The 60,948-nt window shown below is 38.9% G+C and overlaps 9 protein-coding genes across 19 annotated transcripts in view; 4 read left to right on the top strand and 5 right to left on the bottom strand.

Annotated features, from left to right (window-relative positions):
- The first annotated feature begins 4,273 nt into the window (after nucleotides 1-4,273).
- Nucleotides 4,274-6,553, top strand: LOC112180391 (UV-B-induced protein At3g17800, chloroplastic). Of its 3 annotated transcripts, none has more exons than XM_024318931.2 (4): nucleotides 4,274-4,516; nucleotides 4,645-4,805; nucleotides 5,026-5,306; nucleotides 5,411-6,553. In XM_024318931.2, exons 2-4 carry the CDS (start codon nucleotides 4,653-4,655, stop codon nucleotides 6,243-6,245), a joined length of 1,269 nt encoding a protein of 422 aa, XP_024174699.1. In that variant the 5' UTR covers nucleotides 4,274-4,516; nucleotides 4,645-4,652; the 3' UTR covers nucleotides 6,246-6,553. The 3 variants fall into 3 exon arrangements, with proteins under 3 accessions (XP_024174699.1, XP_024174698.1, XP_024174700.1); XM_024318930.2 differs by having other exon boundaries at nucleotides 4,275-4,516; nucleotides 4,611-4,805; XM_024318932.2 differs by having other exon boundaries at nucleotides 4,277-4,516; nucleotides 4,611-4,805; nucleotides 5,029-5,306.
- On the bottom strand, nucleotides 6,495-8,646 carry LOC112180394 (purple acid phosphatase 3). Its single transcript, XM_024318934.2, has 6 exons — nucleotides 8,342-8,646; nucleotides 7,678-7,834; nucleotides 7,330-7,565; nucleotides 7,061-7,189; nucleotides 6,918-6,985; nucleotides 6,495-6,828 (listed from the first exon to the last, which is right to left on the bottom strand). Exons 1-6 carry the CDS (start codon nucleotides 8,531-8,533, stop codon nucleotides 6,609-6,611), a joined length of 1,002 nt encoding a protein of 333 aa, XP_024174702.1. The 5' UTR covers nucleotides 8,534-8,646; the 3' UTR covers nucleotides 6,495-6,608.
- A 593-nt stretch (nucleotides 8,647-9,239) lies between these two features.
- LOC112180393 (purple acid phosphatase 17) lies at nucleotides 9,240-11,589 on the bottom strand. Of its 2 annotated transcripts, none has more exons than XM_040510585.1 (7): nucleotides 10,933-11,589; nucleotides 10,620-10,776; nucleotides 10,381-10,524; nucleotides 10,161-10,288; nucleotides 9,932-10,060; nucleotides 9,752-9,819; nucleotides 9,240-9,642 (listed from the first exon to the last, which is right to left on the bottom strand). In XM_040510585.1, exons 1-7 carry the CDS (start codon nucleotides 11,134-11,136, stop codon nucleotides 9,414-9,416), a joined length of 1,059 nt encoding a protein of 352 aa, XP_040366519.1. In that variant the 5' UTR covers nucleotides 11,137-11,589; the 3' UTR covers nucleotides 9,240-9,413. The 2 variants fall into 2 exon arrangements, with proteins under 2 accessions (XP_040366519.1, XP_024174701.2); XM_024318933.2 differs by having other exon boundaries at nucleotides 10,381-10,488; nucleotides 10,933-11,581.
- A 16,425-nt stretch (nucleotides 11,590-28,014) lies between these two features.
- On the top strand, nucleotides 28,015-29,988 carry LOC112176320 (DNA-directed RNA polymerase II subunit 4). 2 transcript variants are annotated; one of them, XM_040509968.1, is made up of 6 exons: nucleotides 28,015-28,170; nucleotides 28,588-28,693; nucleotides 28,809-28,886; nucleotides 29,130-29,154; nucleotides 29,253-29,321; nucleotides 29,630-29,988. In XM_040509968.1, exons 1-6 carry the CDS (start codon nucleotides 28,122-28,124, stop codon nucleotides 29,705-29,707), a joined length of 405 nt encoding a protein of 134 aa, XP_040365902.1. In that variant the 5' UTR covers nucleotides 28,015-28,121; the 3' UTR covers nucleotides 29,708-29,988. The 2 variants fall into 2 exon arrangements, with proteins under 2 accessions (XP_040365902.1, XP_024169942.1); XM_024314174.2 differs by having other exon boundaries at nucleotides 29,121-29,154.
- Nucleotides 29,989-38,742: 8,754 nt separating this feature from the next.
- On the top strand, nucleotides 38,743-44,236 carry LOC112176217 (transcription repressor KAN1). Of its 4 annotated transcripts, XR_005802697.1 has the most exons (7): nucleotides 38,743-40,542; nucleotides 40,661-40,737; nucleotides 41,437-41,482; nucleotides 41,886-42,045; nucleotides 43,294-43,361; nucleotides 43,429-43,519; nucleotides 43,636-43,652. XR_005802697.1 is itself a non-coding variant. In XM_040509978.1 (6 exons), the coding sequence occupies exons 1-5, from the start codon at nucleotides 39,621-39,623 to the stop codon at nucleotides 43,310-43,312; spliced, it is 1,224 nt and encodes a 407-aa protein (XP_040365912.1). In that variant the 5' UTR covers nucleotides 38,743-39,620; the 3' UTR covers nucleotides 43,313-43,324; nucleotides 43,429-43,516. The 4 variants fall into 4 exon arrangements, 2 of the variants coding, with proteins under 2 accessions (XP_040365912.1, XP_024169806.1); XM_040509978.1 differs by lacking the exon at nucleotides 43,636-43,652 and having other exon boundaries at nucleotides 43,294-43,324; nucleotides 43,429-43,516; XR_002926860.2 differs by having other exon boundaries at nucleotides 38,744-40,542; nucleotides 43,294-43,519; nucleotides 43,636-43,693.
- Nucleotides 44,237-45,741: 1,505 nt separating this feature from the next.
- Nucleotides 45,742-50,508, top strand: LOC112176218 (monoacylglycerol lipase). The gene is made up of 7 exons (XM_024314039.2): nucleotides 45,742-46,544; nucleotides 47,592-47,630; nucleotides 47,725-47,795; nucleotides 49,244-49,308; nucleotides 49,427-49,516; nucleotides 49,637-49,729; nucleotides 49,831-50,508. Exons 1-7 carry the CDS (start codon nucleotides 45,898-45,900, stop codon nucleotides 50,230-50,232), a joined length of 1,407 nt encoding a protein of 468 aa, XP_024169807.1. The 5' UTR covers nucleotides 45,742-45,897; the 3' UTR covers nucleotides 50,233-50,508.
- Nucleotides 50,509-50,728: 220 nt separating this feature from the next.
- On the bottom strand, nucleotides 50,729-53,636 carry LOC112176219 (N-alpha-acetyltransferase 40). Of its 3 annotated transcripts, none has more exons than XM_024314043.2 (9): nucleotides 53,302-53,636; nucleotides 53,111-53,213; nucleotides 52,789-52,868; nucleotides 52,353-52,682; nucleotides 52,039-52,115; nucleotides 51,821-51,863; nucleotides 51,661-51,729; nucleotides 51,178-51,248; nucleotides 50,729-50,943 (listed from the first exon to the last, which is right to left on the bottom strand). In XM_024314043.2, the coding sequence occupies exons 1-8, from the start codon at nucleotides 53,356-53,358 to the stop codon at nucleotides 51,216-51,218; spliced, it is 792 nt and encodes a 263-aa protein (XP_024169811.1). In that variant the 5' UTR covers nucleotides 53,359-53,636; the 3' UTR covers nucleotides 50,729-50,943; nucleotides 51,178-51,215. The 3 variants fall into 3 exon arrangements, with proteins under 3 accessions (XP_024169811.1, XP_024169810.1, XP_040365985.1); XM_024314042.2 differs by having other exon boundaries at nucleotides 50,740-50,936; XM_040510051.1 differs by lacking the exon at nucleotides 53,302-53,636 and having other exon boundaries at nucleotides 50,740-50,936; nucleotides 52,789-52,948; nucleotides 53,111-53,219.
- A 202-nt stretch (nucleotides 53,637-53,838) lies between these two features.
- Nucleotides 53,839-56,038, bottom strand: LOC112176221 (calmodulin). Its single transcript, XM_024314046.2, has 4 exons — nucleotides 55,881-56,038; nucleotides 54,960-55,117; nucleotides 54,278-54,358; nucleotides 53,839-54,170 (listed from the first exon to the last, which is right to left on the bottom strand). Exons 1-4 carry the CDS (start codon nucleotides 55,954-55,956, stop codon nucleotides 54,036-54,038), a joined length of 450 nt encoding a protein of 149 aa, XP_024169814.1. The 5' UTR covers nucleotides 55,957-56,038; the 3' UTR covers nucleotides 53,839-54,035.
- Nucleotides 56,039-57,738: 1,700 nt separating this feature from the next.
- The window catches only part of LOC112176216 (putative 3,4-dihydroxy-2-butanone kinase), a 6,349-nt gene continuing 3,139 nt past the window's right edge, over nucleotides 57,739-60,948 (bottom strand). For both annotated transcript variants that reach the window (XM_040511855.1, XM_024314035.2), the window contains exons 11-20: nucleotides 60,568-60,698; nucleotides 60,405-60,497; nucleotides 60,188-60,252; nucleotides 59,757-59,900; nucleotides 59,567-59,607; nucleotides 58,826-58,909; nucleotides 58,643-58,716; nucleotides 58,446-58,558; nucleotides 58,262-58,357; nucleotides 57,739-58,141 (exon numbers count right to left, since the gene is read on the bottom strand). In XM_040511855.1, coding sequence (XP_040367789.1) covers nucleotides 58,016-58,141; nucleotides 58,262-58,357; nucleotides 58,446-58,558; nucleotides 58,643-58,716; nucleotides 58,826-58,909; nucleotides 59,567-59,607; nucleotides 59,757-59,900; nucleotides 60,188-60,252; nucleotides 60,405-60,497; nucleotides 60,568-60,698 — 967 coding nt within the window. In that variant the 3' untranslated portion in view covers nucleotides 57,739-58,015. The remainder of the gene's footprint in view (nucleotides 58,142-58,261; nucleotides 58,358-58,445; nucleotides 58,559-58,642; nucleotides 58,717-58,825; nucleotides 58,910-59,566; nucleotides 59,608-59,756; nucleotides 59,901-60,187; nucleotides 60,253-60,404; nucleotides 60,498-60,567; nucleotides 60,699-60,948) is intronic.

The following is a 60,948-nucleotide window of genomic DNA, read 5'->3' as shown; positions in this document are numbered from 1 at the left end:
AGGAACAGGCTTAGTAAAAGATGTCCGTGTGAAGTCTTTTTGTAGACGGATCATCATATCATGACCAGGATGACCTATCCTGCCGTGACAAAGCCAATATGTGTCTAAGTCCAAGAGATCTTCTCTCATAACTTTATTGGATGTAATAGCTCGAATAGTGACATAAAGTCCACTAGAGCGACACATAAACTTCTCTAAGATGCGTCTTTGTTCGCAATCATTAGAGGTAATGCAAAGGAACTCATTTCCGTTCTCTACATGCATTTTCGCATGGAATTCGTTGGCTATTCATACGGTACTATTTGCCCCAAGAGCGTAGAGAGTTTCTGTGACAACTGTAATCAAGGTGCCATTTGGCAAGTGGAACTTGGGCTATTCCATGTCCTTGAATTAATACTGATGGCCCAGCCATCGTAGTCACAAAGTCATATGCTCAGAATCAAAATTGAGTCATAATGAAAAGAACTCGAAATTTTATTCATAAGCCAACGGAATACATCATTGTTTCTATGATCAAAGAAAATCTAATCCAATAAAAAGTAATATGGCAATCGCCTACAACTCTTGGAAAATAAAAAGACTTAATCAAAATCGCCAGTTTCTGGGTCTTGATCCTTGTAGTCTTCCACCCTTAGATCTAGATCGCCATCTTGATCTTCTTGTGCCATGTAATTCGCTTCCCTTGCTTCACGATACGTCTTGTATGCATTTGCAACATTCTGGGGTGCGGTACATGATTTGGCCCAATGTTCAGTTGATCCACATCGAAAACAAACATCATTATGGTTAGGCTCCCTTGATCGAGGCGCCATTGGGGCACGATTTGGACGACCTATCCTCTTGGTGGCAACGCCACCATGGTCGGAGGCTCCGCCTCTCTCTCTTCACACGTTGACCTCCACGGTTCCGTGCACGCCTCTCTTGGCGAGTTCCTTCCTCTTTAGGGCGAACATATGGACCAGAATGTCCAGAATTGTCCATATCCTTAGGGTTTCGCTCCTTACGTCCTCCATTAGGGGCGCGACTATAGTTAGACTCCGGAATAGGCTTAGTTCCCACGGGTCTAGCATTATAGTTCTTCACAAGGATATTGTCGTGCTTTTCAGCTACGTTCATGGCGCCAATGAGCTCATGAAACCTTGTGATACGTCCTGCATTTACATCAATCCGATAATTATTTGAAATCATCAGTGCAGAGACGGGGAAGGTAGAGAGAGTCTTCTCGATCAACATCGTATCAGTTATGGCTTGGCCACAAAACTCCATCAGAGACTTGATACGAAGAGCTTCCGAGTTATAATCAAGCACAGACTTGAAATCACAAAAGCGGAGGCTATGCCATCGCACTTCTAAATCAGGAAGCAGGGAGTCACGAACGTTGCCAAATTGCTGCTCAAGTTCTACCCATAGCTTTCTTGGGTCTTCCTCATTGAGGTATTCATTTTGGAGCGCGTCATTCATGTGCCTTGTCATGAGAATTATGGCTTTAGCTTGTTTTGCTTCGAAAGCAGTAGCTTGCTCAATGGAGAGCACGTTCTGACCAGGCTCTTGGATGGCTCCCAGAAGTCCATCAGCCTTAAGATGTTGGCGCACATCTCGGACCCACCTATGGTATCCTGCGCCAGTTGTTTCTAGTGGAACGAAGTTCAACTTGTTCAGATTACTCATCCTGAAAAACAACACAAGATTGGGGTTAGTTTCGGAGCGAAAGGGCTACCACGAAAAACTATTAAATTTCTGAGCGTAGTCGCTTCCAAGAAATTAGAGATTTTCTGAGCGTAGTCGCTTCTAAGAAAATCCGATTCCAAGAAGGGGTTTTGGATTAGATCGAAACAACGATGTATGTGGTCGATCGTTTTCTTCTCAACAAACTCTAAGTTTGGAGGACTCTACAAGCTCCAAGCTTGGAGTGAGCACGAACCCCCACAGTTCGGCTTTTGGTCTCCCCTATAAAGAAGAAAGGGGGGTAGAAGAAGGGATGTTGGAAGTCCCCGAGAAAAGAAGAAGAAATTGAAATAAAACTTCAAAAACGGGAACTTTTAGAAAAATTACCTTAAAAAGATGGTCGGAAAAAAATCGTTGTCGGGAAGTACTGTAGCTGCCGGAAGTTACTGTAGCAGCGGAGTACTGTAGTAGCCGGAGTTACTGTAGCTGACAGGAAAGTTGGCCGGAAAAGTGGTCGGAAGTTGGCTGGAAAAGTCGCCGGAAGTTGGCCGGAAAAGTGTTGACCGGCCGTTGACCGGAGGGTTGACCGGCGTTGATAGATCGTTGACCGAATTGCTGACGTGGCAGGTCCAGTGCTGACGTGGCAGAGAGGCTTGGCGGCTTGGTGGCTTGCTGCACGTGGGCCCAACTTTTTGGGCTTGGGGCTTGGGCTTCAGCAAGTGGGCTTGGGCTGGGGCCTCCTCCTCCCTCCTTTTTTTTTTTTTTTTTCTTCTTCTGCCGGTTCAGGTTTGGAGGATGCCGGTGGCCGGTTCGGTGGAATTTTGGCCGGTTCCGGTGATGAAATTTCCTGTTCCGGGTTACTGGAGTGTAGACGCTGCAGGTGGTTGAGTATGGCTGCAGGAGGTGGTGAGGAAGGCTTTGAACCGGGCAGGGGAACCTTTAATTTTTCCGGTGGCCGGTTCGGTGGTTTGCCGGCCGGTTCTGGGGGTGGGGCCGCCGGTTCTGGACTCCTGGAGTTGGGATCTTCAAGGTGGGCGGCGGTGGTTTCTGGGATTTGAAGGCTATGAATTTAAGATTTCAGGGTTAGGGCTTCGTGCTGATAACGTGTTGTAGAGAAACTGAATTTGAGAGGAATTTGCTGTGTATTCTCATTGATAATAGGGGCCTCTTTATATAGAGGATTACAATGCATAGAATCTCAATCATACAAGAAAAATAATTCTACATTGATTAGGATTCTAGATCCTTCTAATTAAATCCTATTACCACTAGGTCAAGTAACCTAGAGTTTGGGCTAAACACAAATTAGGTTTTCCTTGAACAAAAACATGTAAAACTTTATCTAAATTCCTTCCTTGTTTATTTGCTTTTTCTTGACTATCTCCATTAAGAATACTCACTCATCGAAGCAGTGAATTAGAATTGAAAATTAAGAAGGAAAAAAAGAGCCTAACTGAGTTGGGTTGAGTTGTGTGAAATAATTACTCTGTCTTAAATGTTTATTTTCTCATTTTTTTTAACAATAAATAAATTCGAATATGACTAAAATATCTCTGATGGTACATTGAGATTATAATAAATTACATTATATTATGAAACATATGATGTTCTGTGTTACAGGGAATCGAACTGACCTTATTATAACTCAAATCTCAAGCCCCCCCCCCTAGGGCTGTCAATGGGTCGTGTCGGGTTGGGTTCGTGTCGGGTCAAGGTATATGTCGTGTCACAAGAGACAAACCCAAACCCAACCCATTTATTAATCGTGTCGAAAATTTAAACTCAAACCCAACCTATTTATTAAACGGGTTACCCGTTTCCAACCCGCTTAACCCATTTAATAAATAGGTCGTGTCGTGTTGAACAAAATGACCCATTTAAGGGTTAACACTGATACCCATTTAACTAAAAACATGCATAAATTGATTAAATTCACTAAAATTTTCATATGACGAAGAATATAAATAATTATATATAATTCATAAATAATTAAATCCAATAATGATGAAACAAAATATTTGGATCCTAGGATCAAATACTCCCAACGTCCAAAATTTCAAGAAGTATAACATAATCGGGTTATACGGGTTCACTTCGTGTTGGCAGGTTGACCCGTGGCTGACCCGTTTATTAAATGGGTCATGATGGGTTGACCCGCTGCCGACCCGCTTTTTAATCGTGCGGGTTCAACCCGCTTTATTTCGTGCGGGTTTCGAGTCGTGTTATCGGGTCGTGTCGAAATTGACAGCCCTACCCCCCCCTCTCAGGCTAACTATAAGAGATTTAATTTTCTAAATTTTGAACTACAAAAAATGAAAAGCGAAATTTAACTAGCACAAAAATATTTATCCAATAAAACCACAACACCCTTATAAAACAAAAGTCAGGGGGCCCAGAGCTCCATCCCTATCATCTTCCTAGATGACTAGCCCTATCTAGAACACTCCGACCTCGAAAGATCTTTATAATTTCCATAATAATTCTGCGAACTAAACTAATTATCACATTTTAAACGTGAGCTAAAAACAAATTTGAAGTCAAAATTTAATTTTATTTCCGGCATAAACTAAAGGAAAGGCCTGTTTTTGAAGGCAGAGCACGGCACACGTCGTGCATTCAGCAAAGTTGAAATAACATAATTGTTTTGGGGAGCTTCGGTAATTAACTCCAAGGCCCATACTTGCAGGAGAATAACGAGCAGCACAAAATATATAAAAAATCAGTTTGTAATTCTCAACCACGCCCACAGAAATGAGAAACCTCTGAAATTTCCCAGTCGACGGATCCCCCCACATTCAAGTCACGACACACACACGCTTCTCTCTCTCTCTCTCTCTCTCACCGCCACCAGGTACAAATTACACTACTCCACCTGACCTCTTCAATCTGTCTTTCTTTCTCTAATTAGATCGAGCTTCTAATTTCTTTCTTTCGGGGATTTTCAGTTTTATTATATTGTTTGCGTTCGAAACTTGTCAGAGCTTAAAATGGAAGCAGCCGCCACAGCGAGTGTGTTCCAATCATCAATTGCGGCCTTTAGGCCTTCGAATTCTGTCGGAAGATCCCGTCTTTTGATGGCCAGCGGTCCCAAGTTTATGCCTTTGGGACATTTGGGTTCCAAATCTCACTCCTCAATCAAGGTAATTTTTTTTTTTTTTTTTGGTTTTCCTATTGTGTTTTTGGGTTTTGGGTCAATACATGAGTTAGTTGGATTGTGTACAATTAAGGAAAAGTTCCAATCTTGGTGGTTAGGATGTTAGTTCAATCTTGATTTGTTAAAAGAGAAGCTATTCTGTTGGACTTTGTTTGTTTTATGGATTGGTGAGCTTGGAGGTGTAAAAAATGTTATTTCATTTGTAGCAGCATCAGTTTTCAAATTCAGCTGGAAGAATAATACGGAGGAGGTCCTTGGTAGTTAGGGCGTCGTCTTCATCTCCGGACTCTGCTGGTTCTAGTGCTCCAATTGCTCCACTTCAGCTGGAGTCGCCGATTGGACAGTTCCTATCTCAGATGATGATAAGCCACCCTCACCTTGTGCCTACCGCAGTTGAGCAGCAGCTCGAACAGCTCCAAACTGACCGCGATGCTGAGCAGAAGAAGGAAGAGGCTTCCGCTTCAGACACTGATCTTGTGTTATACAGGTGAGAGTTACAATGTTGCCAATTGTGTTGTTAGTTGAATCAAATGCTGTATTCGACTGAGTAGAGAATTGTAGTTATGTACTGAATTGTGCTGCAATCATCAGGAGAATTGCGGAGGTTAAAGCTAATGAAAGGAAGAAGGCTCTTGAAGAGATATTATATGCGTTAGTGGTGCAGAAATTCATGGATGCCAATGTTTCTTTGGTGCCTTCCATTGCCCCTGCTGCTTCAGACCCTTCTGGCCGAGTTGATGCATGGCCGAGTCAGGATGACAAGCTCGAGCGACTACATTCTCCTGAAGCCTACGAGATGATCCAGAACCACCTGTCTCTCATCCTAGGAAATCGGTTGGACGACTCGACCTCTTTAGCACAGATAAGCAAGCTCAGAGTGGGGCAGGTTTATGCAGCATCTGTAATGTATGGATACTTCCTCAAGCGGGTTGATCAGAGGTTTCAGCTTGAGAAGACAATGAAGATCCTTCCAGGTTCACTGGGTGGAGAAGACAGTGATATTCAAAAAGCCGTGGGAGAGGACAAGAGGCCTGGTGCTGTGGATGATTCTTTGCAAGCAGCAGCTTCCCATCCTGAAGTATCTTCTTGGTCTGGGGGCATGGGTCCTGGACCTTTTGGTAACATGATCAAACCTTCCCGCTTGAGAACCTATGTGATGTCTGTCGATGGAGAGACCCTTCAAAGATACGCAACAATCAGATCGAGAGAGGCTGTTAGCATCATTGAAAAGCACACTGAGGCGTTGTTTGGAAAACCTGATATTGTTATAACACCTCAGGGAACTGTTGATTCTTCCAATGATGAACACATCAAAATTAGCTTTGGTGGTTTGAAGAGACTTGTTTTGGAAGCTGTAACTTTCGGTTCTTTCCTCTGGGATGTTGAGAGCTATGTGGATTCCAGGTACCATTTTGTTACGAACTGAGCAAAGTCGGGTTAAGATCCAGCCATGGTGAACTACATAGATGGTGGAGGCATGACTGAACTGACCTACTTAAACGGGATAGTTAAAGTCTTAGAACTAGTGAAAATACCATGTATTTGGTGCTCTGTATATAACATGTTTAATATTTTAGTCTTTGTCCCAGGTCTCAGATGAATGTGGTAGTTCAGGACTTAATTACATTGGACCTCCACTTTTAAGTGTGGCAAGTCTATTGTTCAGCAAGATTGATTTGTTCATAGATGAGCAGCTTTTTATTTCATCAATGTTAACAAGTTGCAAGCACAAAAGGGGTCACTTTATTGAACATAATATAGAAGGCTCCATGATCTTACTTTGTTTACTCTACATGGAACTGTGAAGCCCCTTGGAATTGGATATATTGAAACGATGCAAAACTCTACCGGAAACATCGTAGAATGCAAATTCTGCATCGGTTGGTCGAATTTCAGCAGAGAGGAAGCCTTGCCCATCGTAGTAAAACTCATACCCGCCTTGATTCAACCTAGAGAGGTCACCTTTCCATGCCTTGGAGCCGCCACCAGTAGTCAAGAATTGTATTTGGCTGCATCATAAACTAATGTTTTCAGGCAAACAATTGTATTGACCGATATAATGCAACCGAGAAATATGCGGTTAGGCTGTACGTTTTACCCATTGGTGCTACTCATGTGTTCCAAGCAGTGGTCATGTCCGTTTATGTAGGCTCTAACATTATTTGCCTGAATCATAATATGAGAGATTGATTAGAGCACGATCTTCGTTCTACTATGCTATTCTCTGAGCTATTTAATTACCTCGAGAATGGGAAGAATCTGGTCTACTATTTCCTGGGTATCCCCGTGATGCCCTACGCTTCTGATTGTATGATGTGCAACGACAATCTTCCAGTTTGCAGTAGAATTTCTCAATGCAAAATCCAGATCCTGCTCCCAAGTTGAACAAAAGCATTAATGCTCTATCAGAGGTTTCATCAGTTACAAGAAATCCGAAGTAGTGGACGTAATTAGGATACCCAACGTACCCAACTATCTAATTCAAAAACATAAAGTTTAACACGTAGTACCTTCAAGAGGGTAGAGAGGTAGCGCTGCCTAGGAACGACACCTCTCCAATCGTGCTTGTAGTGCTTTGGGTTGGACCAGTACTTGTCCACAAATGGATTGGTGTCGATGAAGAAGAAGTCTGCAATTTTCGTGTTGACGAGAAATGACCTCAGGCAAAGCCACCGGCTGTCCATCTTCCGAAGAACTGAACTCAGCTGTGCCAAAGCATTTCCCCTGTAGTCATGGTTCCCAAGTACTGAAACATTCGCCCAACATCAAGACTCAAGAGTAGTCAAAACATATTTCACACATATATAGTGATTCTGATTATATACGTATTCATAGATTATCGTACAAGGAAAACATACCAATGTACCATTGTTTTTGGAGGCTCTGAGCAGTGTAGATTTGAGTAAAGGACTCGGGATACTTGGGGTCGTTTACGCTGGTCAATCCCCTCTCGTAAAAGTTATCCCCAGTTGAAACCACAAAGTCTATGTTTAATTTCTCTCCGATTATTCCCATCTACAAATTAGTAGCAGATCATTATTGGCTAACGAAAATTAATTGGTTGGCACTCAATCCTAATGTGAATGTTCAGAAGCTCGAGTACTAATCACCTCAAAAGGCAGAGTGCAGTAGTAACCGAGTTAAAAGAAGGGTGACACAAATAGAGATGCAGACGATGACTTGTTAGTAAATATTGGCTTCTAGGCGGAAAATCCAGAGAAGAAAGAAGTGAGGCTCAATATCTAACTAACTAACTGATTAAACTACCAAACACCAGAGTGAGAGAGACCAACAAGAATTGACCAAAATCAGATTCAAGAATTTCATTTTCTTTTTTCCCCTTCCTATCATCATGATATCTTGTTGCTGAAGAACTCAAGCAAATGAAGTAAGAAACTTGTGCGTTGCACAGAAGAATAAATAATCTGTACTCTCTAGAACATCATCATCATAAAGATAACAAGATGATTTTCTCGCTGTTTTTATGTACATGCAGAAAGAAAGATAAAGAGATGAGATTACCTGATGAGCGATTAGAGATTGATTGTAAGCGCCTCTTCGTCCCCAATCTCCGACGGCCAGAAAGCTCAGGGAGTCATCGGTTTTGACGACGGGGTGCTCAAACCGCTGAAGCTCAGCTGACACTGACATGCAAACCACCCACAACCAGAGCAACCACCTCATTACGATGACGTACACGCCCATATACTGCATCCTTATTACCCAGAATAAGATTTTTAGACTCCCTCACTGATCAAGCTGGTTAGTTCTTTTATGTCTGTGAGCGTGTTACCTAAGAGAGAGGGGCAGAGAGGACTGGCTCGATCTATGAGGGTTTCTGTCGGTTAATCTTCAAAACGTTGCAGAGCTAGCAATGTATGTGTTATATATGGAGATGCCACATTTTGGTTTCAAGTAACAAGCTTGGAAAGCCGGTAGTGAATATACATACATATATGTGTGTGGTAGATACTATGTAGACCCACTGATCGGAAAGTCATGATTACAGTCGGCTTCAGCAGAAAGCAGGGTAGTCTGCATAATTGCATGCAGTAACGGACAGCAGCAACAAAGTTGGGTCCCATTTATCAGTTTCCTGGCAATTTCCTTCGTCTTGTACACTTTTGTCTTTCAAAATTTCTAACTCCTCGAATTTAAGTCACTGATTGAAGCCTAAGCTTGTTTATTTCTTAGTTCTAATCGTCAGGGAATGTTTAAAACGTACGTTGAATTTGGCATGCATGCGTTAAGCACAAGAATGAATGAGATCGAACAGCTGCAATCGAGACTCAGTGGATTACTTCTCGAAATCTATATTCCAGGCTCCGGATAATCAGCTAGCTTGCTACAAAAGTAAGTGATCGATTCAGCTTTACATAATCAAATAGATGGGTGAAGCAGCTTGGAAGTAGTCCATGAATGTATGGCGTTGGCAAACACATAGAAGAATGGATAGGGTTAAGTACAAGAATGAATGAGATCGAACAGCTGCATTAATTGCAACTGAGTGGATTACTTTCGAGATCTATATGTATTCTAGGCTCTGGCTAATTAGCTAGCTTGCTACAAATAAAGTAAGTTTATCGATTCAGTTTTACATAATCAAATGAAGCAGCTTGGAAGTAGTCCAAGAATGTATGACGTTGCCAAACACATCATAGAAAGCTATCTCAGCTCGAGTGGGATTCAACTGCACAGACATGAAGCCTTGACCATCATAGAAGAAGTTGACCCGCTGGCCTTGTTTGTTCAAACCCTCCTCATTCTTCATGTCTCCTCTCCATGCTTTTGATCCTGCTCCACTCGTCAGAAACTGTATTCCGCTGCATAATGTGAATGCACATTCATCGCAATTAGTCTCAGCTCAAACAATATTATCTTCCATTTTAACTAAGATTCAGCATATAACAATTCTTAATCAGGATTTACCACCTTTTGATGTCACTGATGTGTTCTAGGCAATGATCATGCCCATTCATGTAAAAGTCTACATCATTGGCCTGAGATATACGTATAAAGGGTTTAATTAGTTGGCTTCAATGAATAAAAATAGCTTTCTTGCATCTTCTGTTTTAGCAAGAGATGTGATCTAATTAACTTGTGTTAATATACCTGAAGAATTGGGAGAAGGTGCTTTATAAGCTCCTGTGTATCACCATGATGCCCAATGCTTCTAATTGCATGGTGTCCAACAACTATCTTCCACTTTGCAGATGACATTTTCAATGCCAACTCAACATCCTGTTGCAAAATTAACATTGGTATAGTCATACACATTCAACCGCCTATTTCAATTAACCTCTAAATTGAACCTAGATTTCTCAAATCTCAAAAATAGTACCTTCAATAAGGTTTGAATATAAGCCTTGCGAGAAGGAATTCCTCGCCAATCATAAGTATGGTCCTCTGTGCTTGTGAAGTACATATTGACAAAAGGAGTGGTGTCCACAAACAAAATATCTGCTAATTCTGCCAAAATTCATAGAAACTCACACATTTCAGTAATTTAGTTTCATGCATGTAGCCAAATCAATCGGAAATTCCAAAATTTAGGGGCTCACCTGCGTCAACAATGAAAGATCTTAAGCAAAGCCATCTGCTGTCAATCTTCCTTAGCAGGGGGCTGAGTTGAGCCTCTGCATCACCCCTGTAATCATGGTTGCCTAAAACTACATACATATATATGTATATATAGAAATTGGAAACTAGTTAAGTGAAGAAAGCTACCTTTAGTAACGTCAAATAATGGGGTTTAAAACAAAGATACAAACAAAGCCTTTTAGTTTCATTGGGAACTTACTGCTGTACCACTGCTTTAGCAGACTCTTTTGTGTATAGATTTTGGTAAATGACTCCTCAAATGCCGTATCGTGTTCGCTGCTCAATCCATTATCATAAAAGTTGTCTCCAGTGGAAACTACAAGATCTATGTCAAGTTTCTCTCCAACCCTTCCCATCTGCCCAATTTAGAAACAGTTACAAATTTGTTTAGCATACACAACCATATATCTATATATATGTGTGTGTGTGTGTGTGTAGCCAATGAAGTTTATCAGTACTATATAAGTGACAATATATGAATTAGAACAAGTGTGGGAGTCAATTTGTGGAACCTGAAAGGCAACTTCGGACTGGTTAAATTCTCCTCTTCTTCCCCAGTCACCAAGCACTAGAAAGCTAAGTGATCCATCTTCTTTTGTGGGGTGTTCGAATCTCTGCAGCTCTGCAGATGTAGTTACAATACAAAGAACAGAGCTGAGGAGGACCAAGAAAACGCACGAGGTCCTGGATTTCTTACAAGGAATATTTGGGGCCATGACTATTTTAGAGTATATATGAAACAATGAAAAAGGAGCTAGCTAGTCGATCTTCTTCCTTGTAGTAAAGGGACAGAGCTCCAGAGCCCTTTTATAATGTGGTAAGTAGAGTAAGAGACAAGCCGCCCACTTGGCTAAAGATGATCATGAAATCATTGAAATGGGTTGCAACTGGACTTGGTTACTTAATACTAGAACATGGTATGCCTGGATTTGGGGGATAAGATATTAGGTACCCACAGAAATGAGTCCAGCAACCAAGGTTGGTGAACTCGATCTTGCCAACCAACTCGGCAGTGTTGGGGGGGGGGGACACGAAGGAATTATAGTAATGTTAGAGATGTTTAATTTACTATATCCTCTGAGACGAATTATTGGTTCGATTCCAGAGAACATGAGCAGATGGATCACAATATAGAGACACGGTATTGAGGTCCATGTACGTAAAAGATAGCCAAGATTGAATGGTGAGATGCGAATATGCGAGGGTATAACTATTTCTATTGGAACCAAAATTAGGATATTCGGAGCTTTGAAAGGTTCCAAAAGGTAGCCCACATATACCAACATCCATGGGCGGAGCCAGTAACTTAGTGGGTCATAGTGGGTCCCCTGCCCCAGTCAACTCTTTAACCCCTATATTATATATATACTAATCTCCAATCACATGATGCAGAGTAAGAAAAATTTTAATTATAAAAAAAAAAGTTATCTGCAAAAGAAAATAGATTTAGTGGGTAGTTATTGCAGAGAGAAAATAGTGGGAGAGAAAATGGGAGGTTGTGGGATAATTTCTTTTCAATTTTCTTAATAAAATCTATTTTATAATTGTCCTATTTACCCTTGTGATTTAATTTGTTGTCAAAGTTTTTTAATCTTTCAGGGTTAAATCTGTCAAAGTTTTTAGTTTTGGCTAACAAAGCCTCTTCTCTTAATAATAGTATAGATATATATATATATATATATACACTATTAATCTATTATTAAGAGATAAATGTTTGTTAGGCAAAATTGAAAATTTTGACAGATTTAATCATAAAAAATTAAAAAAAATTTGAGAATAAATTAAATCACAAAGATAAATATGACAATTATAATATAGTGTTCAAGGAAAACCTAATTTGTGTTTAACTCAAACTCTAGGTTACTTGACCTAGTGGTAATAGGATTTAATTAGAATGATCTAGAATCCTAATCAATGTAGAATTACTTTCCTTGTATGATTGAGATTTTATGCATTGTAATCCTCTATATAAAGAGGCCCATATTATCAATGTGAATACACAGCGATTATCTCTCAATTTCTGATTCCCTAAAACACGTTATCAGCACGAGCCCTAACCCTAGCCCTAAAAACCAAAACTCTTCTCACCAAAACAGCCGCAAGCTCCTAGCCCTTGCTAGCCATGCCGTAAGCTACCCCTGCAGCCCTTGCGCATCCATGTGCCACCTACTGCCCATGCAGCATTGCGGCACTCCTGCTGCCCCTGTAGCATAGCAGCTCGCTCGTTTTTGTGCAGATCAGCCTGCTTGCACGCCCTGAAACGTCTTGTTCGGGACCTCTGATCAAAATACTTTCTTCATCAAAGTTGTTCATCTCTATCTCCTCCATCTGACCTCAATATTTTAGCCCTATTGGAGACGTTTTGAGACCTGTACAGTATTCAAGGTGGGAGCTGTTCAGCATGCTCGTTCCTGTGCATATCACCCTATTGGAGACATTTTTGACCTATACACCAATCAGAGTGGGAGCTGTTTAGAAGCGAATCTGCTCCGAATTTCAACAAGTTTGATTCGCCTAGAACTGAAGCTTGTTTGCAATCCTACAATGAGGATCGAATGCGATCCGCAATCCTAAGAGGTATGGTTTACTAAAAGTTCCTGTTTTTGAGTTTTTATTTCAATTTCTCTTCTTTTTCTCGGGGAATTGCAACCTCCCTTCTTCTACCCCCCTTTCTTCATTATAGGGGAGACCAAATTAAGCCGAACTGTGGGGGTTCGTGCTCACTCCAAGCTTAGAGCTTGTTGAGATCTCCAAACTTGGAGTTTGTAGAGAATTTATGATCGACCACTTACATCATTGTTTCGATCTAATCCAATATCTCTTGGAATCGAATTTCTTGGAAGCGACTACGCTCGGAAATTCCTAATTTCTTGAAAGCGATTACGCTTAGAAATTTCATATGTTTTCGTGATAGCCTACTTCGCTCCGAAACTAACCCTAATTTCTTGTTCTCTTTCAGGATGAGTAGCCTGAACAAATTGGACTTTGCTCCATTGAGAACAACTAGCTCTGAATATCACAGGTGGGTTCGTGATATCCGCCAGCATCTCAAGGCCGATGGAATCTTGGATATGATTCTCGAGCCTAACCAGGACGTGATAACTGTTGAGCACGCTCAAGCTTTGGAAGCAAATAGAGCATCCTTAGAGGCAAATAAGGCGAAAGCCATCATCCTAATGACTCGTCATATGGATGATTCGCTCCAGTACGAGTATATGAATGAAGAAGACCCCAGAAGGCTGTTGGTCTCACTCGAAGAAAGATTTGGCAACGTCCGTGACTCCTTGCTTCCTGACCTAGAAGTGAGATGGCATAGCCTCCGCTTCTGTGATTTCAAGACAGTTCTTGACTATAACTCGGAAGCACTTCGCATTAAATCCTTAATGAAATTCTGTGGTAAAAAGATCACAGATGCGATGTTGACTGAGAAGACTCTCTCTACCTTCCCCGTCTCTGCATTGATGGTTGCTAAGAACTATCGAATTGATGTAAATGCAAGACGGATCACAAGGTTTCATGAGCTCATTGGAGCTATGAATGTCGCTGAAAAGCATGATAATATCCTTGTGAAGAACTATAATTCGAGATCCGTGGAAACAGAACATATTCCGGAATCCAATTATAGTTGCACCTCTAAGAGAGGGCGCCAAGAGCGAAACCCTAATCTTAGGTATACTTCTGGACATTCTGATCCATATAATCGCTCTACTTGGGAAGGTAACCGCCAAAATAGGCGAACACGGAACCGAAGAGGTAAACGTGAAAAGAGAGAGGAGGCAACGCCTCTGGCCATGTTGGTGGCGCCACCAACATTAAGAGCCATCTAAATGACGCTTTCAAAGTGCCTCAATCAATGGAGTTCGAGCAAAGAGATGTATGTTCTCGATGTGGAGTGTCTGATCATTGGGCACACATTTGTAGAGCTCGTGAAGAACTTGTCACCGTCTACAAAGCATATTGTGAAGCAAGAAAAGCTCACTATATGGAACAAGAAGATCAAGAAGATGATCTAGAGTGAAGGGTTGAAGACTACAAATCTGGCTGGGATCAATAGATCGCCAATTCTGTTTAAGTCTTTATTTTCCAAGAGATGTAGGCGATTGCCATATTACTTTTTATTAGATTAGATTTTCTTTGATCAAAGAAACAATGATGTACTCCGTTGGCTTATGAATAAAATTTCGAGTTCTTTTCATTATGACTCAATTTTGATTATGAGCATATTACTTTGTGACTACGATGGCTGGGCCATCAATATTAATTCAAGGACATGGAATAGCACAAGTTCCACTTGCCAAATGGCACCTTGATTACTGCTGTCCTTAGGGAAATTAGGACTGAGACCGTCCTATGTAAAGGATATGACAATACTCATTCTGTTCTTACAAAGAATCCGTAGGGATTTTGTGGATTAATTCAACCAACTTGCAGACGCTTAAATATTTTATGATGTTGGTTGACACGCAAATACTCCTGTCACGTGTTGTGCCATTGTCCACCTATAAATGCTACTTATGCTACACTCCTAGCACATATCATATGACAACGGGCTCATTCCCCAGATCATCCTATTCAGTCAATTGGATTTGACTATGCTAGAGAGTTTACATCAAAAGACTTTCGATGGATATTGCAATGGGCTTGATGTTGGACATCACATTTCCATGTACACACCCAATTGGTCTCGAGGAAATGACTACGATGGTAGTCCGAACATTGGTAATGCGCACCAATCTTCTTACATCTGCTTGGGGTGATGCAATATCGCATGCAGCTATGCTAATTCGTCTACGACCTACCGCCACTCAATGTACCTATGCGTTACAGCTAGTGACTGGGTACACGTCTTTTGTACTTACGCACATTTGAGTGAGCCATTTATGTGCCAATTGCGCCGCCACAGCGCTCTATGATGGGTCTTTACAGACGAATAGGCAACTACGTTGGATTTGAGACTCCAACAATCGTCCGCCACTTAATTCCCTTGCAAGGCGATCTCATTACCGCTAGATTTGCGGGTTGTCACTTTGATGAGACAGTCTTCCCGTCGTTAGGGGGAGATAAGAACACAGATGTTCAACAGGAACGACAGGATTTGTCGTGGTCTGTCCCCACTATGTCTCATCTTGATCCCTATTAAAGTGACGAGATCACACAAATATGCTGCAAACATGCCTGCAAGGAAGGACGTCCCTACGAGAGGACGTAGCGCCACCCTACACGGAGGTAGGCATGGCGCCAATGCCAAAGAGAGTGGCATTATGGCGTTACAGGCCATGGCCCCAGCTAGGATGCGTGGGAGGCCCGTGGGTTCGAATGATACTTTGGCACATTCCAATCCTTTGATCATCAAGACTCAAAATCCGTCTCATGAGTATCTTCCGGGTTATGGTTACCGTTGGGGGACGCCTCAACATCAGAACCTATTCCTGAGAATATAGAGCTCTATGAAACTTACACTAGTGTACATGAGATGTGGGATAAAAACTCCATCATAATTGATGATGTAGTTGCGCATTTCGTTGCGCATGAGTTTGTTGAGTCAGATGATATCGAACCACGCTCCGTTGATGAATGAATACCAACGTAGAGAGTTTTTGGCCTAAATGGAAAGATGCGATCCAGGTTAAGATGGATTCTCTAACGAAGAGGAAGGTTTTCGAGCTAGAGATGCCAACACCTCCTAACATAAAGCCTGTTGACTAATGGGTCTTCGTTAGAAAGCGTGATGAGAAAAAGAGATGGCAATCTCGCCTTATGGCACAAGGCTTCTCACAAAACGCCCTGGAATCGACTACGATGAGACATATTCTCTCGTAATGGATGTCATTGCACTCCACTACCCTGTCAGTTTGGTAGTTTCCCGAATAACTGAACATGCAGCTTATAAATATGGTCACTACGTATCTCTATAGGGATCTAGATACGGAATATACATGAAGGTTCATGGTGAACTTCATTTACCCAAGTCAAGTGGCTCTAGACCATGGAGCGCGTTTACAATAAGGTTGAAACGCTCACTAAAGTGACTACTTGATTGGGAAGGGATATGCCCACGCGTTTCTATGACAAGTTTCGAATTCTATCGCGATTCATGTTAGACATGATCTTCATTAGAAGCCCTTAAAGAGTTAAGGGAAACCGCTGAACACTTGAAATCCGAGTTTGAGATGAAGGATTTTGGGAAAACACGATTATGTCTTGGTTTGGAACTTGAGCATCGTGTCGATAGATGCTTAGGCATTTTGACAAGGTCAAGACTTCAAGCACACCCATGATCGTCCGTAGTCTTGATCCTGAAAAGGATCCTCTTCGTCGAAAGGATGATGACGAAGATGTGCTAGAGGCAGAAGTGCCTTACTTAGTACAATAGGCGCATTATTGTACTTATCCTAATGCACAAGACCGGACATCTCATATGTTGTGAACTTGTTAGCTAGATATAGCTCTGCGCCAACGCGACGCCATTGGATTGGTGTAAAAGATATCTTTCGATACTTGAGATGTATGAGTGATATGGGCTTGTTCTATCCCTACGAAGAGATGATGGATTCGGACCCATCACACACCAGGTATGCCGCCAACCCTGGCTTGCGTCCACTATCCCCATCCCAAAACGACATGTGTTTTGGAAGGTTTTGCTGATGTTGGGTATCTCTCTGACCCACACAAAGGTCATTCCTAATCCGGTTAAGTGTTTACCATGGGAAAAGACCATGACATCTTGGAGGTCTACAGAATAGACCCTAGTCGCTATATCTTCGAATAATGCAGAGATCATTGCTCTTCATGAAGTGGTTCCTGAATGAATATGGATTGGATTCATAATTACGCATGTTCGAACAATTGTGGTTTGAAGTCTACCACAGATGAGCCTACGAGCATTTAGGATAATGCTGTTTGTTTTGAACAAATGAGGCAAGGCTACATCAAAAGCGATAACACCAAGCACAATCAGCAACAACAGACTCTCCTCGAGAGCAAAGTGAACTAGATTCAATCTGAGGACAGTAAGGCAGACTTGTTTACTAAGTCATTGCCCAAATCCACGTTTGAGAAACATGTGGCAAGAATTGGCTTGCTGAAATTATCTGAACTCCCATGATCGTAGTCATCAGGGGGAGACGCAGACATCAGGGGGAGATGTCTACATGTTCACCTCGAAACGTGAAGGGTGTGTTGTGATATTTTTCCCCTTCGACAGAGATTATTTTTGTCCCACTGGGTTTTTGTTACTCGGCAAGGTTTTTAACGAGACAACGAGAGAAGCACTGCGTTTGGGCAACACAAGGGGGAGTGTTCAAGGAAAACCTAATTTGTGTTTAGCCCAAACTCTAGGTTACTTGACCTAGTGGTAATAGGATTTAATTAGAAGGATCTAGAATCCTAATCAATGTAGAATTACTTTCCTTATATGATTGAGATTCTATGCATTGTAATCCTCTATATAAAGAGGCCCCTATTATCAATGAGAATACACAACGATTATCTCTCAATTTCTGATTCCCTAAAACATATAGATTTTTATTAAGAAAATTAAAAATAAATGATCTCACAACCCCCATTTTTCTCTCCCACTATTTTCTTTATGCAATAACTGTTTTTTTTTTTCATTTATATTTTTCTTTAGGTGGTTCTAGTTGGACCTCTCATACTTATTACACCTCTAATTTACTTTTTATAATACTTGAAAATCTAAGTAAACCTCCTTATTTTTACCAAAACGCCCTTATGAGATACAACAATCTATTATTCTACTTTTTATCTCTATCTTCAACCACGAGAATAAAAATTAATCAAAATCACATGACATTGCTCTCTTATGAGTAGGTCTCTCCTCCACCAAAATTAATCAGATAGTTGGTTCTCGATCTTGATATGTTGTTGGAACCCCTTTGAATTTGCTAAAAGAAGGATTTCAAGGATATTGGGTTGGAAGATCGAGTAATAACTATATCATAATATTCAATTAATTTAGTTTAAGAAAATTTCAAATCAGATTGTTTTGAATTTACCTTTGTAATAAATGATGGGCCATGTATAGAAATTATTATTTTTACTTAATTGTTTTGAGTAAATTATAAAACTATATAGGCAATATAAGGAAATATCGGGAAAAAAATTTAATTAAATGTTATATTTGGGTTATATTTGGTTGGAAGAGTATTTATTTATTTACTTACTGTTTTAGGGAATTAGAAATACAAATTAGAGATTTACTTGAACACTTACTTAATTTTTCATTTTTCTCTCTTTGTCCTTATTTGTCTTTTCATATAAGTTGACAAAGTCAATTAATAACTGGAAAAAAAATTGGAGGTCAAAATATCAAATTTGGAGGTCCAACTAGAATCACTCTTTTTCTTTTTTAAAAAATAAACTATTACACATGCAAAGCATGTATGAAGAAGGCTAGTACTATTATTAAAAGAAGAGGCTTTGTTAGCCAAAACTGAAAATTTTGACAAATTTAACATTAAAAGATTAAAAAACTTTGTCATTTTCTCCAAAAAAAAAAATATTAAAAAACTTTGACAATAAATTAAATCACAAGACTAAATAGGACAATTATAAAATAGATTTTTATTAACAAAATTAAAAAGAAATAATTCTACAACTCTCACTATTTTCTCTCTGTAATAACTACCACTAAAACTATTTATTTTGCAATAACTACCCATTTTTCAATTTTTTTTATTTTTATTTTAACAACAAAAAAATTTCGTACACATGTGCAGACTAGTATATATAATAGGAAAAATTCCACAAATGGTCACTCAATTATGACTCATTCGACAATTTGGTCACTCAAGTTTCAAATTGTGAGCCCCCGAAAATTTTATGTAATTTTTTAAGGTAATTTTATGCCAACAAGACTTTTCGCAAGGTAATTTAAGTGAAGGAATTGATTTTGGAAATTATTTTGGTATTGAGATCACGATTTGGGCCTTATAATTTAAGTTTGGGCCAGAGTCCTTCGTTTTTGGTCCAGAAGGTTACAGAAGTTTAGTCAGGCGACCGTTTGTTGAAGTTTCGAATACAATAAATTGAGTTGTAACAAAGTTTTGGATTTTTAATTTTTGTGAAATTGAGTTTTGGGCCTAGGACGAAGTCGAGAAGTGATTAAGGAAGTTTCCGATGAAAAACGAGTACAAGAAAAATTACGAGCCCAAAACAGAAAGCATTTGGCTAGAAGAGTTTTTGTAATTCGTCGGAAGGGTAAAATCGTCAATGCACACGGGCTATAAACATAAGGAAACCTAGCAGACTCCTCATTTCTCTCTCTCCCTCAGCCGTACTCTTCTCTCTCCCCCCGAACCCTCTCTTCCTCTCACTCTCTCTGCCATCGTCGGAGAACTCCATCTCCGGCCACCACCATACAACACCGCCTCCACCAATCAATGCAGCACCTGAATCTGACCCAAACCCAGGAAAAATAGAAGCCATGCATCAACCCCGACCTCTCGCACTCTCTCTCTCTTTTTCCCTCTGCAAACGCCGGAAAACCCAATCTCCGGCCACCGTACCTTGTCTTCGTCACCACTAATCAAACCCACATCCAAATCCGATCAAGGCCCAGCCAAAATCACCACCATGCATCGATTCCAGCCTCCATGCTCACCTCGAAACCGCGGCAGCACTGTTCTCCGGTTTTCTTCCAATTTCCGGTTACTGCTCCGCCATGCCGCCATCACCCTCGACTCAGAACCCACCGAATATCCAGACCTTGAATCCCCGTAGCATGCCGACGCCGGAGAACATCGCACACATCTTCGCCGGAGTCTCAAGTTCTGCTGAGATCGATTTCTCTTTTCTGGGTTAAATCGAGCTACACCGTCTCGAAGGATGGAATCAGAGCTTCACAGTCTACTAAAACCCCAAACTCCGGACCTCCGAATCCGATCAGAACCACCGCACGCGCCGCCGTTGGCGCGTGAGCCACCCAACGCCGCAGTGACCGATTTACCCATTTCCGTCTGGTAAGTTGGTTTTGTCACCCTTTTCTTGGTTGAGACTTCCATTCCGACTTAAACTTGGGACCCTAATTTCTGTCGTTGTATTGGATTATGTGAGGATTTTGGTGGATTTCTGCATTTTGAGAAGTTTTGGAGTTTGGAAGAGAGGAGTTGCTGGGTCAGCTACGTTGATGTCAAGGAATGGTAAGAAACTCGGGACTTCGCTTTGAATATGAAATCTGTTGAGAGTTGAGTATTGATCATGTTTTGTCTGCTAGGGAGTCGAATGGTCAGTGATGGTGAAATGCTACTACGACGAAATGATCTCTACTTTGGGGAAAGAAGAATGGTAAGGGTCTGGGTTTTTGGATCTATCTTATCGTGTGATGTTCATACTTGGTGGAATTCTGGTTTTTTTTGGATTATTTGTTATGATATCAATATGTGTTGGGAATTTAACATGGTAGTGGACAAGAATGAAATTGGTTGTTGATAGGCTATTTCTATACACCTAAATAGATGCACAAAAATGTCTATAATTTAACCCTACAAGAATGTCGAAAATAGTATAGATAAGTAGGGATCGTTCCCGCAAGAGATTGTGGTCTAATCACTAATCTAAAGACTCAAAACAGAATAAACCTAAACTGTCCAGTTATAAAGATCTGACTAGCAGACGACTCTAAACTATTCTAAATGTCACGAAAATTTACAGACAGACTCTAGACCTGATAAACTAACTACTGACAAAGTTTGATAATTTTTGAAGGTGTTTTGGTTGACGAACTAATTAAATAAAAACGAAACACTGAACGACTCTGAAAATAAAAAGACTTGATTCAAGGTTTTGAAAATCAAAGATAAAAACAAGTTAGAGGAATTGCGTCCACCACCAATCAATCAAGTAAACTAATCATGTTCAACCTAATTTCATTTATCTATGGATGAAGATGCTCAAGTTAACCCAACGCCTGAATTAACCTATTGTTCTTCCTTACTTGTATGCTAGGTGAGAGACACTCTACACCTAACCTATTTTCTAAAATGCAACCTAGGTTGACGCAACTCTAGATTTAACACATAGAAATCATTACGCAATAGAAAACGAGACATCACAAGGCATCTTGAGTACGACGCGTCTCAATTAACCTAGGAACCTAATCACTCGCCTTATAGACGATTTACTACTCTAGAACTCTCAACGGAACCCTCGAAACAAGGCACAGGCAATGATCATTCTTAGCAATAGAATCCTAAACATGCAATCTAAGTTGCGCACCAAAGAAAACATGCAAAGGAATCATCAATGTGAAGATAGAAATTAGATTCTCATCCAATAGATAAACAAAACTAATTGAAAGTCATAATAAGTTTACAATCATGATTTGGGGCTTCAACAACCCCTAACTAAATAGTTAGTTCAACATAGAAGAAAACAAAACAAAGAAGGGGAGCAAGAGAGAGGAGAAGAGAGAAGACAAGAGCTGCTGCAGATTGATCTCCTTTTATATCCTTAGAGGTTGCCTTCATCTTTCTGTTGTGTAGGAAATCCAAAACCTAAAAGAATTAGGGTCCATGTGCTTAAGTGGAGTTTTCCTATTGGCTCTTGAACTTGATGACTTATTCCAACCATTCACATCATGCCAATTGTCCATCATAAGTCGGAATATGAAGCACAAAATCGTCCTTGGGCTTCTCAGTGTGATTTGGGCTTCGAAACATAAATTCCCGTCCGACCTCAGATTCACGCGCAGCCTGACCTTCTTGTACTAAATCGGCCATAACTTCTTCTAGAAAAATGATATTGACAAGACGTAAAAATATCTGGAAACTAGACATCCGAAGCTTTCCATCAATATAAAGATCAACATCTGGTTCATTGTGAGCTGGTCTCAGTGATCTGTCGAAGTTGACTGATCTGCACAGGCAGATTTGCCGATTTTGCCTTTCAATCCCTCTTTTACTTCTTTTCTCCTTCTTTGCTCAAAATACCTATAAAACAAGTAAACAACGTAAATAACTAGAAAATATACTAAACTAACAAAGAAAGTATAGAGATTAACTTCATTAATATCGCATAATTATGCTCCTATCAGTTGTATGTATAGACATAGTTGGTTTTGTCAAATAAGAAGATGGATCTGTTATCAATATTTTTGGCAGTGTCATTCCACAAGTTAAACAAAGGGAAATTAATTTGGTGGTAATTGAGAAGCAAACCGATTTGTTAAAGGAAGTTAAGGAGTTTGAGTAAATGCAAATATTGACGGAAAATTGATGATGAGGAAGTTAAGCAAGTAAGGTTCACAAATTGAATTACAATTAAAGAACACGGGAATTACCATATCCCGAATGAGCAAAGAGAATAAAATCATTCGGGAATGGTAACTGTTATTTAATTGCTTAATGTAGAGATGCTAACTAAAGAAATGTCAAAGTGTTAAATGTGATACCATATTTCAAGTGATTCAAATGCCTTTTCACTTGGATTATTTGGGAATGGTAAGTGTATTTGTTGCTTAAGAAAGGAATGCTAGACAATGACATCAAATATTTAATCCGAACTATATTACCGAAAGGAGTATGATCACCATATCCTATATGGTTCAAATGCAATATCATTTGGATTGTGTGGGAATGGATAGTAGAATTTTATGTTCAAAGATAATCCGTTGGACTTTAAGGAAATTAAGTAAATGTTTTGGTTGCTCGGTTGGTTGAGTTATAATGACGTTAAGTTACTTATTGATTCGATTTTTATTATAAAGGACTCAAGCGTGTGCCCATGAAATTGGAAGAAGTATCGAAAGTCGGAAACGAAGCCGAGTTGGGCGAGCCCTCCAATTCCAGGTAGGGTGAGCCGTCCCTATCTTGTTAGTGGTTTTCTTGTGCGTGTATATGCTTATACATATATTAAGCTGCCTGCAAGTACGTTTTTGGTTGTTCATTAGTCGATGCCTCGTGATACATGTGTTTTCAGAACTAATAATTGCTAATTACGAAAACCGAGGCTAGACTTGCATGTTGAGATACTGTACCCTTGTATGTATGTACTTGTGACTTGAAAGTGAATGGGACCTAGATGCGTAGATTCCTAGGGATCCCACGGTGTCGATAACCGTGAACCTCCGGAGGGGGGCCGTGCTCCTATGTTTGTCGAGGAAGAGTGAGTACAGACAGTGAACCAGTCATAGGAGACTCAGGGCCAGGAAATGGACACTTTCACTACTTGTAGTCATAAGGGCTACAGAGTAGTTGGCCGGTTCTCGAAGGATGACGAACTAGGTCGGTCACCGATTTGTTTTAGATTGGCCGGCAGGTAAGTATCTCGGAGCTCCAAATTGTGTGAAGCATACTGCATATGCTTTATAAAAGAAATAAATGTTTGTGGTTACTTCTTTTAAAGTATTTTCGATAAACGTGCACAATATTATGTAGTAAATATTTTCAAGTATATTATTATTTCCAAACCTAGCATGGTTGGGTTGGGTCGGCCCCTACTGGGCATGCGAGGACGAAAGCTCACCCCCACAACAGTGTGCAGGTTTCAAGTATGTGGTCGGGGAGCATATAGAGGAGGCACATGGCTCGGCTTGGCGCATTTCTCTTTGACTTTATCAAGAAATGGTTTTGGTCCTTTATCGGATTTTGAAGTAACTTGTTTATTTACTTTCTCACTAATTTGTTTATTTATTTATTTCCTACTCGTTCACAAAAATTCCGGGAGACCCATAACCCTAGGGCGCGTCTCCCATGCTTGCAGTTACTTAGTGATTTGTTTTATTTTCCAAATTGGGCTCCGATTGCAAGCCCAAAACTCATAGCCCATTTCAAATTCCGCTTTTGAAAATGTGTTGTTTGGTTGCTAGAACGACTTGTCCAAGAAAGTGTTTTGTAAACCAACAGTCTGAACCCAAAAGGCCTTGCGATTTTGGGTTGATGAGTTATGGGGATGTCCTTCGTGACATGTCGGTTCCTCATTGGCTCGGAGTCGCGGCGCTGTGGGACCCCCTTCTCGGGTCACCACGCAAATATATCACTTTGGTCACTCAACTATTACACTGTCAATCACTTTTGTCACGCAAGGAGTATTTTTTTTAAGGAAAAAAAATACAAACAGTACCCAACTTATGGCCGACTCCGAATTTCTATACCCAAGTTTATGAAACTATCACAATGGTACTCCAAATACCTTGCCCGACCCAATATTCATACCTGCCGTCCATAACGGCGTTAAGCCACATGCCAGGTGGCGTATTTTTAGGGGTAAATCCGACCAAGTGGTTAAGTTTTTAAAATTAGCATTAATAAATTAATAATATTAATAATTAATGAAGAGAGAAATTAAAAAAAAAAAAGGTATTGTTATCTCTCTCTCTCTCTCTCTCTCTCTCCATTCAAATCCACGTGTCTCCATTCAAATCCAACAAACCCATAAACATGCTATCAAGCAAAACCAAGAACTTGCATTAATTCAAAATATAGTACAACAAAGGTACAACAAAACCCAGCAACTAGGTAGGAAATACAGAAGCAATCAAACAAACAAACCTTAATCTAAACACATAAAAAGAATGGCCAAAAGCCAAACCCAAACAACAAGAAACACAAACATAAAACAAAGTCGTAAGGCTTGGGAGGTGCCGATTCCGACCCCAATTGCAAACACCAGAAGGTCTTGATTCCAAAGGTATAGATTCAAGTGAGGAACATCATTAAAGATGAGAAGATTGCTTCCATGCTCAACGCAGAAGACCAGAAGAAGATTGAAGATGAAATCGATTAGGCTATCCAATGGCTAGACGGCAATCAACTCGCTCAAGCTGAAGAGTATGATGACAAGGTGAATGAGCTTGAAAGAAATTGCAATTCCATCATTGCCAAGATATATCAGGGAGACGCTGCTCCTTACATGGATATGGGTGGTGGCATGGAGGAAGATTTTCCTCCAATTGATGGCAGTGGTGCTCAAGGTTTGAGAGTTGGGTGATGTAGGTGTGACCAAGGTGGTCAAAGAGAGAAGCAGGCGCAAAGAGAGCTGAGCATAAGGACCCAAAAGCTCTCCTGGTGAAATCACCAGAAGGAGAAAAAAATTGAGAGAAGGAAAAAAAATATTAAAAAAAGTCTGAGTGAATGAAGTGACCAAAATATCCCTTAACCCATGGCACCTAACACAAGAATTAACTCTGTTATGGACGGCGTGTATGAATATTGGGTCGGGTTGGGAATTCCATGTGCTATTGTGATAGTTTCAGAAACTTGGGTATATAAATTCGGAGTCGGCCTTAGGTTGGATACTGTTTGTATTTTTTTCCCTTTTTTTAATGAAAAAAATTAACAAAGTGACTAAAGTGATTGACAGTGTAATAGTTGAATGACCAACGTGATATATTTGAAACTTGAGTGACCATTTGTGGAATTCTCCCTATATAATATTAATTAAACATACATGCTTACTATTCTGAGAGTATTTAATATACTATTACACTTATACTTTAACTAGGTCTTTGTTTTTGGTCAGTTGGTCCGTTCATTAATACTAAAGGGTTCTAGTGCTCAATGGGAAGAGGATCCTCTCCTGAGCTAGAAAACTAGCTGAAGGTCTTTTCATCTTATTCCACCACGTGTCCAGAAACAGATCTAATGGCTCCTGCCTATTCATGACCATACCTTATCTCCTCTCTCTCTCTCTCTCTCTCTCTCTCTCATATTTGCTATGCCCTGAAGCCTCATCAAACTCCATGTTGTTGCACCTGCTCCGGCTTCGAATTCCCATTCATAGCAACTTGGAGAATCAAATAAAAAACAAAGTAGATATTTAATTGAAACATAAACAGAAACTTGCTTTTTATTTGAAAAACCCAGTTCTCGAATTTGCTAAACAATTGGCTTTGAATTCCCATTCACAGCCATTTGCTTTTTCTTTGAAAAACTCAAGTCTCGAAAGAAAAACTTCAAAATATTCAATTTTCATCTTCTATTTCTTAGAGATTCCGGTTGATATTCAATTGAAAATACAACCTTTATTTGGTCTGGGTACTTGGGTAAATAAGAGAAAAGAGTTAATGCCAAGGGTGAAATCTGAGATTCAATTTTCATTTAGAATTGATTTTGCTGAGGTTCAATGGATTAAACTGAAGGATTGTAGTTTTACCAAAGTTTTGACTTGATTTGATTTTGATGAGGACTTGAGGTTCAATCTCAGATTTTGCCCATAAATTGGTTTCTTTTATCAGAAACATAAACAAATCAAATCAAAATGAGATTCGGGTAAGACCTAGGCACCGATTTTAACCAAGCTTGAGATTTTACTGAGGTTCAATCTCAGTTACCCAAGTTCCTGAGAATTGAAGGATTGTTTTTATTTTGGTTCCGTATGAAATTGAAGAAAGCAAGGAAGAAAAAAAAAATCAGAATGATCATGAAGAAAGAGATAGGTTCAACGGAAGGGAGGTGGAGGACTGCAGTTGATTAAGACGAAGAAGAAGAAGAAGAGAGAGAGAGCAGGCAGTGAGAGAAGGAGAATGTTTTGGTCTTGTTACAACCATTGGATTAAGCTGCAAAAGATGAAATAAGTATAATATAAAATAGGAGCCGTTGGATTATTTTTGGACACGTGGCAGTTTATGGTGAAAAGGTTAGGAAGCTTGGCTAGTTTTCTAACTCATGAGAGGATCCTCTCCCAGAGAGTAACACCATTCTAAGGGTGTAAGAAAACGAAAATTCTACCGTCCACTTGGTGTATGAATTTTTTGCCCTTTGCTCGCTTTGCTAACATTGGGCTTTCTCCTTGTTTGTCAGTGGCTTTATTTGTACTTTAGCTTCTTTGTTTCATGTCCCAGTTGTATGTTTTCACCCTTTGGATGTCATTTTATCGAAAAAAAAAACCTTGATGTATGGATACTTTATTCTTTACTTAATTTACATTACATCATCTTAACAATTTGTGTTATCTTAAGGCTCTAATTTTAAAATATTACTTAGTCTCTAAGTAATGATTTATAATATTAAATAAAAACTCGTGGAAACTAACATAAACTCAAAAAGAAAAAGGACAAAAAAAAAAGGTCCAAGACTATAATCATGGCTAAAACAGTGGGACTATATGCACACAATTGTTATTTTTGGCCAAAATCGCATGTTTTTATTTTCTCACTAGAATATTTTTACATTCATAATGATTTCTAAATATTTTTCGAACTGACGGAACTCAAAATTCACGATATAAAACTTTTCTACAAATTTTTATAGTAAGAAAACAATAAAATTCATAAAAATAATTCATTCAAGATTTTGTTGTTATGTCAAGAGGAACACGTTCTAAAAATCATGCTCCAGGGTTGGTGAGCTTATGGTAAAAAAATACTAGTAACAAGGTTTCACATGTTTCAATCACGAGTGCCCTAATACCATTGCAAACCATGTAAAACGTTATTTATAGTCATATTTTTATGTTTCTTAACTAATATTGATAAAATATTTAGAATTTGTTCAAATTGACGGAATATTAACGGAACATGTTTAAGGAAAAAAAAAAAAAGGGGCTAGAATGATTTGCTCAAAAAGCGTATTGGGCTAAAGTAGGCCTTTACAACCCAACTATGTTTTGGGTTCTTCAGTGGCCCTAGACTTACAGGTCGGTAATAGAATTGTTCAAATCTTATGCAGTACTAATCAGGGATCTACGTCCAAGAAACGCAGGAAACAAATCCTCCTCCTTAGTTCTCTCAATTCAATTCTCAACAATGCTCAGAGGAGAAGATGAAGACGCTTCAGAGCTCAAAATCGGAGAGGGTATCTAGTCTATATATTCTCTCTCGTTTTTCCTCTCTCAAAGTTATTAAATATCTAAATTGTATTCCAGAATTGCAATTTGGTTGATGTGATCGTACACCGCTTTAAAAAGGGACCTGCGCACAATGTTGTGTATCAGAAAGGCAAATCCATAAAACAATCAATTTTGCACTAAAGATAAAAACCTACATATGTGAGACAGTATAACTCTCAACCCTAAGATGTGATATTGACATTACAATATATTATGTGTTCTATGACAACCATGCAAGTTTCATGACCTAGCCAGCGTTATTTGATTTTCCTACCAAATTGATTTGGAAATGTACGTCATTTGATTTCATTAGAAAATGAAATTGCTACTCAATCAATGAGCGGTTAATAATGACATTCAGGTTAATTGTGGTTTATTTTCAGATTTTCTGAAGGCAAAATGTCTGATGAATAGTGAGGTAGCCATTCTTCTTGAGCATAGATATGATCAGATGAAGCAAATGTCTGGCGATTCAACTCCACTTCCCCAGTAAGCTGTATTTCATTTATATATGCACTCTTATCATCAATATCACATAAAAAACAATTCTCAATTGGCAAGAAATGAGCTTAATCATTTCAAATTATGTTGTTTTTGTGTGCAGAGTGTTCGAGAAATCGCTGCAGTATGTCAAGTGCTTCAGTCGGTTCACGAATCAAGGCTCTGTAAAGCAAGTTCGAGAGTATCCTTCCATCCTTCCTTGTAATTGAATAGTGTAAAGAATTTGATCAGATATACCACCTCCTGTAAAATTGGTTAATACATGGACGGATTTGGTGAGATCTTTAGAAGAAGATACTCTTTCCTTTGAGTATACCTCTTTATAGTACTTATTGTGGGCAACTTCAAGCTATTCTTGGAAAAAGCTTTGATTCATTGTTTGTATATAATCAATCCTTAACTAAGTACCATTCAGGGTCCTCAGTAGATACCAGTTGGCTGAATTTGAGGTAAATCACTCAGAACAATAAGTTACACTATTTTTAATTATTCTCATTGTCTAGCTAGTAATATTATTTTGTATAATTCTATATATGCATGTCTGCAGCTGGCTGTGATCGGGAATCTTTGCCCTGAAACTGTGGAGGAGGCTAAGGCAATTGTGCCCTCACTCAAGGTACGTACCTGTTTATACTGATCTACTTTTACTTTAAAGACTGCACTAGTACATGTGTATAATGCATTTACACATATGGATGCTTGAATTGGTTCCTGTAAGTACCAAATCTTATTGAGAGAATTCAGACTGAAAAGAAGTCTTGTCGAGGGAATGAAGATCGATAACTACAGATGTACCTTGCGAATGGAGGACTAAGAATACATAGGTCTTTGATATAAATTAAAAAGAAGTCCACATGAATGAGAATTGGTAATCTATCTTTGTTCAAATGATTGATCATATCTCTGCACTCTATCAAACTGCAGACCAAAGGACGGGGGCATGATGATGAAGCCGTTGAGAGATTGTTGAATGACCTATTAATGATTAAAAAGTTTGAGTGATTTATTGGATAAATCAATAAACAAATCCATGCTTTATATCAATATGTTTTAAGTATGCGTGTTTAACTATAAAGAAGCGTGTAATGGTCGTTTGTTTTCGACCAGCCCACATTAGATTAATCCTCAGTGAATAAAATGGCTTGTTCGTATGGCCAATCGATTAGATGATTCTTTCTCCGTAAGTTTCTCTTTAGGGTAGTTAAGTCATCTGCTTCAAAAATGTATTGCATATATTGGATTATTGGTGATACCTTTTAGTTTTTCTTCGTGGACCAATTTCCCTTTCTTTATTTTATCATTTGACGTGAATAAAATTCTGTCTCACTCCTTACATAATATTCCTATCTTTCTTTAAATCTCAGCCTTAAGACTGAAATTAACAAGAAGAAGGATAATAGTAAGTGGCATGAATTATACTTGCCATTCAAAACTTTCATGAGTAGATGCTTGACGGTTAGGCGAGAGATGGATCACTAGTCCTACTAAGAAGGTTCACATGGCGTTGTCAGGTCCAGTGGGTCTTGGCCCAGTGCTAGACATCGGTATATGGAGTTTAATTACGAAGCTAGCTGGTCCATTACAGATGTCTCTAGTCCGGTCCAGGTCCCTATTTAAATAGTTCCTATCGGGTTATATATAGAATATAGATGCAGTCCCACGAAAAGAGCAGACAAACTAGTTTGCGATTTTGTATAACAGAAACTAGAAAGCAGTAGTAGGAATACTGGAGTAGACGAGTAGCAGTCCCCAATAATAAGGTCATCATGAAGATGAGATTATACTGTGCCATTCATGTCCCCCCATGTCCCACGGGTGGCAATTAATGTAGCGTATGCATCACACTTCTATACCATGCTCTGAATATTAATACGCTCGGTACCACATATACCATAACATTTATTAATTTATTTATTTTCTCTATCCTCAAAAATCGAAAATGAGAATTCAAATTTAAAACCTCTAACAATTTTTGCATATTAAGAAAATGATAGTTGGCATGTATTTAGATCGAGTTATAGAGAAAAATTTTAGGACGAATTGTGCTTACTTAGGCCATCTTCAATAAGAGGGCCAAAATAAGATCCCTAGTCATTTTTTTTAAAATTATGAATCCAACAACAAAATGTCTAAAGATCGAGGTATAAATGGGACCACGTCCAAAGAGGGGTGGGGAGAGCTGAAAATAGTTCTAAAGGTAGCTCTTTGGCTCTTGTAGGACCCATAGAAAACGAACATCAATTAAGCTTAATTAAACATATATAGCTGCAGACAGTGGCTCTTGTCTCTTGTCTCAATAATTAATTTGAGTCTAAACAAAAATATTATTATAACAAAATAATATCATAAAATTGAAAAATATAATGTAAAATCATAAAAAGCTTGAAAGAGCTAAAATTTAGCCCTACCTTACTTGAGATTGTTCATTTATTCATGAATTAAGAATAATATTTTTGGGACTAAATTATAGCTCTGGCTCCAATATAGCTCTCGCCTATTGGAGTTGCACACTTCAAATAATACAAAACACTCTTTGAACAAACGTTTTTATTTTACTCAAAGTTTGCATGTCCACAAATCACGTCTAATCCACCCGAACCCCCGTATTATTCATATTTAATTCAAGTAATATTCTTATAACCTTAATCTGGTCCTTCATCTCGTTTCCTTTGCTTCCTGTCTCCTGTTCATAATTTGATTAGACAATACTTCGTCTTGTAAATTTAACTCTAGCTAGCTAAAGTGGAATCAAATGCACGTTTGTCCAATCCAAATTATACATATATCTTTTGAAAATCAAACATGTATGGTCCAATAATTTTAAGCATGATGCAATTAATTATTTCTGAGTTTCAGTTATGATAAAAACATATGCGATGGTCTCTAGCCCTGGCAAAGTGATGGATGCAGGTGGCTGGTGGCAGTGAATCCACGTTACTACGAAACCTGTTCTAATAGACTGAGGACATAATTACGTGACAAGAAGAAATTAAAAGAGAGAATGGAATTAATATTAATTACGATGAAGAAAGGAAGGAAATTAATTGTATTCATTCATTCATGGTGTCAGTTGGAAGAAACCCACAGAAGGATAAGGATGATAAGAAAGCAGCCTAACTTGATATTGAATTAACGAGTAGGTAGGTCACTCTTTAACCCTGGCTGGCTTCATGCTCAGTTACCTCCCTCTGCCTCTGCCTCTGCCTCTGCCTCTGCCTCTTCCTCTCCCCCTCTCCAGTCACCCCTACCCGCCATAGCCATTGCTAGCTTGTTGAGGCCTTGTTCCAGTCTCCTCACCATTCCTCGACTTCGTGTTTTCAAGTGAAGCCATTTGGAGTGTTGATTCATGTCTGTATCTGTATTATTATTATTATTATTATTATTATTATTATTATTATTATAAGGTGAAAGCCATACATGCCTAGGAACGTCAACATCTTTCTCGGTATTCTATGCGATGTGAAAGCTGAGTGACATCCCAGTCCAGTTTGTGCCTCTCTCATAACTCTCTCTCTCTCTCTCTCTCTCTCTCTCCACGGAAATATATATTTTTGAAATCATTGAATTATGATGGTGTTATGATTTCTGAGACAGCCTAGCTAAGCTAGGAGGACCAACCGGCTCGGCTCAGGCTCGTGGAGGACGGGGCGGTGGTTTTCTTCTGAGTCTGAGCTTGAGCTTGAGCCTGAGTGGCTCTGGGTGTGTGTGGTCTCTCGGGCAGTGGCTGCCTCGATCGGGGTGATAGCATGAGGAAGAAGAAAGAGAAACACAAAAGTCAAAACAAACTCAAATCCCAAACAGAGACAGAGTTAATTCAAAGGCAAAGCAAACACCCCATTCCATTTTCACCATAAAGCAAGACAGGAGGAGAGAAGAGAAGAGAAGACTCATTCATTTTCATTCAAAGCTTTAGGCCTACTAGCCACCAGCCTAGCTACTAAGCAAGCTTCTAGTCTAGGTAGACCTACCTTTTTCTTTCTTTTCTTTATTGTCAAAAAGAAAGGTGCATGTTGGAATTGCTGCAATACCTTTTCTCTCTCTCTCTCTCTCTCTCTCTCTTTCTTTCATTCAATCATAAAGCAATCGATTGCAAAATCATTTCTCATGCAACTTTTTTTTTCCTTTCCTTTTATTTTTTCTTGGCTGCTTTTGCTTTTGTATGCATGCATAGACCTTTGCCTTGGAAGTTGGACTTGACCCCTCCTCCAGTCCTCTCCCCGTTGAGCAAAGTTTTTAATTCCCAATGAAAATTACAAAGGAAAAAAAAAAAAAATTTGGACTTAGTGTGGTGAGTTGCATGTACAGTAAAGACTGTAAAAGGTAGATTAGGACCTCCATCTCTCTTCTTTTTCTTCTTCCTTTTTCTTTTCGATCTCTTTTTGGCCACTGCATCACAATTCACACACCACCGACTTAATTACTCAGATCGATCCGATCCATGTTAATTGTCTTTGTTCTTAACCTAGCTTGTGTCATTGTGGTTGCATTCTGAAACCTTAATTTGTTCAAAGCTAACGAGTAACGAAGATCGAAAAATGAAATCTGGAAATAAGCCCAGCTGCATGTTGTACAGATCGATCGAGATTAATTACTTCTTCCTCTTCTTCTCCTTTTTGCTACATTTTCTTATCTTAATTCTGTGTGTGTAAGCTACATAATAGCTCGGTTTGTATGTACGACTTGTGTATGTAGTGGCTAGCTAGGCCGGCCGGCCATGCTGCGGTATCGTTCTCAACGAGTTACGTATATACGTAGCACACCAACAACAGGCAGGGCTAGCTTTCTCACTGTCAACAAACCCTAAGCTGCGCGCACCAACTAACCATGCAGGCACCAATTATAAGAAAGAGAAATGCACAAACTGTTCTCAATATATACTCTGTCTTATACAAGATCTTCATATAATCTTCTTCAAGTCCCACCAAGATATATCCCAGTACTTGGAGGGATTGATGCCTTCCTTCTGTTGTATTAATTGAGAACGAGATAACAACATCCCATCTGGTAAAATTCTCAACAAACAGTGATAAGAATTTGGAACTGTTTTTCATCATTCTTTTTTTTTTTCTTTGGGACAATGTGCTTCACGGTTTTCACTCCACAACATAGTTGACCAAATTAATTGCCATAGCGTCGTAAAGAGGGTCGGTTTTAGGAAAGTGAATATATTCTTACTTGCTATAGCTCAATGCATCGACCAGTAGATAATAATCATTCCTCCTCAACATAGGGATGTCCTCCTTTGACTTCTGTAAAAGGAATTAATCATGTTTAGTCTATTTTGTTAGTTATTACATGCTAAGCAAAGTCCTCATCAACAGTACTATATTTTTCCATATATATGCATACATGTTGCATTAGTTTGAACCTTGGCAACTAGTTAATGCAAAAGCCGGGGTAGATAGTTCAGAATTTATTGAATGGATTCATTTTAATAACCAATCCAGCCCTTGTGGGAAATGAACTATACTCAATAGTCAATACAATGTCTATATATATTGATATGAAGATAGAGATATTTCACTGTGAATCAAAGGAGCTAGCTAAATGTTAATCTAGAATTAGGCCCTGCTTACCGACATCGACTTACAGTTTTGTTTTTATGGGTATATACTGTTAATTTGTGTGATAGGATGCAATTGGAGAGGATTGTATGCACCGACAGTGCAAGTGCACTGTAGGTTATTTTAATCTCTAAAAAAATAACAGTCACTCATCTAATCCATTCCTTTATATATTTTAATATCAAAAAAATTACATCCATTCATATTACAAGTACTCATGCACTGACGGTGCATGGAATACACTCCCGAATGCAACAACCAAAAGATTAAAATTTTGATGAATGCCAAAAGAACTTGGTCAGAACCTGATCACTTCGTTTGTTTTTAACAATGTACCATCATTTCATCGGCAAAGGAAAAATAAAAAATCGAGCTATTCATCTCGTCTATGTAGGGCATAATTAATTTGGCTCTACTGTCATATTGAATTGGCAAGCACAGATATGCCCGGTAATAATTATTATAACATGTACGATTTGTTGAGAATATTGTAGAGAAATTAAAGTCCACCTCCTATATGTGCTCATTGCTTCTTTTTGTTTCTCTTATTCATAACTTCTAAATTAATACCAATTTCTTTCATTGTTTATAGTTTGTTTTTTTTTTTTTTTGAAAAGGAAGTTGATATCATAAGATCAACAGCAAATAGGTTGTAATCTACCAGAACTTACATAAGAAATCCAGAAAGAAAATTTGAAATAACCTACCTAAGCTAAAACAATCCATTAAAGATCACTGGGACGCTCACAATTAAGCGAGCTTATACAAGAATGAAAACACCTTGCCTCCTACGTAAAGAAATCATTCAACTAGCACCCACTTGCCAATCACGCAATTGTGATATAAGCCAAAAACTAGAAACGTAATAGAAAACTCATAGAAATTTATCCAAACTCACATAGGCTCAATACCCTAATACATTAGAGCCCAACTTGCCTCGACCTGAGCCCGTAGGCCTAAGCCCAGCTGAAATCTTGCCTAACATGAAGGCTTTTCTACCACATCAGCCTAAGGTGTAGCCCAGGCCCAAAAGCCCAAGCCAAATTCAAGTTAATAGGGCAGAATCCTCCGGCCACTGTTGCCACACTGCCTCCGCCGCCGTTAGGCCATCCGGCGGCCAGCCTATCTGCCACTGCATCAGAGCTCTAATAAAAAACCACTAGCGACCTATCAACCCCCTTGCGTCGCGACCTCCACCATCAATTGCGAGCTTTAAATGTCGATCAGACGGCTAGACGATGATCCCAATTGCCTCAACCTCTACAACTCTCGCACGAGATCTGGTACCCTGTGATGTCTACGACCCTTGACGAAAAGCTCCGCTGGTGCTAAAACATATGGTAACTGGAAGGAGACTCCACCACCATGCTACGCTCAAGCTGACTTCGCAGCCTCCAAGATCTACTCCGTCACCAGGTAGACCCAGTTTGAGCCTCTGCCAAACTATACCACGACGAGAACCTCGCTAGATCTGGAAAGGCGGCGCCACGTTCTGCTCAGAACCCTAGAGAATGGGTTATGCTAGTACACAAACTCATTGTTTATAGTTTGTTTGTTTGCGTGCAAAACATATATAATGTAATATGTATGCCTAGGTACATATATATAGACACTTTAAGCCCTAGGATCATCACCTAATTCTTACCAAAAAAAAAAAAAACAGATAATTAAAACACCCAACTTAGTTGTACATGCCCGGTGAAGGTACTAAACCCTAAAACCACTTTTTTTCTTTCTTTTTTTTATAACTTTAATGTAGTTTTGGAGCTATTCAAGAATATCTTTTTATTTGGTAGATTGAAGCAGGTGATAAACTAATTTAGGGTTCACATTCAAAACCACTTGGTGATGGATGTAGTTGCCCAAAGCCTTATAAATCCATAGGCAAGGTCCCATTTTTCTCATCACGTGTGATGAATTTTCAAGCCATACACACCCATAGGCAAGGTCCAATTTTTCTCATGTGGGATGTATATATTCTCAACACGCCCCCGCACGTGTGACGAATTTTCAAGCCATACACATGGACAATTTTGGGTGACGTGGAGCCTGTGTGGCCGTGAGACATGCACACGTGGGATAACCCACTCTGATACCATGATCTTTCACATCCGAAGCCAATTGGCGATAGATAGAGTTGCCCAAACCCTTATAAACCCATAGGCAAAGTCCCATTTTTCACATGTGGGATATATTTATATATTCTCAATAGGTTTAACATATAGATTAGCAAAACAGTGGATTTATCGTTTTACAAATTAGCTAGACATTCTAATGATTAGAGGAGAACCATGATAACTCACTAGTAAGTTCAGGACAGCTCAATCCCTTTATCCCTTTGATCAATATGAAAAAGTTGGTCCTTCCATGCCATCGTTATCTAGTTTTCGATCTTCAATTGCTCGGATTTTAAATTCTTGCATATAGAAATAAGTGAGATGTAGTTAAAAACTGTCGAGCAATAAATGCATTTACCTTTTCAATGTAATATACTTTGCCAGAGCTGAAAAACTAATTAGTTTAGTAGTAGAATTTGATTAAGAGATGATGGGCATATATAGGGCCTTGTAACTCGCTCTATGGCTCGTTGTCACTTGTCACCCGAAAAGTAAGTGTAGAAGTCGAGGACATGTTTATATCTAACACATATATGCATGTGGAGAGTGGTGAAGAAGGCATTAAAGAGGGCACAATTAGAAAAATGTAGCACCAGTCGAGCTAGTCCATCAATGCATAATTTCCCTGCAGCTGCAGGTAATAACTAAATTCAAATTGGGAGGAAGGATTTAGTTAATTAAGTTGATTTGGCCTAGGTTTTAGAAAATAATCAAGAAGATTGATGCACTAGTCAATGAGCTAGGGTCATGTGGGTGGACATAATAATATGGTAGACAAAGTTGTTGGAGGATTAGAAGGGAATATTTGGGATGATGAAAAGGAATAATAAGAAACTCTAGCTCTTTCTCTCTATCAACAAAGGTATGTATGTATGTGGAAGAAATAGAGAGTTTACGATGACAACCATATGAAAGCAAACAAACAACACTTTAGAGTGGCCTCACAAATATTTTAGGTCAATGGGTCCACCTAATTAATCAATATTTCTTGACTATTACACCCACCCAATTCATTCATCCATCAATTGGACAAGATATATTGTACGTCTTAATATGTTTTACATAATATGGAATAATACAATCACCTGCATTATAAGATGCATACTTTTATGGATTGTGGTTTTGATTTCTTTGATGGGAAAGTGTTCACCGACGCGTGCCTTCGGCATAGCCGAATAAAACTTAAAACTTAATTAATGTTTAGTTAACAACTAAGAATAGATGACAACTAAGTCATGAGTGAAATTCATAATTTCTCATGCTAATAAATGAAAAACTAATACCACTAAACTAATAGATACTAGGCAGTCTTAAGTAATTTGTTTGAAAGAATTTTATGAGAATATGTATGGACAGCTACAATAATATATAGGAATATAGGATGGGGATATATTTATACCCATGGGATTTTTGTACGTTGTGTTACTGTCTGCAGCTCTTTTGCTTGTTTTATTCTGTTCTGTAGCTTTCTTTTGGTTGGACACAAAATTTTCATCCATAAAAGGAGAAACAATTCATAGGGTTTCTGTTTCTACACACACACACACAAAACAATAATAGGAATGGTTAATGATCGTTTGCTCTCATGTGACTTGTGATTCAAAGATTCTTAGGGTTCTTATATGATTATTTGCTGCACTTTCTTGTATGTTAAAAACTGTAAAGTTCGGCAAGAGATATCAGTTTCAATTGCTCAAATTTACAAGGCCAGTTTGGGAGACTTGTATTTCTTCCCCAACAGTATTACAATCAATTAGCCAGATCTTCAAAATTTGATGAAGACTAAAGGCAGAATTAGATAGTGTTTGGTTTGATCATGCACGGACTCGAAACATAAAATGCAGATCTATATATCTATATGTATACATTGTACTTGAAGTTGACAATGGAGACATTTACCATTGCATATGTGCAAAGCTCCATACAGTGGTAAAAAGCCGGCCAGCGAATTTATATATATATAAGGCATATGAAGAACCAGCTACATATAAAGGAGTCAAGTACACTAAAAAGTTGTGTATATATAAACACATATATAGCTCACAGTCACCTAGATGGCATAGTAAATACAAGACTGTGGGTCAATGTATCTGTGTCAGCATTATAGCTCCATTCAACATCGGGTTTATGTAACTATTCAGTGATCCATCCATTGCTAGCTTTATTCATATACATACAGAAATGTGAAGAGACCAGTAAAAATTTGAGGTAGCGAGGGAGCGAGGAGGGTGGGGGAAAAAGAATTCTAGATTTGTCCCTCTCTCTCTCTCTCTCTCTCTCTCTCTCTCTCTCTCTCTCTCTCATCTACTTTTTAACCCGTCGTCTCCGGGGAATTTAATTGAAGGCTAGGTAGGAAGAAGCTGAATATTTCAAAAGCTAGCTTGTTTTATTTTTCCAGTTTTGCGTGTACATTTATAAATAGAGTCCTGGCCATTGACTACTACTAGAGAAAGAGAAAGGGAGACAGGCTTTGTTGGAGTGTCATTTTCCTATATATACTCTCGAGGCATTAGAAACTCAGACCCATATCTCTTATATATTCCTTCCTTCCTTCTTCCAATCCTTTCCTTCTTTTTTTGTTTAAATTTTATTTTAAGTCGCAAAATATAGTAGTAGTAATAGTACTACTACTGCATCCCCCCCCCCCCCACCCCCAGCTTTCTCTCTCCTGATGAGGATGTCTGTTTCTTGAGGAAGAGAAAAGTCTTCTCCTTTTCCCATTTAGCTAGCCAGATAGCCTTAATTCCCTTCTTTACAGCACACTCACTTTCTTCCTCACCTCCTTTTTTTTTTTTTTTTAAATTTTCTTTTTAAGGCAAACTAAAGGTCTGGTCTCGTTTTCATCCATACTAGTTAGCAGCAAAATCACTGGGATTAGTACTACTGCGCATCTGCAGCTAGCTCTGATCCATTGATAATATTCTGTAATTTTATTTATTTTATATATATATTCATACATAGATGCTTGTGAGTGTGTGTATTTTTGAAGCAAGGTAGCTGAAACCCACCTCATAATCCACATCTATATTACTATTAGTATTGGTTAGCCTCTGAAATCTGTCAGAAGGAGATGGATGAAGTGGGTTTTCACTTTGTTTTCAGAACCTAAAACTGCTTAGCTTTAGCTTTAGCTTGTGAGAGAGAGAGAGAGAGAGAGAGATCAGAGACAACACTTTCATTTTTAGCCAGAAGGAAGGAAGCTGTTGCTTCTTGATTCGGTGAGGAATATATAAAATGCCTCATAAAGGGATTTTGGAGTCTTTGAATCCGATTCCTGATCTTTCACTTCATATAAGTCCTCCAAACAGTGCTCCAAACGAACCTGCAGACTCTGCGGCCTTCAACATATGGCGGTGCAGAGACAACACCGACGTGCACGACGGCGGTCTAGTCAAATCTCACAGTGACGATGGCGCTACTACTCCACTCGCCGCAGACACTGAGCTTTCCCTTGCAAATCCCACTAGTGCTTCGGAGGCCGAGAGTGACAGCAACTCATGGAAGATGATGAAATCGAGCTATTTCGCAAGAGATCAGCAGCAAGCAGCGGCCGAAAAGCACAACAACATAAGTCACGGCCTTTCCATGCTTGATGTGGCCGAGCTAGGAATCAAACCCATCAAAGGAATTCCAGTTTATAACACCACTCCCGCAGCAGCTAATTGCTCCTTTCCGTTTTCTCCACCTAATTTGGATCCGTCTAGGGATATTTCAGCAGCTGCTAATTCCAAGCTTTGCTTCTACCAAACGCCGCCGCCGTATCTATCTCCTGCTGCACCCTTCAGACCCGGTGGTGGTGCTGCTATGGGAGCAGGAGTAGGAGGAGGGTTTGAGTCCAGGTTTAACGGGATAACTATGGACAGTCTAAGAGTGCCTCAACAACACTTACAGTATCTGAATCATCATCACCATCAACAACAGCAGCTGCTGCAGCATCAACACCAATGTGGAGTTGGGGTTGGGATTGGGATTGGAGGTCATCATCATCATCATCATCATGGTGATTTCTCTAATACTAACGGGTTCATCATGAGATCTAGATTTACGCCCAAGTCGTATCAGAGTAAGAGGAACATGAGGGCACCCAGAATGCGATGGACCAGCTCCCTCCACGCGCGTTTTGTTCACGCCGTCGAGCTCCTTGGCGGCCATGAAAGTCAGTCCATCTCTTTCTCATTAATTATTAATTAATTTTCTTCTTATATTGTGCAACCAAGTTTTTGTTATGTATTGAAATTTCTCTGAAACTTTTCGTCTTATCTTATATTATTTAGGGGCGACTCCAAAGTCAGTGTTGGAGCTCATGGATGTCAAAGATCTCACACTTGCTCATGTTAAGAGCCATTTGCAGGTATAACCAGCTTTCTCTCTCTATCTCTCTCTTAATGAAGTTAGAAAAGTGAATGAAAATAGGGATCAGATTCAACCTAGCCAAGCTATTGAGCTCTGAATTGAATTTGACCAGAGATAAAAACAAAAAACCTAGAGACCTCTTTCTCTCTCTCTCTCTGATTGAGGAGTAGTACAGTACAGTGCAGTGCAGAGAGGTGTGTGGGTGGGTGTGTGTGTGTGTGGTGAAGACTTTGGCTGTCTAAGTGGCACAGTAACCAAGGCTGGGCTGTGCAGTTTGAATTTGTACTGTTGAATCTGATTCATGAATAAATGGTTTAGGACGAATGAACAGTAGTGGTACTAGCCTGAGAGCTCGCTTTGAGTCCTCCGTTCTTTCTTGGCCTTGTTGTGAAACAGGACAAGCTCTACTTTTCGAGAGAGTGATAAAGTCTGAAAGAAAGGAGCCATCATTTCTCAATAATACAAAGTCATTTACTCACCCCCTTTACCAAATATCTACCTCGTGCTTATTAAACTAATCAATAAAATCCACGCACAAGCAAAGCATCTTTCTCAGTTCCTCTCATTTCCAATTTTCTTTTTTCTTTGGTTCTTCCCCGAGCTTTTTGACTGAGATTTTGTTTATTAATCAAGAACTATATATTATTGTCATTAATTTCATCTCTTTTATTAATTACCTTCTTCTTTGCTTTTGCAGATGTATAGAACTGTGAAGAACACTGACAAACCTGTAGCTTCCTCAGGTAATTCGTATTGCTAACTTAATCCCTACTTGCTTCACTTAATTTGACTCATAACTTGTTACTTATTTCCATCATTAATTTGAATATTGAAAATCCTACTACTCATTCAATGTGCATGCATGTACTGTCTATCTATCTATCCAGCTAGGGCCTATATACCCTAATATATATGGAGATCGTACATTTGTACATTGTTGGTATTTATACACACTTGCGTACAGTTTATATTGCATGCGCCTCTTGTTCTGGAATCTGGATGTACAAGTTCAACAGTAGTAAAATGTAAATGTGCATATACTTCAGACTTCAGAGAGCACATGGCAATTAAACTTGCCGCATGTTAGGTAAATTATATATGCACATCATGAATGATATTAATCGGGTTACTGTATATGAACACCAGATGGGTCTGGTGATGAAGATCTTATGTCCACAACAACGACAACGCATCATCAGAATTCAGCAAATGGTTTACTAAACCAAAGAGGAGGCTCAAATGCAAGTTTAAATTTAGAGCAAGATACGGAACACCCTTCCAGCAATCTGTGGGGTAACTCTTCCAGGTATAATAATTGATTAAGTAGTACGAAAGTCAGTTATAATTTCCTCCCAGTGATTGTTACTGTAATACTGTTGTTTTCATAAATTTTTCACCATTGGTTGGTCCTACTTTTCGAGTTTTATTCATCCTTGTTCTGCTATATATAAAAGCAAATACAAATGCATGGGTGGTTTAGCTTTGGAAATCAGAATACACGTCTTCCCTTTTCTGAAACTAGAAAGTGCTTCTTTCTACAGCTTTTGCTTTCCATCAATTTACTTTCTTTTTTCCGTGCCCGTCCTCCTTAATTCTTGCATCACTAAACTTGCACAGTTGCACCAAGACCACCTTTTAGAATAATAATTTTAAAAATTGAAACCTCAGCATGAAAGAATCATTGTGCACTAGCTGTTCATCTAGACCATTGTTTTTGAAATCAAAATGTACTTACAGAATACGTCTTTGTGTGTGCTTCTTGATCCATATAATATCGCATGTTGATTAATTAAGCTTTACACTTGCACATAGTAGGCATATGTTTGGCCGGCCACAATCATTATTGAACTCCATTGACTTAATTAACTGCCATTTACTTATATATTGTGTCTGATCCTAGGGTTTAAGTTCCAAAACTTGGTTGGTTAATTAAATTAGAATTTCAAGGCTAAGAAAGTAAGAAATACAAACTATCATTGCATTATTTCGCCAGTCATAACGACTGATAGCTAAGATCATGTTTAATAATAATAAAAAAAGAGTATAAGGATCGATGATTTAGATGTTAATGAATATAATATCTTCAGCAAGATTAGCTTAATTTGCCTATATATAGTTCAATGCCCATTGTTAATTTACTTGTGCTATTAAACAAACGCATGCATGGAGTGCCTTAATTTTTTAACTAATTTGATATATATGAACACGTGGAAGAAATTAAGTACGTAGATCAATAAGACAGCAGTACATGGAAGAAATTAAGTACGTTGACCAATAAGACAGTAGTACTAATAGCATGGGTACAAAAAGTTACCAATGCATTAGCATCATACGTACACTAAGAAATTAAAGAGAAGCTCCTGAAAATTCATGACCAGATAGCAATCGTTAACTCCTCATTGCACTCAATTGCATCTGCTAATAGTAATCTACAATTATATGATTATCTCTAATTAAAAACTGCTCAAATTGAAAAGCTTTGTTCATTCTTATATCCTGGTGTTTACATTACTGACAACTCGTTGCATCCTTTCTTCCAATTCTTTTATTGTAGGTATGATCTTCATTTGTGATATGCTTCAAGCGTGAGTTTGAGTAGAAGTTGATTAAGAATTTAATGAGGTAGCTAAAACCAGAACATGCAATTGAAGAATTTCTGGTTATTGATATATGAAATGCGTGGTTGCAGTAGAGGAGCATGGGTGCAAGCAAGTTCAAGAGATCTAAATGGCCACTCTCAACATAGAAGTCCTTCTGGAAACCTATTTCATCATCACGAGGTAGTGACCTGAAATTTTAGGTGTTAATTACTCCCCTTAAATTTAGATCAGGCTGGACGTACATATAGTTTATTTATCGGAGTTAATTAATGATTTGCATCAAACACATGCTGCAGGGAAGTGATTTTGCCCAATCACGAAGTAGCTTTGTAGATCTCTCAAATGGGGACCTCATCAAAAATCCAAGCTTGGAGTTCAGCTTAGGGCGACCGGACTGGCACAGCAAAGAAGTACTTGACTAATTTTACATTTTAAGTTAATTAGCTAGCTAGAGGGAATGGTCAGCTGACTGCCATGCATTAATTTATTCTCATGAAAGAAGAAAAAAAAAAGGGGAAAAAAAAAGAAGGAAGAAGAAGCACATGACATATATATAAGAATTTTAGGGGGAATTTTTGAGGAAGGAGAAAGCTTAGCCATCGATCAATCTTCTTCTAATAGTTGCGCGCTTTGCATGCATGTCTCTCGATCTCGATCTGTATATACTTTTCGATTAATTTTGGGAACAAAAGTTGCTGTTGATAATGATCTGTGATGTTTTGCCATTGCGTACAAGTCATGAATGAATGAATCAAAAGTTAAAAGTAGAAAGAAAAGAGAGATGGAATCGATCAGTTTTGGTGGTGCATTATATGGTGGCTTATATTCTATCTTTTGCTCGCTCTCTTTCTCAATTGCATGTATATGATTTTCAATGCAAAGAACCTTTTTTTTCCCATAATGATTGATGGCCTTTTGAATGGGAGATATTTGATTCTAATTGAATAGTGTGTGAAATCAGGACTTTGCAATTGCATAGTACGTTCATTATTTGTGATTTGAAGCCTGATTACTTTGTCCCCCTAAAAAAGCTATAAAGCACTTGGTATCTAGCTGTTAATTTAGAATGGAATATTATTGAATTGATTGTAGTATATATCTCATGCAGATAGGTTAATCATGCATGCACCTCCGTCCTTAACAAAATCTTAAATTTGGGGGCTAATTAATTATTAATAATGATTACTTTTTAGTACAATTGATTCTACTTTCTGTCTGATAACTACAGATGGTGTTGCTATATTGTGACCAGCACAGTGTATCGTTTAAAAGCGTGCATTTCATCCATTGATCTATACACAGTTTAGGTTGAAAAACAGAAATTTCAATTTATCTGTTCTACATATTGCTTAAATTGATCCCGAACGGCCGCCTTCATCTATGATCGAATAACCACTATATCTTAAGGGGCAACAGAAGCAGCAAGAAACTGTAACCCTAGCGCTGGACCCCCTATCTTTTTCATTGCTGAGGACTGATTAAGTTAAGAGTGCTTAAAATGAATGTTAAAACCACCCTAAAGTTCATTTCAAATGCATTGCATCTTCAAAAAATCCAATTCCAAATCCATTTACTTTTCTGCTTCTTCCAACCAATACGTAAACCTTTCCAATTCTCTTCATAGGAACAACCCGTTACACCTAGCTTTTAGGGTATTAATTTGACCTTCCCATAGGGTCATCACCAAACCCTAGTCACAAAGTTTTGAGTTTTTCATAGATCAAGGCTTGGGCCTTGCGGAACCTACTGTTTTCTTTGGGCTTTCATGTCGGGTGCTCTAGAAAACATGAGCCTGCCTAGTTCCTATTAGTTGACATTGAAGCAATTATTTAGGTTCTCCAGGATTTATAGTTTGGTGTCAATCTTAATGCGGTACAAGAAGACAAACAAACATCCCGAACATTTGACGGGAGTCAAAACAAGCCCAAACCAAACTTCTCGGCCCCATTGACCACACAAGTCAAAACAAAGCCCAACTAAACCTGTACGTGTCAACACCTAAAAGACTCAACTGAGCGACCCGTCTTCATCGTCCGCCACGTAGCACGTACCTTACCCTCGTGAAATTTCCTCCTCTCGTTCCGATTCGACCTTTTCAAAGGCCATGTCGCCGCATAGATGACACGCGTCGCAAATGTAGAATAGATTAGAAAGGGGAGCGGGCGGCAACGGCTCATTTTGCGCCATAAGTGCCGTGCTTTGTTTCTTCCTTGGTTAGCAAGTAAAAATTGGATTTGGATTAACACAAATCCCGTCCAGATAGATATAGAAGGAGCCAGAGAAGAATCAAACTCCTTTCCCTTCCATGTTTAATCCAAATTATCGCATAAATATATAAACGGAAATCTAATTAATTTCTTATTAATTAATTAATTAAAATTAAATTCCGTGCGCCGTTTCGGTCATTTAAGAATAATCCAGCAATTCATTTTTGCACGCACAAACAGAGAGAGAGAGAGAGAGAGAGAGAGCGAAAAGAGTGATTGGGAGAAGGGCCTAAATTTGGAAAAAGGGTTGATTTTGTGAGCGAGAATTGAGTAAAGACCCACAATTTTTTTATGAGCTGTGCCTGTGTGAGAACAGCAGGGACGGAGAGGATATTATTAGAGCCTGGAATCCCTGCTAAGAACAGCAATAGACCTAAATTAGGGTTCAGAGCAGCAGGAGCGGAATTCGCATTCTATTCACCGACTCCGGCACCGGCATCGGCATTGCTGCGAGCTAGGAGGAGGAGGAGGACAACCGGAGGAGGCTTCCGAACGAGGCACGTGGAAGTTTCCATTATGGCGACGGCGTCCCCGCCGTCTCTGCTTTTGACTTCCGGCGCCAGCGGCCGCATAAGCGCCTTGTTCTCGCTCCGAGCAATGCGGAGTCTGATGATGCTGATCAACGCCTTCTTCCTGCTCCTCCTGCTGCCTTTCCGCGGCCGCAAGCCGTTGTCCTCGTCGGAGAAACTGTCCGAGGACGAGAATAAGCAGAGGGGGCCGGTGGTGCGCGTGCCGGCTACCATCGTGCACTGGAAGAGCAGCAGCAACAGCTCGCCGCCCCCCCTCGATCATGACGTGGCGGCCAGGAGAGCGTTGGCGAAGCTGAGAGTCAGACAGGACGATGATCAGAATTCGGTCAGGCAATTTTCGATTTTCGCCACCACCCGAGGGGAAACTCTTTTCACCCAAACCTGGACTCCCGTTTCGGTTAACATCAGGTCAAATTCCCATTTCATCTTCTTTTCTTTTTTTACTGAGATTGAATTTTTGTTTTTATCTTTTTCTGTTTAATGAATGAATGTGGTTGAATTTTTTATTCGATTTAGGGGAGTGGCAATTTCATTGTTAGGACTTGACTAGGACATCTGTGTTAATCCTCATCGAATTTGGTTTTATCTTCTTGATTATATCGCCTTAACATGCTGTTAATGTGTTGACTGGATTTCCAACTCAATTTGAGCTATATATATATATATATATATATAGAGAGAGAGAGAGAGAGAGAGAGAACCTCTCTAACATATACCTTATTTCATGAACCTGGTCCTGACTTTGGAAACTATGACCATATCTGAAAGGAATAAACTGTTCTGCAGCTATTGGTCCTGTAATTCCGAGTGCCCCTGGGATTGTGATACCCAAGTAAAGTCACCAGTTTTTTGCTGGCTGTTTTTGACTACTTCTCCCTTTCATGGGGAGAAGTTTGCTGGCTGTTTTTGACTACTTATCCCTTTGATGAGGGAAAAGAGAAGGATAAGTGCATGATATATAATTGCAATGCCATTGGGACTTTCTATTATTCCTTGATTGGTTTGACTGGCTCTGCTTACTGTTCTTGGCTTCCTCTATTTGACATTGTAATGTATCCAATCAGCTATGGAGTTTAACTACTATTATGGACCACAACTGAAGCCCATTGCTTTACCTGACAAATGATGGGTTGAATCTATGTTCTTCTTTAATTTTCTCTGCAGATTTTCATGTTCATTATTGATACAGTGAAGTGCTGAATGAGAATCTATATTTTGTGGAGTTTGAGAAACTTTGTTTATTTGAGACTACCTTTAGCTACATCACAGATATAAAATACGCTACTTGTGGTTCTGTGTGAATGTTCCAGGTCATCAAGTCCAAATGTATACCATAACATTGTTTTTCCTTTCTGTTCATAGTTCCTTTGAATTCTATCTTGACGTGTATATGACATTTCTTTTTCTCATCTTGCTATAGTACTAAGTTACTAAGTTATCATTTGCAATGTGCAGGGGTGTTGTCATTCTTATGCATGGCCTGAATGAACACAGGTTTGTTATTTGTACATAATACACACTGAAATGTGATTTCTAGAGGAGTCGTATGTCTTGATATTTCTATTAAGATATTTTTTTCATATCACAGTGGCAGATACAGTGGTTTTGCAAAGCAGCTGAATGCTAATGGTTTCAAGGTTTACGGAATGGATTGGATTGGTAAGTTGTAGGTACACTCATTGTCTTTCTGTTTTTTTTTTTTTTTTTTTTTTTTTTTTGTGATGCTACCTTGAGTCTGTGAGATTTAACGACAATTTCACCAGTTGTATGTCATGTTTAACTCTTTCTGATGCAGTTCTTTGTTTGAAGTAAATATACTTCACAATGCTTTTGTTGGACCAAAGTGTGGAGAACTAAAGTTATTAATGTATGCTCATAATTATATTATACTGTCTGTTGTGATATAAATCTTGGCGCCAAAATGTTAGCTACAAGTGAGTGTGCATAGAGAACTTGGTCTTCAATTTGTATGCATTTGCTGGTTTCCTTTCCTTAAAAAGTTGGGGACAATTGGTTTCTATATCCTTGTTTAGATAAGGGTATGAAAGTATGTCTATCTGGTTATAAGAATTAAGCCTCTATAACAACTGTTTCTGGTCGTGGGAATCATCTGGAAGATGCAATTTGAGGTTTATATCCAAGTTTTTAGGAAGTGGATAACTAGTTAAGGTACTAATGACTCTTCTATCAACAACCTATTGTTGCTTGTAATTGTATATGTGCCTGCATGAGCATGTTTGTAGTGTTTGTGGCAAATGCCTGTACATTATCCCCAATGATCACTCCTTTACACAAGAATTTTGAATTCCATATAGAACAGTAGTGTTAAGTCGATAATTTTTCCATTTTCCGGTGTAAAGTTGGCATCTTTAGCTTAGAGGGAGACAAATTGAAACTTTTCCCCATGGAAACTATATTGAAATCAAGATTTTCAAATTTTCTCACTTAGTCTTCATTCCATGTCTCTACCTTCCCTTAGTCCATCAAAGAGTTCTATATTTCCAAGATCTGTCCCTGTGTTTACTTCTATCTTTTTCTATGAAGAAAAGAATCTCCATATTTTATGAAAAATTTTATCTTAATTTTTTTTTTTAGCATCATCGTTGCATTAGAGAAAATCTTCTTTTTTCTTGAATATTGTTTCATAGACTAGAGATCAGTCTCTTCAACATGGCATATATATTTGTATGTTGCAGGACTGAGTAATTTGGATGCCCATTGGTGCGAAAACCTGTGAAGCTCCTATGTATAAGTAAGCTTATTATATGTATGCTTGTGTCCAGCTATGCATGTTTTAACATTCAAATGAAGAAGAAAGTCTGATGCCTCAATGAAGTGAATTTCAAACAGTGTTGCACTAAGTTTAATGGTGAACCTGCATTTTAAGTGCATGCCAACACAGGCATCTAGTCTGCACACGATTGTACATGTCATTTCTCTGAACTACCATTGTCAGAATATTAAGACTTAGTGCTCCGTATTGACCGTATCATCAATTTTATACCGTCCTTGATATGAACTTCTATCCTTTTCAATTTATAGTTCAATGTTTTTGTTCTTCTTATATAACTGTTCACTTTGATGATTATTTATTCTTTTTCATCTAGGTCATGGTGGGAGTGATGGGCTTCATGCGTATGTTCCTTCTCTTGATTTTGCTGTTGCTGATATGGTATGTTTTGAAGATGATTAACAATATCTTAATCAGAAGAGTATTTTTGTTGACCGAATGATAAAGGAACTTGGCTGAAATTATATTAATTATCTGTGTTTGCCTCTCTTTCATGCAGAAATCATATATTGAAAAGGTTGTAGCCGAAAATCCTGGCTTACCTTGTTTTTGTTTTGGACACTCCACAGGTGCAGCCATTATCCTTAAGGTATTGATTATAGGCAGTGGTGAATAGTCATGAATTCATGATTTACTTGTCTTGTGTTTGGTCACTGATTCATTAGCAGGGAAATTAATCATAACGTGTACTATTCCAAAAATGATACAGGCAATGCTTGACCCAAAAGTTGAGGCCTGCATAGATGGTGTGGTGCTTACATCACCTGCAGTTGGGGTTCAGCCTTCGCACCCAATATTTGTGGTCAGAATCATATCTACTATCTGAATTTTATTTTTTCTCAAAAATATGTGAGGAGTTATAAGTTCTCAAATGCAATGTTTGACTTGCATTTTTCTTGACAGATACTTGCTCCAGTCATTGCATTTTTGATGCCGAGATATCAACTCAGTGCGGCAAATAAGACAGGCATTGCAGTTTCTCGGGACCCTGCAGCGCTGGCTGCCAAGTATTCAGACCCCTTAGTGTACACTGGAGCCATCCGTGTGAGGACTGGTTATGAAATTCTTCGAATCACATCCTACTTGCAGCAGAATCTTAGCAAGATGAAAGTCCCCTTTCTGGTTCTCCATGGCACAGCTGACACTGTTACTGATCCTGGGGCCACACAGAAACTGTACGACGAAGCCTCCTCAACTGACAAAACCATCACATTGTATGATGGGTTATTGCATGACCTCCTCTTTGAACCAGAACGAGAAGCTATTTCGAAGCAAATAATAGATTGGTTGAATCATAGAATATGAAAACTACTAGGTAGTGCATTGAGAGAATTGACAAGTTCAATGAACAACGGAAAATTGGGATAGATGGCCTCAATGTGAGTGACCAATTTTATGGATCAGTTCTATAGGCTTGGCGGTGAAGCTGACGACAAAGCTTATGCGCCGCTGAATAAATTCGGAATATTATGTTGAAACTTGAAAACGGACAATATGCCTTGCTCTGTATTTTAAAGAAATTTTTCTGCAGTTCTGCAGGATCTCTTAGAAGAGTATTTTTCCTCATTTTTCTGGGGTCAATGAGAATTGCTTAAGTGGAGCAATTTGCATCGTGATCATCTGCTTCTCTATTAGTGGCTCAACCATTTGGTTTTAATTCTGATTTTGGGGATATGTGGTCTACTAATTATGTATCATTTAACCAATGAGCTTCAAGAACCAAAGGGCCTCGGAATGGACTCTTTCAGGCATTTTATCAAATAACAATTTCTAGAATTATAGAAGTTAAACAAACAAAAACTGCGAGAAAGATAGTTTACTACTAAATCTATGATAAATGAAAACTGATCATGTTTAACAAACCATCCTTTGCCATGAATGCGCTTTTTTTTCATTACTCTAAAACATACAATGTGCTTCTAATATTTTCCTCATTAAACAAGCAAACGGACAAATAATGACACCATATTCCCACGTCTTCAGCTCTGCTTCACCAATTTCCGATCAATCTGAAAGCTTAAAGAACCACAAATTGTCAATTTATATATATGCACAAGGACTTATTTATATCTACCAGCATATATTTACATGTTGCTGCCTATTCAGGTCTGTATGTGTGTACTGTGTAGTATCTCTGTGGATAGAAATACACACATACATAGATGCATAGGTACAGTTTATGTAATTCAAAGAAAAATCCTTGGTTTGACATAATGCAACTTTGAATCTAAAAGAACCAAGAAGGTCAACCTGATTGACTTATACGTTGGCTAATGGTATTGGGGTCCTCATTTCTGTCTCTTCTCACAATGTCCTGGGCCCTGCCAACATATACAAGAAGAAGATAAGCCAAACTAATTGTGTAGAGAAGCTCAACGAAACAATGACTGGAAGTGACTCTTATGGAAATATATCATCTTCAGCAGCTTCATTCTACATATGGAATTATATCGTTTTTACTCATCTGGAACTATAAGAGTTGAAAGAACAAGATCAATAAGGAAACAAAGAAAGCCTATAAGGAACTCTTCTGAATATATTGTCCACTGCCACAGTATCAGTCCCACATCTGGAACTATAAAGTTTCCACTACTCTGGAACTATAAGATAGGAAAGAAAGAATGATCGAGCCTATTCTGATTTGCTTGTACATATATCAAGGATAACATGTAATGAGGCAGCAACTGATGTAATAGTACTGTACCATTGCAGAAACACTAATTTGAAACATACCTCCAATATAGCTTTAGCATCATTACTGAATGATTTGCAAAGAATTTCATAACTTTTCTGAGTTCCTAACTGCAGCAATAATGAACTAGTTCAGACGTACTAAACAAATTATGTAGGTCTTATGACACAGACTGTAGTTAATTTGGCAATAACCACATACCCATGGATCAACTTTGGATGGTGATATAGTTGAGATAATATATCTGTTAATAGAAGAAGAAATCCAATCAGCATAATACATTAGGGATAATCATTGGACCTTATAGTTTTCTCCTTTTTTTTCCTGCTAGCAAGCATGGAGGAAAACTCTCCCACTGTTTTAATATATGTGAAGTCCTTCAATATGATTAGATGTGGATTCAAAGTAAGAGGGTTTACCTCAGCTTACTTGTATAGAAATTCATCGCTACCAAGTTTGCCTTTTGAACAGTTAGAACAACAGCACCCATGTGATTCTACATAAGATGCAAGTGCAAGATTAATTTCCTTACCTAGATGCAATGTATAGTGCTAATGAAGAAGAATATTCATACAATCAAATTGAGGGTGGACAAGAAATGCATTTTGCATAACACGAGGAATTAGGTTAGAAAATCATATCAAGTCCTCGGACATTACCTTTCCATTTTGCATAATACTGAGATGTCTATAAAATAAAAGCATAAAATGGGAGAAGAGACGGAATTCAGCACCTTGCGAGCAATTAGCTCAATTAGTTGCATTAGGAACTTCCCGAGACCTTTCCCTTGCACACGAGGCTCAAGTTGTAACTCATACACATAAAGAACAGGCAAATCTTCCTCTATGACAAAGCGAAAATGCACAAACCCGAGCATGGATCCCCTCCCCTCCACACAACCAGCTTCAGTCCTCTCCTGCTCAGACACTGTCAACAATTCACTTGCACTTGCATCCAAAGCCTCATAGACAAATATATAACGTGCTTCTGATGCAACCATCTCCCTACGCTTCACCTTCTCTTCCACTGGCCACTCGGTTCCATATGGCCCCTCCATATTAGCCTGTGCATTAAAAAAAAAAAAAAAGTTAAATTGACGCAAAAAGAAGAAGAACCCAAGAAAGCAAACGAGAAAAATTTGGAGCAACTATTAGTGGGGCTTGAATTACCTTAAGGAGATTTTGAATGTACTGCTTAAGAGAAGATGACAGCTTGTCCCCCCTTCCTGATTCCAGACATGCAGACAAGCCTAAACATCCAAATGACCACAACCATTTTACTTCAGTTTCAAACAAAAAGTTGTTTAAGGAGCACAAACGCATCACTTGCCTACAAAATTCATAAACCCATTAATCGGTTTTCCAATATAAACACATGCTTTTGCCAAATTGTTCATACTTGATTGCACTAACAATCCGAAACCGGTGCGCATGAGTGTGTCATACAAACTGATAAGACTTCCAAAAGAAATGAGGTGAGAGAGTGCGGTACCGTTTCTTTGGTAATGGCGAAAGGCATGAAAGGCAGAGAGATGGTCTTTCTCCGCACAAGCTACCTTTATCAGTTCATCCCTAGCCTTCTTCTTCTCAAGTATCTAGAAATGGAGAATTTAGTTGCAAATTCAATCAGGAATTTAGGATTGTTTCAGAGAGTTGAGCAAACAAGATTGGGGTTGATTGTACCTCTTTGCGCTTCATCTTATTCTTAATCTTGGGGGGGGCATTTCCCTTCGACTCCATTTTCACCGCTCACTACCCTCTCCGGTCTCCGGTCTCCGCTCTCAGAGTCAGGTACAAATATGGAAAATACAAATTTCTCCTTCCCATTTCAAAAATTAAAGGCGAGGCCCAGGCCCGGTGGGCCTCATCCTTCATCCCGAACATATCGGGATCGAGTGCAGACAGTTTAGGCCCAGACTTATGGCTGCTACAGTAAAGTTAGAATTTTTGCTTATTACAGTCAATTTAGTCTGGGTGCACCGTGCACTTCTCTTTCTATAATTCTTTATTTATCCCTTCCATTTTGTGTATCAGTAATTCACTGAGGTTAATAATTTCGGCGAGCAGTTTATCCATTTTGGTAAGTACGTTTGCTATACAAATCTGTGTTAGAAAAACTTAATTAGGTCTGTAAAATAGCTTTGCTTTGGAGCTCCTTTAGGCTTCATTGAAAGGCATTCATAGAATGTAAAAGATGTTTTGGACAACCCAAACGCATTATATCACAAGCAACTATGAAGCCATTGCTTTTGTCATTGATTCTATCAATTTCAATCACAACATTTCATAATTCTGCAGTGAAGCCATGTTACTTCAACCTAATAGAAAAGCAAATCCCATCTTGTCCAAATGCCAACATACTACAACTGATTCTCCAACAACCAATCCCTACCATGATCAGAATCCAAAACATACATTCATTTGTTAAGCATCATCCTGACAAACTCGTCATAGTTCACCTGGCCATCACCATCTTCATCTGCTTCGCGAATCATCTCATCCACTTCTTCATCGGTCAGTTTCTCTCCAAGGTTTGCCATTACATGTCGAAGCTGCATCAGATATTAAATTATATGCTAGCGGTCAGTTTACAATACAACTTTTTGGTTATACCCAATTTTGGAAGATCACCAAAGAAATAACTAGCTATGGGGTTTACCTCTGCAGCAGAAATATAGCCATTCTGATCCTTATCAAACACCTTGAAAGCTTCCCTTAGTTCCTCCTCAGAATCAGTATCCTGTGGAAGTTAAAAGTATTAGTAAACTTGCAATTAATGAGTGCCACTAAATATTCAGAACTGCTCCAATTATAGAATCCAAACTGCAGACAACGAAGAGACCACTTTTTCAGATAATCCCTAGATATATGGAAATTGAGCTCAAGAGAAAATTAATAAATGATATTCTAAGGATGAAAAGCATTACCATCTATAGTCAGACGTTAGAATTCATTAGTTGCCAGTTGTCAAAATAAAATTAAGATAGAAAGTATACATGCTTGCTTGGTAATCTATAAATTGTCATGTCTTATAAATATACAAGTACAATAATAGACCATGAGTTGTAAGATTAAGGAACTAACAGCTGGCTAGACCCCTAATTCCTCCCTGCCACAATGAGAACCCATATTGGATGCCCGTGCACATAAAATTCAGTGAAAGCATGACAATGAGACCATACTAGTTACCACAACAATTAAAATTAAAAATGCTTGGGGTGAAGTTCTAACCAAGCATGAGTCTAGCGCATAGGAAATCAATCACGTTCCCAACATAGATATGAAGGAAGCAATATCCATCACTAGGCTAAGAATCAAGGGGGAAAAGTGGGTTCATATACCTTCATCTTCCTTGCCATCAAATTCAAGAATTCAGAAAAATCAATTGTGCCATTCTGGTCAGCATCAACCTCATTGATCATGTCTTGCAATTCAGCTTCAGTGGGATTTTGTCCCAGAGATCTCATCACAGTCCCCAATTCTTTGGTGGTGATGCAGCCTAAATGTGAACAAACATAATACAGATGTTAGTGCAAAACTCGGACCATACAAACTAGAAGTATTAGCTTAATCAGACAATACAGAATGCACAACATGCTAATGACAACAAAATCTCCAGATCAGTCAGAAATTCATTCCATAGAAACCATTCCCCTCGTGCATATTCAGTGCTGTGAAGAACTCACTGGCTTTTCCAGCCTAAAATTTAACAAAGCTCTCAAAAGCAAAGGGGTAGGTCACAAACATGATTCGCAAACTTTCAACTACTTGTTTCATCGTCATGTAGAGAGGAATGATTTTGCGTGCACTTTCGTGTTACTCATGCATATGCAAAATTAAATCCAAATATTAAGTGGAGATCACATATTCTTTTCGCAGCTTGCAGAAAACCAAATCTATCTAATTATACAGATTTCACAACTTTTTTGTATTAACCTAGATCAACTGCTTGTTCCGAATGAGCCTAAAGGATCGATTATCATGATCCTATTATTATGCCAGGAAAACAAAACAGAACTAAATCTCATATGCAACACACAAAACCGCAAAATTAAACAGAGTGAAATAATAATAATAATCAGAGAAAAGAAATCAATGTAGGAATAACAACAAATCCATTACCAAAACAATAACGACGATAAAGTAAAAAAAAAAAGAAGTGAATATAACTCAAATTTGCAAGAGAAACAAGAAACAAGCATGAAAATGATAAACGAGTGTGATCAGAGTGAAATATAGAAAAGGTCATAGAGTTCAAATACCATCGCCGTCCTTGTCAAAGAGGCAAAAGGCTTCCTTGAACTCGGCGATCTGCTCCCCCGTTAGCTGCTCGGCCATTTTGTTCTCAGCTCTGGTTTTTGGAGGAGAAATGTGGACTAACAAATTATTTTGATCAAAATATGAAGTTTGGTTCGAAGAAGCGGAGTCCCCCCCCTCGTTAAATAAAATCTTCAGAACCTAATCTGACGGCTGAAAACGCGTTTCTGTCATTGTGGCGCTGTCTACTTCGTTAATATTGTGAGAGGCGTGTGATCACTCGCGTGAAGTACGTATTTTACGCGGATATAGGGGCCCACAAGGTAAGGTCTGATTTGCTCTGCTGAAGATTGACCAAGACCATACAACACCGGATGTCCAGATCTGTCTTTTTCACGCGCTATCCAGCCTATATCTATGCAATTTCAATATAATTTCACCTCTATTCATATTCTTCCCTTTTCAAGTAAACAAATGTTTACTTCTTTTCTTTTTTAGTTCTAGGTTTGATCTTACGTCCCCTTACGTCCCGGCCAAGGTTATAAATATCTCTAAATACACTGTCGATATCTTCCTTTTTTTTCAAGAGTAGGTATCATCTTTTCCGAAAAAAAGCACTATACTGCTGATTTTTCCTTTGATATATCTGTCAACATATTAGGATGTGCCGATATATCTATTAGGGCTGGGCTCGGGTCGGATCGGGCCCGAAAATCAGTAAGACCGCGACCGAGACCGAAACTTTTGGTTCGGGCCTGTTCGGGCTTTTTTAGAAATGAAGACCTACAGAAACCGAACCCATTCGGGCCGGTTCGGTCTTTCAGGCTTTTCGGGCCCAATTTCCAGTTCGACAAGATTTGCATGTTTTCCCTGTTTTCCAAACTGCAGTTCTGTGATCGACTGAGAGGGAGGGACCGAGGGACGGAGAGAGAGAGAGAGAAGGGTGATCGACTGAGATCGAGGTACTTCACTTCTTCTATCTATACTCCACTTTCTTCTTCTTCTCTTCCAAACCCACAAACTCAAAATCCACAGAGATCCCACCAACCACTTTCCTCTAGTTTCTGCTCCAAATCAAACACACCCAGATCAGCCAGATGGCTATCAACCGAGACTCCACTCCCCCTCCAAAGATCGGTAAGATTGGGCCTTACACTGTGTTCAGAAATTGGTAAATGGTAATCGACTGATGGTCTGATTCGACTCTAGGGCTGAGAATCTGAGACTGAGATGGTATCGACTCGATACCATCGAGAGAGAGGGAGGCTGAGGTGAGTGAGGTCAATTTTAGGACTTTTAGCGTTTTAGGGTTGTTAACTTGTTATTTTTTATTTAACATATTATTATATCACCCAATCAAGGACTGACATGTGGCAACTGCTACAGTTCGGGTCGGTTCAGGCTTTCGGGCCCTGAAAAAATGAAGCCCGAAACCGAACTGATTATATGAAATCGGGTCGGGCTTTAGACCGAACCGAAAATTCCTATATGAAAACCGAACTGAATCGGGCTTTTTTCCTCGGTTCGGGTCGGGTCCTCGGTCTTTCGGGTCCAAACGCCCAGCCCTTTATCTATAATGGCCCTTTATCTATAATGGACGATTCTTTAAACCTTGGTCCCGACCAATAGACGGCAACCAATTTCAATTTAGCAAGACATGGGGTTTCTTATCTTTCTTTTTTCGCCGATATATTATACTAGTGATTACTGAAAGTTAACCTAACTGAGTAGATTTATTGTGACTGCTTAATTAGTTGATTTTAACAATTCATAACAAAGACTGCATCACATAAATTTCAGTTTAAGAGGTTGGTAAATAAAAACCACCATAAATGAAGTTTGAAGTGGCCTCAAACGATAAACTCGTAAAAAGATAATCCAAGTCGAGTCATAAAAATCTTACAACCATATCCGTAGATATCGCTCCATGCACCATCTGAAATTTACAGTATTCTAAAAGGAATATCATGTATTGTATGTATGAGGATGAAAATCGCTCTCTCAGCATTATGCACGAAAAGCATAAGCGGAAAGCCTGTTAGTAGTGGTGCCAAATTATGAACAAAAATCACTTTGTTGTCTCTGCAGCTAAAAATTGCAGAATTGCAACAAGAACTAATGTAATGGATCGGTCTTTCATTCATGGAGCTTGATATTTGTTCCTCACAGCTAAGGCTGCTGCCTTGTACCACGATGCTGCAGCCACTGCACCGGGGTCTGGGACTGATGCTAGTATCTGTCCAGAGACATAGCTTGAACGCCCAGCCTACATAATAGTAAACACATCAATAAGAATAACAGTGTCATCATCAGTCGACAACCATGCTACTTATAGATTATAATAAAATGAACCAATACCCATTTTGGGATCATTCTTTAGGTTTACCTGTGCCTGCATGTGCTTAGTTGACTCAGCTCCAGCCACTGCCGCTTCAGATGAGAGGATAAAAGCAGTTGCAGGATCATCACCAGCATTTAACCTCTGTTTGTCAAAACAGATGGATAATGAGTACCAAGTTATCAGACCACATCAACAATGAAGAAAAAAGAAAACGATGATCATAGATGACCTCTTGAAGAATTGCTGATGCTGGAATAAGGGCATCTAACAATGTGCGATAACCAGCACTAGCCCCACCATATTTGCTGACGGCAGCAATGGAGGCTTCAAGTGCTTCGGCCCCTGAATCAAGAGATCAAGAGAATGTTAAGTCAATGAATGAGTCTAAACAGAAATCATTATCACATTAGAGGGGAATTGTCTCACAATTTTTTGACGTGACAACAGATTGGGTGCTCGCTTTCAACTGTGCATAGGCTGCCTTACAAAATATGGTATATCTGTTTCAAGAATACAGATACAAAGATGTAACATCAAAAAATGTAAATTAAACTTGAAAGTTTAAGAAAATTGTAAAAAGTTTGTTCAAGCAGAGGAGAAGTTCAATACAGGATCCCACTTGTGCCTCCCATAACTCTTCTAATAGATGCTCCGATTTCGTTCACTGTTTCTGCTGCATCATTCAGAGGATAACTGGAATACAGAATTTATATGTCCGTGATTAAAAGCTAATTTGGACTATAATCACTGAGAATTAACAGTTAATCCTTTATGCTACTTATGGAATTGTTGAAAATATGAAAGCAACAAACCAGCACATGGCCCAGGCTTTAACCCAGGACAGAATGAAAAAAGAGATTAACAATCGACAACCAGACAAAGCCTTAAATCCACCCCAGACACCACTTTCACTGCAATAGCTTACCCTCCTAAATTACTGTCATCCTAAGTAACCAATACTTTGTTTTTGGCCCCTCTCAGAATATGATGCAAATACCTCTTGGCATAGATTTCCCACATCTAATTGCCATCAGTGATGATTTTCACCAAACCTGAGTAACACTACATCATCTTCCATCGTGATTATCCCATATAATTGGCATCATCTTCAATATTAAAATGAGCAGTCAAAAGTAATAAGAGGTACAAAATTCTAATGTGTGTTTGTGGTGGTGGGGTGGGGGGGGGGTTACCACACAACACCATAAGTCAACCATGTGCATATATTTTCCTCTCAGTAAAAGAATTATGCAGAACAAGATAACAAATGTTTCAACCATAGTATAACTTCCAAATTAAAACAAATGTTTCAACAATAGTACAAATTCCAAAAATGAAAATCAAACTTACTTCTTCATGTCTTCCAAAATTGCCGCTGCACCTCTATACATCTGACATAGCAAACATAAGATTTAGCATGTGACACTTCCTGATGCAAGCAGGAAATGGTAAGAGAATAGCGACAGAAGAGGATATAGAATAAACACAACATGACTCAAGAAGTGAATGAAAGTGAATAAAGATTGTAGCTAGGACTTACTGTTGACCCACAATCACCATCACCTACTTTGCTATCCCAATCATTCAATTCATCCCTGAGGTTTTGAACTGCATTTGCAGCTGCTTCAATAGCCACCTCGAGAATATGGCCTTGTTCATTCAGTTGTGCCGGCCGACCTAATAGCTAATCAAAGGGATAAAAAATTCACACTGTGTCAGGACATCACAGAAGTGCACCCAAAAAGGCCAGACATTATCATTGTTATCTAGCACAAGATAAATAACATCAGCTCACAAGTATCAAAGGATGCAAGACGGTTGATCAAGCAGGAGAATCCTAAGGTCCTACACCCTCATTAACATCTACTCGAGGAACTTTACCAGAGATTGCATCAAGTCTTCAATTAGAACAATTATAAGCTATTCCATCCATGATTGTCCAAAAGATATCCAACAATTTTATGACCTTACCTCATCAATCTTTGTTGAATGAGAAGGAGGCAATGGAACAGGAATCTTTGCAGGTGGGTGATTGCCTGCAAGCAAGGACAATTGCTTACCTAAGCATAGACTATTAACAGAAATATACTTGTTCTACCACTACTTTTACTGGACCTTCATGGTGGCAATATATAGCAAAACTGATGTAAGCACGAATAAAGAAGAAACATTTTTTGTGAACAGAGACCATCCACGCCGACAGGCCAATATGGAGCCTTTGTTGGAGCATCCAGACGTTGTAAAATAGCTTGATCAGCCTTCATGATAGAAATGGAAAAACCTGAAAAAACAATGTCAAGACCTTTGCATATTATTAAGAAAGCAATGTTGCCATGTGGTAGACAACAAACCTGCCATATCAAGAGAGGTCATGAATGATCCAGTATACACTCTATCAACAGCTAATCCATGTTCCAGCTGCAACTTAGGTACTGCTTTACCAGATGTGATCATCAGTTCCATTGCAGGAGTTGCACCTAACCTACGATTGAAAGACCAAAAACGGTAGGCTTAACAACCAGGAATAAAAACAAACAATTAGACAAAGTTGAGAAACCTCCATTTATTCACACTTCGATTTTCCTAACATAAGTTCCAATTGGCAAATGTTCCGAATTTGAAAAGGCTATAACTATTGACAGGAGAAAAAACACACAAACATTACTCTTAAGATACTATATAATTTTCCTCCTTTTTTTGGATAGAAATAATGGTGAGAGAAGAGGCAATGC

The sequence above is a fragment of the Rosa chinensis genome, chromosome 7 (genome assembly GCF_002994745.2).
Source record: "Rosa chinensis cultivar Old Blush chromosome 7, RchiOBHm-V2, whole genome shotgun sequence".
NCBI lineage: Eukaryota > Viridiplantae > Streptophyta > Magnoliopsida > Rosales > Rosaceae > Rosa > Rosa chinensis.
Note: the sequence above shows the minus strand (reverse complement) of the source record. Positions and strands in the feature narration are given on the sequence as shown.

Coding starts and splice junctions, on each gene's coding strand:
- LOC112176320 (XM_024314174.2), top strand. CDS start 28,122: ATGCTCAGAGGAGAAGATGAAGACGCTTCAGAGCTCAAAATCGGAGAG. Junction 28,694..28,808: donor GATTCAACTCCACTTCCCCA/GTAAGCTGTATT, acceptor TTTTGTGTGCAG/AGTGTTCGAGAAATCGCTGC. Junction 29,155..29,252: donor ACCAGTTGGCTGAATTTGAG/GTAAATCACTCA, acceptor GCATGTCTGCAG/CTGGCTGTGATCGGGAATCT.
- LOC112180394 (XM_024318934.2), bottom strand. CDS start 8,533: ATGCAGTATATGGGCGTGTACGTCATCGTAATGAGGTGGTTGCTCTGG. Junction 7,190..7,329: donor ACCTCTCTACCCTCTTGAAG/GTACTACGTGTT, acceptor ACTTGGGAGCAG/GATCTGGATTTTGCATTGAG. Junction 6,829..6,917: donor CACATGAGTAGCACCAATGG/GTAAAACGTACA, acceptor TTTATGATGCAG/CCAAATACAATTCTTGACTA.
- LOC112176217 (XM_024314038.2), top strand. CDS start 39,621: ATGCCTCATAAAGGGATTTTGGAGTCTTTGAATCCGATTCCTGATCTT. Junction 40,543..40,660: donor GCTCCTTGGCGGCCATGAAA/GTCAGTCCATCT, acceptor TATATTATTTAG/GGGCGACTCCAAAGTCAGTG. Junction 40,738..41,436: donor ATGTTAAGAGCCATTTGCAG/GTATAACCAGCT, acceptor TTGCTTTTGCAG/ATGTATAGAACTGTGAAGAA.
- LOC112180393 (XM_040510585.1), bottom strand. CDS start 11,136: ATGGCCCCAAATATTCCTTGTAAGAAATCCAGGACCTCGTGCGTTTTC. Junction 10,777..10,932: donor AGTCCGAAGTTGCCTTTCAG/GTTCCACAAATT, acceptor TAAATTGGGCAG/ATGGGAAGGGTTGGAGAGAA. Junction 10,289..10,380: donor ATCTTTCATTGTTGACGCAG/GTGAGCCCCTAA, acceptor GAATTTTGGCAG/AATTAGCAGATATTTTGTTT.
- LOC112176221 (XM_024314046.2), bottom strand. CDS start 55,956: ATGGCCGAGCAGCTAACGGGGGAGCAGATCGCCGAGTTCAAGGAAGCC. Junction 55,118..55,880: donor CTTTGACAAGGACGGCGATG/GTATTTGAACTC, acceptor GTTCACATTTAG/GCTGCATCACCACCAAAGAA. Junction 54,359..54,959: donor TGATGGCAAGGAAGATGAAG/GTATATGAACCC, acceptor TAACTTCCACAG/GATACTGATTCTGAGGAGGA.
- LOC112176218 (XM_024314039.2), top strand. CDS start 45,898: ATGAGCTGTGCCTGTGTGAGAACAGCAGGGACGGAGAGGATATTATTA. Junction 49,309..49,426: donor ATTTTGCTGTTGCTGATATG/GTATGTTTTGAA, acceptor TCTTTCATGCAG/AAATCATATATTGAAAAGGT. Junction 49,517..49,636: donor GTGCAGCCATTATCCTTAAG/GTATTGATTATA, acceptor AAAATGATACAG/GCAATGCTTGACCCAAAAGT.
- LOC112180391 (XM_024318931.2), top strand. CDS start 4,653: ATGGAAGCAGCCGCCACAGCGAGTGTGTTCCAATCATCAATTGCGGCC. Junction 4,806..5,025: donor AATCTCACTCCTCAATCAAG/GTAATTTTTTTT, acceptor TTTCATTTGTAG/CAGCATCAGTTTTCAAATTC. Junction 5,307..5,410: donor ACTGATCTTGTGTTATACAG/GTGAGAGTTACA, acceptor TGCAATCATCAG/GAGAATTGCGGAGGTTAAAG.
- LOC112176219 (XM_024314043.2), bottom strand. CDS start 53,358: ATGGAGTCGAAGGGAAATGCCCCCCCCAAGATTAAGAATAAGATGAAG. Junction 51,864..52,038: donor TTCTATACAAGTAAGCTGAG/GTAAACCCTCTT, acceptor TTCTATTAACAG/ATATATTATCTCAACTATAT. Junction 51,730..51,820: donor CATCCAAAGTTGATCCATGG/GTATGTGGTTAT, acceptor TTATTGCTGCAG/TTAGGAACTCAGAAAAGTTA.